Source organism: Podarcis liolepis, assembly GCF_965112155.1.
Source record: "Podarcis liolepis genome assembly, chromosome: 18".
NCBI classification, from domain to species: Eukaryota; Metazoa; Chordata; class Lepidosauria; order Squamata; family Lacertidae; genus Podarcis; species Podarcis liolepis.
The window spans coordinates 6,425,980-6,496,787 of record NC_139572.1 but is presented as its reverse complement, the minus strand read 5'-3'; the positions used below and the strand labels follow the sequence as shown (position 1 = coordinate 6,496,787).

General features: G+C 49.5%; 2 protein-coding genes across 3 annotated transcripts in view; one reads left to right on the top strand and one right to left on the bottom strand.

Moving 5' to 3' along the window:
• MYDGF (myeloid derived growth factor) overlaps positions 1–3,097 on the top strand; it is a 9,260-nt gene extending 6,163 nt beyond the window's left edge. The window contains exons 4-5 of the mRNA XM_083483483.1: positions 1,908–1,980; positions 2,518–3,097. Of these exons, the coding sequence (XP_083339609.1) occupies positions 1,908–1,980; positions 2,518–2,597 (153 nt within the window). The 3' untranslated portion in view covers positions 2,598–3,097. The remainder of the gene's footprint in view (positions 1–1,907; positions 1,981–2,517) is intronic.
• Positions 3,098–13,159: 10,062 nt separating this feature from the next.
• TNFAIP8L1 (TNF alpha induced protein 8 like 1) lies at positions 13,160–24,884 on the bottom strand. 2 transcript variants are annotated; one of them, XM_083484244.1, is made up of 2 exons: positions 24,573–24,884; positions 13,160–13,733 (listed from the first exon to the last, which is right to left on the bottom strand). In XM_083484244.1, the coding sequence occupies exon 2, from the start codon at positions 13,726–13,728 to the stop codon at positions 13,168–13,170; it is 561 nt and encodes a 186-aa protein (XP_083340370.1). In that variant the 5' UTR covers positions 13,729–13,733; positions 24,573–24,884; the 3' UTR covers positions 13,160–13,167. The 2 variants fall into 2 exon arrangements, with proteins under 2 accessions (XP_083340370.1, XP_083340371.1); XM_083484245.1 differs by lacking the exon at positions 24,573–24,884 and adding an exon at positions 20,628–20,645.
• Between the last annotated feature and the right edge of the window lie 45,924 nt (positions 24,885–70,808).

The following is a 70,808-nucleotide window of genomic DNA, read 5'->3' as shown; positions in this document are numbered from 1 at the left end:
ATGTAAAGGTAAAGGTAAAGGGACCCCTGACCATTAGGTCCAGTCGTGACCGACTCTGGGGTTGTGGCACTCATCTCGCTTTACTGTCCGAGGGAGCCGGCATACAGCTTCCGGGTCATGTGGCCAGCATGACTAAGCCGCTTCTGGCGAACCAGAGCAACGCACGGAAACGCCGTTTACCTTCCCGCCAGAGCGGTACCTATTTATCTACTTGCACTTTGACATGCTTTCGAACTGCTAGGTTGGCAAGAGCAGGGACTGAGCAACGGGAGCTCACCCCGTCGCAGGGATTCGAACCGCCAACCTTCTGACTGGCAAGTTCTAGGCTCTGTGGTTTAACCCACAGCGCCACCTGCGTCCCTAAATACATACATACATACATATTTCAGATGAGCACACACACACACACACACATATATATATAAAGAACAAAAGAGAAAAAGGAAGAAAAGGAAAAAAGAAGGAAAGTTGGAAGAATTTCTTCCAAATTTAGTCTACAAATATCTCAATATGAAAATAATTGTATTCTTATTGGCCTTTATAGGTCTGATAGGATAGAAAAGGTATCATCAGGAATTTGAAAGTTGGCACAGGAGGCGCCTGCTGAATCTCTTTTGGCAGGGAGTTCCACAGGATCTGGGCGATTCTTGCTATTATCAAATGAGCCTCAACCACCCCTGTAGTGATCAGGTTGGGATATCAGGGTTTAGGCAGTCCCTGGACCTAAGTTGTGCAAGGCTTAGTAGATTAGCCCGGAATGGGGCAACTGTGCCCCTGAAGGACCAGGTGCGCAGCCTGGGAGTCATTTTGGACTCACAGCTGTCCATGGAGTTGCAGGTCAGTTCTGCATCCAGGGCAGCTATACCAGCTCCATCTGGTACGCAGGATTCGACCATACCTGCCCGCGGACTGTCTTGTCAGAGTGGTGCATACTCTGGTTATCTCCCGCTTGGACTACTGAAATGCGCTCTACGTGGGGCTCCCTTTGAAGGTGACCCAGAAACTACAACTAATTCAGAATGCAGCAGCTAGACTGGTGACTGGGAGCGGCCGCCGAGACCATATAACACCAGTCCTAAAAGACCTACATTGGCTCCCAGTACATTTCTGAGTACAATTCAAAGTGTTGGTGCTGACCTTTCAAGCCCTAAACAGCCTCGGTCCAGTATACCTGAAGGAGCGTCTCCACCCCCATCGTCCAGCCCGGACACTGAGGTCCAGCTCTGAGGTCCTTCTGGTGGTTCCCTCCCTGCGAGAAGTGAGGTTACAGGGAACCAGGCAGAGGGCCTTCTCGGTGGTGGCCCCAGCCCTGTGGAACACCCTCCCATCAGATGTCAAGGAAATAAACAACTACCTGACTTTTAGAAGACATCTGAAGGCAACCCTGTTTAGGGAAGCTTTTAATGTTGCATGTTTTATTGTGTTTTTAATATTCTGTTGGGAACCTCCCAGGGTGGCTGGGGAAACCCAAATGGGCGGGCTATAAATAATAAATTATTATTATTATTATTATTATCATACAACAGACTTGAACCTGGCTCGGTAGTAAGGGGGAAGCCGCTTTAGGCCACTGAGAAAAGCAACAGACAAATAAGTAAGCAAAGACCTACAGGTCCTTCTGCCAGTCAGTGTAGACCAGGTGTGGGGAAAATTTGTTCTGCCAAACATTGCTTCGCTACAACTCCATTGGCCAAGCCTTTCTGGGGATGATAAGAATTGGAGTCTCAGAAAACCTGGCAGTCCAAAGGGTTCCTTCTCCACACTTGGTGTTGATGGCATTGGGCTTGGATAGACCCAGCGGCCTGAATCAGTGGAAGACAGATTCCTCTGTTACTGTCTAGTTTGAGCAGCAGGTGGGAGAGAAATTTTGGGACATGCCCGTCTGAGTACCTTCTGTCTTGTTGCAGTCCACGGCTGCGGCTGGAGGGCAGAGTGACGTTCCCTTAAAGGAGGAGGAATTCCAGGTGACCGAAACGGCAGGTGAGTGGCAGCGGGAGGGGCTGATGACACTACTCTGGGGGACAGAGGGCTGCTTGGTGGGGACAAAGCCCCCAGAGCGTTCACGGCAGGAGAAGTTAGAGGAGCTCAGCACCACATGTGGTAGAATATACCTTCCCTTTCCTTACATTTCCAGCACTCATTGGTTCTTGTCTTGTACACTTTAGCCAGTTTAAAGGTAAAGGTAAAGGGATCCGAGCAACGGGAGCTCACCCCGTTGCGGGGATTCGAACCGCCGACCTTCTGATCGGCAAGCCCTAGGCTCTGTGGTTTAACCCACAGCGCCCCCCGCGTCCCTCTCAAGAGACTGCTTGTGGGCAAATTGGTTACCTGTGCCCGTTTGGTCTGAGAAGAAATCGTGTCTCCACAGCGCCACCTGCGTGATCCTACACGACAGATGGCCATCCATCCTCTGTTTAAAAAGGAGAGACTCTTCCGCTGTTGAGCAGCTGTGATCCTTCCTTTCCTTGTGTTTTCTGCCCTTCTGTTCACCCTGCTGTCATCTTCTCCCCTTTGCAGTGTCTCACAAGGAAGGCAAATTCCGCTCAGAACTCTCCAAGCTGCTGATCGTCGCCAAAACGGCCCACGACGAACTGTGATTCGCCGAGTTCCCTTGCCTGTTAGAAGGTGCTGTGCTTTGCCGGGGACATTGCAAGCAGATCTTCTGGCCGACTCTTGCAGGGGTGGGGACCTCCTGTGCTACGCCGGAGTAGGAATGGGGGGAAGCATTTGCAAAACTGCACAGTGCTTCGGCACCACAAACCCTGAAAGCTCCTCTTGAGATGTTTCTGGTGTTCTGCTTTGGAATACGAATTGTCACCGGCGGTGCGGGGAATAAATCTGGGGCGCCGTTTATCATCCTAGCAATCTTCGTTTCCAGCGGCAGCTGTCACAGAGAGACTGCGTCCAAAAACCATCACAGAAGTTTCGATTCCTCTGATCATTTTTCATCCAGAAAGGACCAAATAAATACAGCGGCGCATTCCCTCCCCACCTTGTCTTCCCCCTCCGTAAGCCAGATTAATAACCACAACAGAATCCCACCTTCTCTCTTCCTTGGTAAAAAAGGGCAATAGTTCGAATAAATCAGAATATATATCTTACAGTTTGCCTCTGTTCGTCTCTTTGCTGCTGCTGCTGCGTCCATTTCCTGGGCGCTAATAAAAATTGGTGTGCAAGTCTCGTCTATGTTGCTGTCAAGAGCAGGGGTCAGCAAACTTTTTCAGCAGGGGGCCAGTCCACTGTACCTCAGACCTTGTGGGGGGCTGGACTAAATTTAGAAAAACAACAACGAATGAATTCATATGTCCCACAAATAACTCGGAGATTCATTTTAAATAAAAGGACACATTCTACTCATGTAAAAACATGCTGATTCCCAGACCGTCCGCGGATTTAGAAGACGATTGGGCCGGATCCGGCCCCTGGGCCTTAGTTTGCTTACCCATGCTCAAGAGCGTTGAAGAGAGCAGTGTGTTACTGTTACTGTTATTAGTATTGTTATTTTTAAATATACAGTGGTGCCCCGCAAGACGAATGCCTCGCAAGACGAAAAACGCGCAAGACGAAAGAGTTTTCTGTTTTTTGAGTCGTTCCGCAAGACAAATTTCCCTATGGGCTTGCTTCGTAAGACGAAACGTCTTGTGAGTTCTTGCGAGTTTGTTTCCTTTTTCTTAAAGCCGCTAAGCCGTTAATAGCCGCTAAGCCGCTAATAGCCGTGCTTCGCAAGACAAAAAAACTGCAAGACGAAGAGACTCGCGGAACGGATTAATTTCGTTAATCACTGTATATATATTGTATTGAAGAGTTTTCTTGAAGGAAGAATGCAACTCAAAACGCCATAAAAAACAACCAAACCGCTGGTGCAAGGTCAAAATAAACTTGTAAGATTATGTTGTAGAATGACATGGGACGATAAATGATGACTCTACCACATGAATACATTCCCACCCACAGCATCAGAAAAATTTAAAAGCAAAAGCCAGAGTTGACCCCCCTTTCTATAACCACTATGTATTTTAAAGAAAAAGATCTCAAGATGATTTACAACATGTTGAAACATCCCCAAAAACCCAGAACGAGACGTTACTGAAGAAAATCTCATGTAAAGGTATACATTCAAAGCAACATACATTGAGGGGGGAAAGTATTTGATCCCCTGCTAAATTTGCCCGTTTGCCCCCTGACGAAGAAATGACCAGTCCGTAATTTTAGTGGTAGGTTTATTGTAGCTGTGAGAGGCAGAATAACAATAGGAAAACCCCCAGAAACCCAGAAGACGTGTGCCACCAATTCACGACTGCCATCTCCACAGGGACAGAAGCGGTTCTCGTGTGGAATCTGTTGGAATCGTCCCTCAAGTCCAGCCGAGGGCACGACATTCAATCTTGCGAGAGTAAAAGCGTGTCTGTGTTTTAGAATTGCTAGGTGATGCAGATAGGGTGCCAGAGAGTCGAAATGGAAAGGTGGAAAATAGTCATACCACGGGCAAAATCCTTGTTGTGGCCAAGTTGTTTTGACGCTCAATATCATTTAGGTAAAGGTAAAGGGACCCCTGACCATTAGGTCCAGTCATGGCTGACTCTGGGGTTGCGGCACTCATCTTGCTTTATCGGCCGAGGGAGCCGGCGTACAGCTTCCGGGTCATGTGGCCAGCAGGACTAAGCCGCTTCTGGCGAACCAGAGCAGCGCACGGAAACGCCGTTTCCCTTCCTGCCACAGCGGTACCTATTTATCTACTTGCACTTTGACGTGCTTTCGAACTGCTAGGTTGGCAGGAGCTGGGACCGAGCAACGGGAGCTCACTCCGTCGCAGGGATTCGAACCACCGACCTTCTGATTGGCAAGCCCTAGGCTCTGTGGTTTAACCCACAGTGCCACCCGCGATATAATTTAGGCGCTGACAAATTAGACTGTTTGCTTTACTAAAGCCCAAAGCGAGTCGCTGTTGCGGTGATAAACCACAGGAGTGAAGTTTTTGATGGACAATTTTAGTCCAGGCGCTCGTGTGACAATATGGCAGCACTAGGGATATTAAACTGGGGAGATTTGAGTTTAGGCGAAGCCAATAGTTAAGTGTCCTAATCCAGATCCGTAATTCTACCGAGGGAAGATTAGCCTCTCGGACAGATAGAACCATAGAATTGTAGGGTTGGCAGGGACCCTGGCGGTCATCTAGTCCAACCCCTTGCAGTGCAGGAATATGCAGCTCGAACCTGCAACCTTGGCGTTACCAGCAACCACACTCTTTAACCAGCAGAGCGAGCTTTGGTCTGACTGGGTAGGGAATCTTCCTGTGTTTCGCCGCGAGCAGCCGTCCTTCCTCCGAGGACCGCTTTCCTTGGCATGTAATTAACGAGGCTCTCAGCAGGTAGCTGACTAACGAGTGGAAAGGGATCGCCGCCGCATCTCTGGCCTCCTTCCTTGGCAGCATCAATCACCCGTCGTTCTGCGGCGCTTCCGTACAGCTGCCGACACTCCAGCTGCTTCAGCGTTCGCCGGCAGCTGGTGGGGTTGGCAAGGAAGATGCTCCAGGATTCTGGGAGACGAGCAAGCTTTGACTTGCTTCATTTTTAGAAGGGAGAGACCTCCTGGGCTTAAAGGGTCGGCTTAAGTCCAGGAATATCTTCCCAACAGGGCCGGCTCACCCATGAGGCAAGGTGAGGCGACCGCCTCAGGTGGCAAGGTTCACAGAGGCAGCAGATCCCAATGTAAATCTTTATTCATTAATATTATTACAGTGGTAAAAAGGTAAAGGGATCCCTGACCATTAGGTCCAGTCGTGGCCGACTCTGGGGTTGCGGCGCTCATCTCGCTTTACTGGCTGAGGGAGCCGGCATACAGCTTCCGGGTTATGTGGCCAGCATGACTAAGCCGCTTCTGGCAAACCAGAGCAGCGCATGGAAACGCTGTTTACCTTCCCGCTGGAGCGGTACCTATTTATCTACTTGCTTTCGAATTGCTAGGTTGGCAGGAGCAGGGACCGAGCAACGGGAGCTCACCCCGTCATTGCGGGGATTCGAACCGCCGACCTTCTGATCGGCAAGTCCTAGGCTCTGTGGTTTAATCCACAGTGCCACCTGCGTCCCTTTCATTACAGTGGTACCTCGGGTTAAGTACTTAATTTGTTCCGGAGGTCCATTCTTAACCTGAAACTGTTCTTAACCTGAAGCACCACTTTACTAATGGGGCCTCCTGCTGCCGCCATGCTGCCAAAGCACAATTTCTGTTCTCATCCTGAAGCAAAGTTCTTAACCCAAAGTACTATTTCTGGGTTAGCGGAGTCTGCAACCTAAAGCGTATGTAACCCGAGGTACCACTGTATTAATAATAATAATAATAATAATAATAATAATAATAATAATTTGGTTTTTCAAATTACAGTTTTACAATCTCATATGGTGCTGGAGGAGACTCTTGAGAGTCCCATGGACTACAAGAAGATCAAATCTCTCCATTCTGAAGGGAATCAGCCCTGACTGCTCACTGGAAGGACAGATCCTGAAGCTGAGGCTCCAAGACTTTGGCCACCTCATGAGAAGAGAAGACTCCCTGGAAAAGCCCCTGGTGTTGGGAAAGATTGAGGGCTTTCACAAAGAAGGGGGCCGGTCCACCTTGCTGGGGGCTGGACTATATTTTGAAAAAAAATATAATGAACGAATTCCTATGCCCCAGAAATAACCCAGAGATGCATTTTAAATAAAAGGACACATTCTACTCATGTAAAAACACGCTGATCCCTGGACCATCCGTGGGCTGGACTGAGAAGGCAATTGGGCCGGATCCGGCCCCTGGGCCTTAGTTTGCCCACCTATGTGCTTCACTGAAGTACAGTGGTGCCCCGCAAGACGAACGCCTCGCAAGACGGAAAACCCGCTAGACGAAAGGGTTTTCCGTTTTGGAGGCGCTTCGCAAAACGAATTTCCCTATGGGCTTCCTTCGCAAGACGAAAGCCCATAGGGAAATCTCCGGGACAGCGGGGAAGCGCAGCGCGTCTTCCCCACTGTCCTCAGACCTCCTGCCGCCAGGCTTCGGAAGGCTGCTCCGAAGCCTGGCGGGGGCGGAGAGGTTTTTTAAAAACCCCGGGACAGCGGGGGACTTCTCCGCTGTCCGGGGCGATTTTAAAATGCTGCCGGGTGGCAGCGCTGCCGCCCAGCAGCATTTAAAAAAACCTGGGACAGCGGGTTTAAAATCGCCCCGGGCAACGCGATTCTCTGCTGTCCCGGAAGGCTTTTGAAGGCAGGCGGGGGGAGCAAAGACTTTCGCCCCCCTCCCGCCTTCAGAAGAGGTCCTGGAGGTCTTCTGAAGGCAGGCGGGGGGCGAAAGTCTTTGTTCCCCCCTGCCTGCCTTCCTGTTCTCCGCTGTCCCGGAGGGCTTTTGAAGGCAGGCGGGGGGGGAGCAAAGACTTTCACCCCCCTCCCGCTTTCAGAAGAGGTCCTGGAGTTGCGCGCAGCTATGGAAGAAGGCAAGGCAGCGAGCAGGATGGATCCCGCTCGCTGTTTTGCCTTCCCCTTTAGCCCCGTGCAGCCTCTCCTTGCGGAGGGGTTGCGCACAGCTATGGAAGAAGGCAAGGCAGCGAGTGGGATGGATCCCGCTCGCTGTTTTGCCTTCCCCTTTAGCCCCGTGCAGCCTCTCCTTGCCGGGAGACACTGCGCAGGGCTTTCCTGGCTTTTCTGGGAGGTGGGGGAATTCCCCCACCTCCCGCAAAACCGGCAGAAGCCGCGCGCACTTTAAAAGGGCTGCACGGCTTCTCCTGGCTTTCCTGTCCCCGACGGCTTTTGAAGGCAGGCGGGGGGAGCAAAGACTTTCGCCCCCCGCCCGCCTTCAGAAGAGGTCCTGGACCTCTTCTGAAGGCTGGCGGGGGGCAAAAGTCTTCGCCCCCCGCCCGCCTGCCTTCCCAGGGGCTTTTAAATCGCCCCGGACAGCGGAGAAGTCCTCCGCTGTCCCGGGGCGATTTTAAAATGCCGCCTGCCAGCATTTTAAGATCGCCCCGGACAGCGGAGAAGCCCTCCACTGTCCCGGGGTTTTTTAAAATGCTGGGGGGGTGGGAAGAAAAGCCCTTGTCCCCCCCCCCAGCCTTCAGAAGAGGTCGGGGGACAGACTGTCCCCGGACCTGGTCCAAAGTCGGTTTCCATAGGAACGCATTAATTGATTTTCAATGCATTCCTATGGGAAACCGTGCATCGCAAGACGAAAAACTCGCAAGAAGAAAAAACTTGCGGAACGAATTAATTTCGTCTTGCGAGGCACCACTGTATGAAATATACTCTAGAAGACGACGAAAACACCAAAAGACACACAGCGGAATGTGGATGGTTTAATTTATTTCCCCCGGCGATTATGATCTTTAAGCTTAAAGGCTCAAAGAGTCTAAAGAGTAGAAAGCAAAGCAAAACAAAACTCAACAACACATGTAAAAGAATAAACTTGAAGATGACCTCGAAATCGTTCCAGATTATACCCCAAAATGAACTTAATTCACATTCTGTTCACCTAGAAATTCTGCTTCCAGGTGCAGCTCAGAGATTTCTGAACTACGTCAGTGAATATTGCCAAACTAGCACAGTGCTAGCTATACTTTCTCTCTGAATGCAATGCGGTGACCTTCAGGCGCCTTTAAAAAGGGTCGGCCAAATTCATGGAGAAGGAATGAGGACCGAGAAACGGGATTGTGAACTGGCCAAAGGTACCGTGGTACTTTGCTTTGCAAGTGTTTTGGATTACAACCACGTCAGACCCGGAACTGCGTGTCCCTTTTTTTGGATTACAACCCATTTTTTTGGAGGCCCCATTGGCGAAAGCGCGCCTTGGGATACAACCTGTTTTGGTTTACAACCGGACCTCCGGAACGGATTATGGTTGTAAACCAAGGTACCACTGTATCTGAGTGCTGCCAAACTGCGGGGCAGAATAAATCTTTCCTCCATAGCGGTCAACTTACAGAGGGACTTACCGTATTTTTCGCCCTATAGGACGCACCGTCCCATAAGGCGCACCTAGGTTTTTTGGGGGGAAATAAAGGGGAAAAAAATTTTTCCCCCCCCGGCGCGGGGCTGGGGTGGGGGAGGCCCGAGCTTCCCCCGACCCCAGCCCCCAAACAGGCAGCTCTCTGCAAGCCGTGGGAGCCCAGCGCTGGCTCCCGCTGCTTGTGGAGAGGTCTGCGAAGCCTGGACGCGCTGATCCCAGTGCGCGCAGGCTTCGGCATGCCGGCAACTCTCCACAAGCAGCGGGAGCGCTCCCGCTGCTTGCGGAGAGATCCACGAAGCCTGGAGAGCGAGAGGGGTCGGTGCGCACCGACCCCTCTCGCTCTCCAGGCTTCAGCGAAAGCCTGCATTCGCCCCATAGGACGCACACACATTTCCCCATCATTTTTGGAGGGGAAAAAGTGCGTCCTATAGGGCGAAAAATACGGTACATAAGGGACCAGCAGCCTCGAAAATAAGGGACCAGCAGCCAAAATAAGCGATTTTAGTCAACCAGCTCCTTTTCTTTCCCCCATGTCGGACGTGTACAGTGCTGTGATACGACAACAGAAATAGGTAGGGGAATGGTCATTAAAAGAAAAAATCGGCTCGGGCAGGTTGGCTTCAGGATCGTTACCAGGTCCCGGCGAGAGGTGACAAGGCCCCAGAGAAAAACAGTGCAGCAGGTAATCTAAAGGGATCCCCGTCCCCCAAAATCAGGGACGTCTAACTCCCAAGAGACCTGTTGCACGTGCCTGCAGTGGCGGAGCTTCGTGCTGTGGCACAGGTGGTAGGCTGGCGCACGTCCTGGGGGTGGGGCACCCAGCACAGGGGAGGGGGGCGAGAGGGGCAGCCGCGATTGCACCCTGCCGGGATCGCGCTGCCGGGGGCTGGGTGCTCCCCCCACCCTCCTCTTCCTCCGCCAGTGCATGCCTGCCCTAGATCGTCCGCCGAGCAAGACCCTGCATAACTAGCTGTGCATGCTAAAGTCATAAGGTATGCCTCGGGCGGCTGAAGCAGCGATAGTTCTCTCCTCACTGGCCCTTTAAAGAAGGGGGTGAGCCCTGCCACCCGACAGGATGGGCTGGACGCGGTTACCTCCACATGCTTAGAACTCCCAAAGTCTCAGAATACTTATTGCAAAGTATTGGAAGACACAAGATTTACCCACCTTGGAAGAATGGCAGATGAAGGTGATGGGCTATATGGAATTGGCAGAAATGACTGGCAGAATTCGTGACCAGGGAGAAGAGTCGGTGGAAGAAGATTGGAAGAAATTTAAAGACTACTTGCAGAAATACTGTAAAATTAAGGAATGTTAAAATGATGTTGGATGGAAAATAAGTGGTATTGGTAAAAAGTTTTTTAAGAACATGCAAGTATGGACTGATAACGGTTAAAAAAATATATATATTTACAATAGGTGATGATATAGAGCTATGAAAAATGACAGAGGGTAAGGATTTGCTGAAAGGACTTTTTAAATGGGAATACAAAAGGGGAGGTGTGAGGAGGTCAAAGAATCAAGGAAATGAGATAAAGGATGATTGAAGGATGGAGTCAATTTTAAACTTTTTCTGTTTTCTTTTTATATTTAGCTATTGCCACTTCTTCTTTTTTTATATATATATATTCATTTTTTCTATGCGTGTTTTTCTTTTTTACTCTTTTATTCTTTTTAGACTGTTACTTATGATTTTTGTGAATTGTATTGTGTAATTCTATGTTTGTTTTTAAAATCTTAATAAATATTATATATATATAAAAAAAGAACTCCCCAAGTCTTGCTGGAGTCCAGGGAAGGGGGGAGCTAGCTGGCTGCTTTTCGTTCGGGGAAGGAAGCCCCCAGATGGCACCATAGTCGTGCTCCACCCCCAAGCGCACATCATTTTTGCAGCTCCTGGTGCGCCCCGGGAGTTACGGACTCTTGGGTGTGTTGGGTGGAGGGTGCTGCGACTCTCCAACAAGCTGACATTCTCCCCCGAAGGCGCGCTCCTCCCTTATCTCCCGAGACAGACGGGTGCTCACTGAGGCCCTGCTGCTATGTAAGCAGACCCTTGTGGGGATAGGTCTTATCCCTGCGAGTGGGGGGTGGCTGGGAGGTGGGGGGTAGTAGCCCTTTTCTCCCAGGCAGCATTGAAACCCGGGAAATTTAAGGGACATCATCAATCCGGGACAGCAGCGGGACACTGCGCTGGGATAAGGGAGTGTCCCGCCAAATAAGGGACGGTTGACAGCTATGCTTTCCTCCCACCCTGCAGTGTTTAGGAAGAGGAAGGGGTTGGGTTTTTTGTGTGTGTGTGACAACCTCTTAGCCCAAATTGCCACGAGGGCTTCCCCAAACCACCTGCCTGTCTGCTTTTGGAATCAGGACGCTAAGCTAGGGAGTCTTTCAGCCTGATGACCCTGCAAAGCAAACCTTCTGCTTTGGAGAAGGCCGGATTCAGACCCACCTTCCATCTGGTGGTAAGGGAAGGTCTTTGCCAAACCATTTCATTTTGTGGGAATGAGGTGTGGGATGTGATCCATTGGCGCAGTCAAATACAACATTCCTTGTTTCCCTAGAATGGGCACAAGCAGGGGATAGTACTCCAGTCAGTATACCGTATTTTTCGCCCCATAAGACGCACTTTTTCCCCTCCAAAAATGAAGGGGAAATGTGCCTGCGTCTTATGGGGCGAATGCAGGCTTTCGCTGAAGCCTGGAGAGCGAGGGGGGTCGGTGCGCACCGACCCCTCTCGCTCTCCAGGCTTCAGGAAGCTCTGCGCAACCCTCAGGAGACCGGCTCCGAGGGTTGCGCAGAGCTGCCTGCAGTCCCGGGACCAGCGCAGCTCTGCGCGGCCACCGGGAGCCGGGGGAGAAGCTCCGCCCCGCTCCCGGTGGCCGTGCAGAGCTGCCTGCGGTCCTGGGACCAGCGCAGCTCTGCGCTGCCATCCGGAGCGGGGCGCTAAGTCTGCGCACTCTGGATGGCGGCGCAGAGCTGCCTGCCGTCCCGGGACTGCAGGCAGGTCTGCGCCGCCATCTCGAGCGGGGCGCCAAGTCCCGCCCCACTCGGGATGGCGGCACAGAGCTGCCTGCCCTCCCGGGACTGGTGCACTTCTCCCCATCGCCAGCCCCACAAGCTCGGGGGACAGCGGGGAGGCAGAGCGCGCCTTCCCACTGTTCCCCGACCTGGTTCTTCCAGCCCCGCACCTGGGGGGAAAAATATTTTTTCTCTCTTTATTTCCCCCCCAAAAAACTAGGTGCGTCTTATGGGCCGGAGTGTCTTATGGGGCGCAAAATACGGTAACTTCCTGTTCTGCTGATCTGGAGGATCCTTCCCCTGCATTTGACCTGGGAGATGGGTGCAGCCCAGGCTGACTCCATAAAAGAGCCAAGTCACACAGCCATTTTCTTCTCTTGATGCTGTTCTCTTCATGTTTTTTGCTGTCTGCTGGCTCTCAGCCAGCAGCACACGGTCTTAATCTCCATATGAGATGAACTCACACTGTGTTCTGTAACTACAAGCTGAAGTCTGCCTTCGGGGATCAAACTGAACTGAATGTGAGTAAACGTCTTGTTACTTTTATGGAAAGACTCTTGTGCCTTTATTCTTTTAAGAGGGATAAAAGGGGACACCAGGAATAATCCATCTGGGCAAGCCAGATTGGATTACAGTGGTACCTCGGGTCAAGTACTTAATTCATTCCGGAGGTCCGTACTTAACCTGAAACTGTTCTTAACCTGAAGCACCACTTTAGCTAATGGGGCCTCCCGCTGCTGCTGCGCCGCCGGAGCCTGATTTCTGTTCTCATCCTGAAGCAAAGTTCTTAACCTGAAGCACTATTTCTGGGTTAGCGGAGTCTGTAACCTGAAGCGTATGTAACCCGAGGTACCACTGTACTTAACTAAAGAGATTCAAAACTGAGGAGAATCTGCTCTGCTGCATGACTCAAACGTGAGTGAAGGAAGGATAATACTTAATCAATATATCCTCTCCTACTATCCTTAACATTCCCACATGAAGTGGAGGAGGAGGACGGACCATTTGAACCAGGAACAACACCCTCCCCACAAGCCCCTAAGCATGACCAAGCCGAAAGACCACAAGTTGCTTCGTGCCATACAGCATGGAGAAGTCCAAGTGGAGGCCACCAAAATCAACAACCATCTCCTGATGTTCCCTTGCCAACACAGAAAGCTTTCTGAAAGCTGGCAGGCCGGGCTCTCAGATGTTCCCTTCGTCGAGCATTTGATTGAGCCCTTCGCAGATCCTCTGCAGGTGCGTGCGGTAAGGCTCGGACGACCCGTAGAGGGCCGAGAGGAACTCGTAGTCCGCAAAGTGGTTGAAGACGTGGTTGATGCGCGAGTGGGACTTGGCTGTCAGGTGGGTGTTGACCGCCTGGTGGAGCAGCTCGGAGCACTCCTTGAGCATGTTGGACAGGACCCGCCGGTCGAAGGTGAAGTCTATTTGGTAGAAGCTGACGGCGGTCATGGCCAAAGCATGCAACTTCTTCCGGAAGCGATCCATGAGGGCCAGCTCGTCCGCGTTGAACTGTCCGTTGCGGTAGAGGACACCAAGCTTCATGACCACCTTGATCAGGTTCTTGATGATCTTCTGGGCTTCCTTGCGGTTCCTCGTGTATTCCTTGGTGACCCGGTAGAGTTCGTCCAGGATGTCGCTGCTGGTGTCGTCAATGAAGATGCTGGCCATGTTTTTGGACGCCATCTTGCTCAGAAGTTTCTTCTGAGCTTGCAGAGCCAGGTTCTTGGTGCTGAAAGTGTCCATCTTTTCTGGAAAAGGCAAGAGCACACAGACATAATAGTAGTAATAATAATAATAATAATAATAATAATAATAATAATAATAATTTGTTATTTAAAGGGACGCGGGTGGCGCTGTGGTCTAAACCACAGAGCCTAGGACTTGCTGATCAGAAGGTCGGCGGTTCGAATCCCCGCGACGGGGTGAGCTCCCATTTCTCAGTCTCTGCTCCTGCCAACCTAGCAGTTCGAAAGCACGTCATAGTGCAAATAGATAAATAGGTACCGCTCTGGTGGGAAGGTAAATGGTGTTTCCGTGCGCTGCTTTGTCATGCTGGCCACATGACCCGGAAGCTGTACGCCGGCTCCCTCGGCCAATAAAGCGAGATGAGCACCGCAACCCCAGAGTCGGCCATGACTGGACCTAATGGTCAGGGGTCCCTTTAGCTTTACTTTTAATTTATTATTTATAGCCCACCCACCTGGCTCGGTTTCTCCAGCCACTCTGGGCGGATCCCAACAGAATAATAATAATAAAAAAGCGATGAAACATCAAACATTTAAAACTTCCCTAAACAGGGCTGCCTTCAGATATCTGGGCTGCCTTCTGCAAACCTTCCACTCCATCGTAAATTGTTAGTAATGCTACCTCTGGATTTTTGGTCAGTGTTAACCCAGTGATTTCTGTTAACCACCCTTTGCCGAAAAAATTGTACATATTTACACCCCCACCACATGTGAACATAATCCCCTGTTTCCTGGCATCCCCTCCAACATAACACCGAATATTCCTTGTTTATTTGATTTAATCTGAGTGGTGTTAAATGCCGCCTCCAAATTACTTTATGATAATTTTCTTTTATTCTAGCAGACAACATTTTCAACGTATGGTTCTCCCACATTTCCTCCACAGCTTTGACTATCTATCTGTCATTTGAGCACTCCAGAACCTCCACTTCGGTGTTGCTAACACAGGGGACAGCAGTTACAAGTTACAGGGTTTTGCAGCCACAGCAGGTGCTGTGATTCTCCAGCGGTCTGACTTCACCTCTGCAGGCGCACTCCATTGCCTCTTGAGACAGACAGATACCAACAACTATGATCCTCCTCTTTCTGTAGAGGTAAAGAAACCCCTGACCGTAGGGTCCAGTCTTGGATGACTCTGGGGTTGTGGCGCTCATCTCGCTTTATTGGCCGAGGGAGCCGGCGTACAGCTTCCGGGTCATGTGGCCAGCATGACTAAGCCTCTTCTGGCGAACCAGAGCAGTGCACGGAAACGCCGTTTACCTTCCCGCCAGAGCCGTACCTATTTTTCTACTTGCACTGGTGTGCTTGCAAACCGCTAGGTTGGCAGGAGCAGGGACCGAGCAACGGGAGCTCACCCCGTTGTGGGGATTCGAACCGCCAACCTTCTGATCGGCAAGCCCTAGGCCCTGTGGTTTAACCCACAGCGCCACCCGCGTCCCCTTCTTTCTGTAATCAGCAACTAATACGTTGAAATAGCAACTACAACTTGCAGGGGGCTGGACGAGACGACTCTCAGGGCGCCTTCCAACTTGACAATTGTATGATTCTAGCTTCGTTTTGGAAGCCAACATCTCTGTTTGGGGCTCAATTACCAGAGCGACTGCTGGCTCCTGTCGCTTGCAACCAGAGACCCTGCTCTACATAGCCATCTCTCTTGCCAAGGGGATAAATCTTTCATACAGCTGTACAAAGAGGACGTGAATAATTTACGGAGCAGCTTGTGGAAGAGAGATGCAGGGAAGGAGGGACAGGAGCAGACCAGAAAGATAAAAAAGGAGGCCTCAATTGTTTTCAGCGGTGACCACCTCCATCCGTACTGTTGCCAAACCCAGATGTGTGTGGTTTGTCCCGAGGAACGAGGGCTGGCTCAGCTTTGAGTGAACGAGTTTGCTGAATTCGTTCAAAGATCTCCGGACCTCCCCTTGAAAGCAGCCCTAGCGGAACTGAACATGAATTAAGTTCGTTTTGGGGGTGGGACTAGAGCTCTGTATGCATAATAATAATAATAATAATAATAATAATAATAATAATAATAATTTTATTATTTATACCCCGCCCATCTGGCTGGGCTTCTCCAGCCACTCTGGGCGGCTTCCAATCAAATATTAAAATACAGTAATATATCAAACATTAAAAGCTTCCATAATTAGGGCTGCCTTCAGATGTCTTCTAAAAGTTTGGTAGTTGTTGTTCTCTTTGACATCTGGTGGGAGGGTGTTCCACAGGGCGGGCGCCACCACCAAGAAGGCCCTCACCCTGGTTCCCTGTAACTTGGCTTCCCGCCGTGAGGGAACCGCCAGAAGGCCCTCAGCACTGGATCTCAGTGTCCGGGCTGAACGATGGGGGTGGAGACGCTCCTTCAGATATACTGGACCGAGGCCATTCAGGGCTTTAAAGGTCAGCACCAACACTTTGAATTGTGCTCGGAAACGTCCTGGGAGCCAGTGTAGGTCTTTCAAGACCGGTGTTATGTGGTCTCGGCGGCCGCTCCCAGTCACCAGTCTAGCTGCCGCATTCTGGATTAGTTTTCGGGTCACCTTCAAAGGTAGCCCCATGTAGAACACTGTATCCAGTACAGTGGACGCTCCGGTTGCGAATGTGATCCGTGCGGGAGGCACGTTCGCAACCTGCAGTGCAGCGATTTAGCCCTTCTGCGCATGCACGAGCTCCGAAACCCGGAAGTATCCCATTCCGGTTCGGCGTGGTGCACAACCCGAAATCAAGCAACCTGAAGCGTCTGTAACCCGAGGTATGACTGTATTGAAGACCCGATTGGATGGGTTTCCTTTTCAGTTGAGGTGAGTTTGCAAAGGAACAGCTGGAAGTTGCCTCCAGTCAGCTAATCGGCACCGACTTCAAACTCTGCTCTCTGCAGGGATCAGCTGTGCTATGGAATCTTGCAATGCCGCTGATCCCAGCAGGCTTGAAGTCAGAGGCGATCCCTGATGGGCGGGCACTGCCTTCAGATTCTGCTTTGGCTACTGGGATCGGCTGTGCTGTGGTGCTCTCTGCAGAAATTCTGCACCACAGCCGAGGGCTTTGAGTCAGCGCCGATCAGCTGATAGGTACTGAATTTGAGTGCTGTTGTTCGCTGGGATCGGCTGTGCTTATAGAATTCCCCATGGAGAACTCTATAAATCCAGCAGATTTTGGCTGAACATTAGGAAATGCTTTTCCAATGACAAGAGCAGTTGGCTCCTCACCTCTCTCGCCCTGACCTAGCCACTGTGATCCACACGGCGGTCACCTCCAGGCTTGATTATTGTAACTCACTCTACGTGGGGCTGCCCTTGAGACTGACCCAGAAACTCCAGCGGGTGCAGAATGCCGTGGCGAGACTCCTTACGGGGTCTTTGCCACAGGATCACATTCACCCAGTGCACTGGCTCCCGGTGGAGTACAGGATCAGGTTTAAGGTGCTGGTTTTAACCTTTAAAGCCCTATACGGCCTAGGACCCTCGGACCTACGAGACTGCCTCTCCTGGTATGTCCCACAGAGGACCTTATGGTCTTCAAATAAAAACATCTTGGAGATCCTGGGCCACAGGGAGGTTAGCTGGCCTCAACCAGAGCCAGGGCCTTTTCAGTATTGGCCCCAACTTGGTGGAACGCTCTGTCACAAGTGACCAGGGCTCTGCGGGACTTGACACCTTTCCGCAGGGCCTGCAAGATGGAGCTGTTCCACCAGGCCTTTGGCCAAGGCACAGCCTGACCCCCTTTCTCCTTCTGTAATCTTCACAGAACTCTAATCCGATGGTTGCCATTAATTTGATTCTGAATTGATTCTGGAACGTATTTTAATTAACTGCACAATTTTATGTACACTGTTTTACCTGTTGTTAGCCGCTCTGAGCCCGGCTTTGGCTGGAGAGGGTGGGATACAAATAAAAATTTATTATTTTATTATTATAAAGAGCTGTTCAACAACGAAACAGGCTTCCTTGGGAGGTGATTGGCCCTCTGGGACAGCTACCTGTCAGGGATGTTGTGGTTGCACTGGAAGCCGTGAAGCCAGCAGGGGGTTGGACTAGTAGATCTCTCAAGCGCCATTCACCACTATGATTGCAATGGGAACAAGCCCTTCTGCGAGTGCGCTGCTGGCAAAGTTGAGCTTTCTGGAAAACCCGGCTAAGATTGCAAGTGCAGGCTGACAATTGACGGAGGAAGCCGTTCCATGGAAGGCCAACTTGCCGTGCTGTGGAGCGGCATAAATATTCCCGCTAATGAGCCAATTAGTTACACCAAGCGAGGGAAATATTAGGCGCCATAGCAGATTGGGCCATAAATCACATCGGCAAAGCAGCGCCCCGTGGCAGCTTTCCTGAGGCCTGGCATTTGTTTTCCAAGCTGGTTTGAGTGGAGTCAGGATTTGACCCCCAAATCCTCACCCCAAGGACCCCTCCTCTCCCAAACCTGAGTAATGTGGCAGTTAATAAATTAAACGCACACTTTCTTGCACCCGGGAGCCACGATTTGGAAGCTCTCTTTGCAACGGGAGGGCCAGGAAGGCGAGCCAAAGGTGAACGCCTCACACGTTTGTGTGACCATTCGCTGAAGCTTAACCCCTGAACCTCTTTTCCTGCGCAGCGAGAAAACAGGTGACGCAATTAAAGGGGGATTTCTTCTGAGCGCAGGATATATTGGCAGGAAGCTGCAGGATATTCGCTGACTGGAAGTGAAGCAGCACGACTGCTCCAAATCTCTTGCAGGAGCAAGCAGCTCTGAAATTGGGAACATGGCTAGCTGCTCCCAAAGCACAAAACCATCACGAATTTGCAATAAAACAGACCTCTAGAGTAGGGTTACCAGACGTCCCTGTTTCCCAGGGACAGTCCCTGGATTTGCAAATAAGTCCCCGGACAAATTCCATCCCCGGAATGTCCCCGGATTTCATCTAATGTCCCCGGGAAACGCAGCAGCGGCAGTCTCAGCAGCCTGGAGCAGTTGGCTCTGGCTGGCTTCAGGAGTTGCTCGGAAGTCCCCATATGACGGTGGTTCAAGGGCTCTGAGATGCAGCTTCCGGGCTGCCTCCACCTTCCCTGACCCCAGCAACTAAGCTGTGAAGGGAGGCTTCATGCTGCCTATCAGAGCTTGCGTGCAAGCAGGAGGAGGCAGGGATCTCTCAGTTAGGCAACGGGAAACCTCCATTCCCAGCTGATGGATCCCCGCAACCCTTCTGCTTGCATGCAAGTAGGAATGGGATTGGGGGTGCTCCGATGGGAAGGGAGGCATCGCACTGCCTGAGCCTCACCGGCGTACAGCTTCCGGGTCATGTGGCCAGCAGGACCAAGCCGCTTCTGGCGAACCAGAGCAGCGCACGGAAACGCCGTTTACCTTCCCGCCAGAGTGGTACCTATTTATCTACTTGCACTTTGACGTGCTTTTGAACTGCTAGGATGGCAGGAGCAGGGACCGAGCAACAGGAGCTCATCTTGTCGCTAGGATTCGAACCGCCGACCTTCTGATCAGCAAGTCCAAGGCCCTGTGGTTTAACCCACAGCGCCACCCGCGTCCCTATCCCGAAGGTGTAGTATTTATTTATTTAATAGTTAAAGTGTCCCCGGATTCATTGAAAAAAATCTGGTAACCTTATGTATGGACGCTGAACCTGAAGCACTGAAACTGTGAAGCTTCTTGCAACTGGGTGCTGTACGTTGTTTAAATAGAAACACAGAATGACAGAACTGTAGAGTTGGAAGGGAACCCAAAGAGTCATCTAGTTGAGCCCCCTTGGAAGGCAGGAATCACAACTAAAGCATCCATAACAGATGGCCATCAAACCTTTGCTTGGAAACCTCCAACGGATGAGAGTCCCCCATCTTTCCTCTGTTGAACTGCTCTTACTGTCAGAAAGTTCTTCCTGATGTTAGTCGGAATCTCCTTTCTTGTAACTAGAAGCCATGAGTTCGAGTCCTGCCCTCCGGAGCAGGAGGACAAGTAATCTTGTTATATTCATAGTACAGTGGTGCCTCGCAAGATGAAATTAATCCGTTCCGCGAGTCTCTTCGTCTAGCGGTTTTTTCGTCTTGCGAAGCAACCCTATTAGCGGCTTAGCGGCTTAGCGCTATTAGCGGTTTAGCGGTTATTAAAGTCTTAGCGGCTATTAAAGGCTTAGCGGATTGGCGGCTAAAAGGCTATTAGCGGCTTAGAAAAAAGGGGGGGGAAAGCGAAAAAAAAATCGGAACACTCACAAGACGTTTTCGTCTTGCAAAGCAAGCCCATAGGGAAAATCGTCTTGCGAAGCAGCTCAAAAACGGAAAACCCTTTCGTCTAGCGGGTTTTCCGTCTTGCGAGGCATTCGTCTCGCGGGGCACCACTGTATTGAAATGTGGCTTTTTGTATGTCATTCTTTCTGCTTTGCTGTTTAAAGACAAGGCAAACCTAAAAAAATGGAGCATAAACACCGACAACTGGGAAACACTGGCCTGCGAGCGCTCCAGTTGGAGAACAGCCTTGACCAAAGGTGTCGTGGGCTTTGAAGACGCTCGAACTCAGGACGCAAGGGAGAAACGTGCTGAGAGGAAGGCACGCTTGGCAAACCCTCACCGGGATCCTGGAAACCTCTGTCCCCACTGTGGAAGGACGTGTGGATCCAGAATTGGCCTCCACGGTCACTTACGGACTCATTGTTAAAACTGTGTTTATGGTAAGGTTACCAGACGTCCCTGTTTCCTGGGGAAAACCCCCAGATTTACAAACCACTCCCCATACAAAAATCATTGAAGTTGAAAAGTGTCCCCGGATTCATTGGAAAAAATCTGGTAACCTTAGATAATCTTACTCGGCTACGGGGGATCGCCAAGGAAGAAGAAGATTGACATGTGGCCTTTTGTATGTTATTCTTTCTGTTTTGCTGTTATCAGCTATTTTTCTGGAAAAAGAGGTGCCAGAATTCACCCTGAATGCCTCTTTCTTTCTCTTAGAACGGTGCCCACCTGACGGGGCCGGAACTGAGTTCCAGTGAGATCTGGCTGGGGGAAAAAAAGCCCTGGCTCTTAATCTGAAATGTTTACTTTGCTATTGTTCTGCTACGTTATTATGACATATTTTGGGGGGTAGCGTTTAATGGAAATGAATCTCTGTTCCTTTGTTGTAAGCAGCTCTGAGCATGGTTTTGTGTGTCAAAAGGCTGCATACAAATACTGTATCTTTCGCTCTATAAGACGCACCAGACCACAAGACGCACCTAGTTTTTGGAGGAGGAAAACAAGAAAAAAATATATTCTGAATCTCAGAAGCCAGAACAGCAAGAGGGATCGCTGCGCAGTGAAAGCAGCAATCCCCCTTGCTGTTCTGGCTTCTGGGATAGCTGCGCAGCCTGCATTCACTCCATAAGACGCACACACATTTCCCCTTACTTTTTAGGAGGGAAAAAGTGAGTCTTATAGAGCAAAAAATACGGTAAAATGAATGAATGAATGAATGAATGGAACTGGGACTTGATTCAGAGCAAACACACCTTAGCGTTGTGTTGTGTTGTGTGGCTGCAGTCATCCTGTCTCCTGAGTAGGCCATGCATAGGCTTGAGCAAACTGAAGCCTCTCCACCCAACGGAATTTAGGGACAAGCTTTCGGAAAGGACAACCTGAGACGATTATTTGCTCAGAAGAGGAATCGGCACTTGGTTGCTAAACAGCGAGTCATCCTTAACTTGCTGCTATCTTAAGGAAACCAGCCCTGAGTGCTCACTGGAAGGACAGATCCTGAAGCTGAGACTCCAAGACTTTGGCCACCTCACGAGAAGAGAAGACTCCCTGGAAAAGACCCTGATGTTGGGAAAGATGGAGGACACAAGGAGAAGGGGACAACGGAAGACGAGATGGTTGGATAGTGTTCTTGAAAATACCAGCATGAGTTTGACCAAACTGCGGGAGGCAGTGGAAGACAGGAGTGCCTGGTGTGCTCTGGTCCAGGGGGTCACGAAGAGTCGGACACGACTAAACGACTAAGCAACAACAACAACAAACTTGCTGCTGGGAGGATTAAAACACCGAATGAATATCCAGATGCAAAACGGTGTTTACTTTTGATTTTGGCGATTAGGATCGTAATTATGATCTCAGCCCTGGGCGCTCCTTTGCGGGTGAAAACAAGCTGGAGAAAGCAGAACCTGCAAAAATCCTTAGCAACCGCGTTAAACTCAGGGTGCCGACTTTTAAACTGTAATTCTAACCAAGGAGGGTAATTCCGTCTGCTCCACGCTGTTCTCAACGTTTAAATTTCGTGTACAAATTGCAGTAGCTGGTGTTTCAATCGGGTCTGGCGATTTTTGTGCACTCAGTTGCATTTATATACATGTTCGTATTCTGCACTCAAATTACAAGCGGCCACGTGACCCCATCCAAATCTGTGAGAGCCTAATAATTTTTTAAAAAAACAGGTGTTTGTGTATTTTGAATGGTCTTCTCCTTTTCTGCCTCCCACATACATCCTTCCTGTGGTTCCTATTGTTTGCAGCAAATACGTAACTCTGGAGCAGAAAACTCATGTTCAGAGTCACTGTTTCTTATTTAACCCCCCCAACCAGGGAGTAAAAACACTTTGTACGTGCTCAGAGGTGCTGTGTCCACACATCAGCAGAAGCTTGCTCCTTTCACAAACATATGTACAGATCTTAGGTCCCTTTTATATATACTGCTTTGATCCGCAGAATTCGCACAAGTGCCACATAATACTGTCCTTTGGAACTCCCCGCCTATTGAAATTGCTCTTGAAATCGCGCCTTCTCCATAAAAAAACATTTTTGTTTAGTCAAGCCCCCATCCCACCCCCCAATGCTTAGAAAGCTGAGGTAATTTCAATGCTTAGAAAGCTGAGGTAATTTCAGTTTTGTATGTTTTAAATTAGGGTTGTGATTCTTTAAATTATTATTATTATTATTATTATTATTATTATTATTATTATTAAGTTCTGTCTTTTTGTAAACTGTCAAGAGGTGTATGGCTTTTTATGAAACAAACAAAAATAAATTTAAAAGCAATTAACAGCTTAACTGCCATGTTCATTTAGAAGCCCTCCGGTCTAATACCAGCTGCAGGTGGTTGGCTGTGGTTTCTCGATAACTACTTCATGAGGTTGGGCCCTGATACTAAGTTCGTGGTTTGTTCAAGGCACTCTGCACATCCCCAGATGCACCCTTCTTTGTCCTCCAGTGTGGAGTAGTGGTTAAGAGCAGTAGTCTCGTAATCTGGTGAACCGGGTTCGATTCCCCGCTCCTCCACCTGCAGCTGCTGGGTGACCTTGGGCCAGTCACACTTCTCTGAAGTCTCTAAGTCTCACTCACCTCACAGAGTGTTTGTTGTGGGAGAGGAAGGGAAAGGAGAATGTTAGCCACTTTGAGACTCCTTTGGGTAGTGATAAAGCGGGATATCAAATCCAAACTCCTCCTCCTCCTCCTCCTCCTCCTCCTCCTCCTCCTCCTCCTCTTCTTCTTCTTCTTCTTCTTCTTCTTCTTCTTCTTCCTCCTCCTCCTCCTCCTCCTCCTCCTCCTCTCATTCTCTTATAACAGGCATAGGCAAACTCGGCCCTCCAGTTGTTTTTGGGACTACAACTCCCATCATCCCTGACCACTGGTCCTGTTAGCTAGGGATGATGGGAGTTGTAGTCCCAAACCATCTGAAGGGCCGAGTTTGCCTATGCCCATCTTAAAGGTAAAGGTAAAGGGACCCCTGACAATTAAGTCCAGTCATGAACGACTCTGGGGTTACGGCGCTTATCTCGCTTTAAAGGCTGAGGGAGCCGGCATTTGTTCGCTTCCACAGACAGTTTTTCTGGGTCATGTGGCCAGCAGGACTAAGCCGCTTCTGGAGAAACCAGAGCAGCACATGGAAACGCCTTTTACCTTCCCCCTGGAGCGGTATCTATTTATCTACTTGCGCTGGTATGCTTTCGAACTGCTAGGTTGGCAGGAGGTTGGCAGGAGCTGGGACCGAACAACGGGAGCTCACCCCGTCACTTTAAAATTTGATGATTCTTTGAAATGCCAAGTTATTGTTTGTATTATGCCAGGAGACAGCGGGGTAAGACCTCGTGGCCATAGCAGGGGTTAGATGGCTGTCTGTCATGGATGCTTTAGTGGAGATTTTGGTGGCGCTGTGGGTTAAACCACAGAGCCTAGGGCTTGCCATTCAGAAGGTCGGCGGTTCAAATCCCCGCGACGGGGTGAGCTCCTGTTGCTCGGTCCCTGCTCCTGCCAACCTAGCAGTTCGAAAGCACGTCAAAAGTGCAAGTAGATAAATAGGTACCGCTCCGGCGGGAAGGTAAACGGCATTTCCGTGCACTGTTCTGGTTCGCCAGAAGTGTTTTAGCCATGCTGGCCACATGATCTGGAAGTTGTCTGCAGACAAACGCCGGCTCCCTCGGCTAGTAAAGCGAGATGATCGCCGTAACCCCAGAGTCGTCCGCGACTGGACCTAACGGTCAGGGGTCCCTTTACCTTTACCTTACCTGGATTACAGTGGGTTGGGCTGGATGACAATTCTATTATCTTTTCTACTCTTTCCCCTTTGTTCTTCTCCTCTTTCTTTTTCCCCTTCCTTCTCTCTTTCGTCTCCCTCCTTCCTTCCACCCTTCTCTCTTCCTTCTTCCTTCCTTCTCCCTCCCTCCCTTCCAAAACAAACTATCTTACAGAAAGCAAAGCCATGACCATCAGCAAACCACCCAAAAACCACCGCACAGCCACATTTTTTTCCTGGCTCACAGCCTCCCGTCTTGGCAAGTAGACAAGAAGGAAGTGCTCTTAGCCCAGCCACTCCAAGTCTGTCCAGTCGCCAGCCCTTCGGGTTTCGTGGGAACCCTGCTGCCCCGGGGCGGGCGCGCGCGCGCTCTCCTGCTGCCTCTTACCTGGTCTGATCCTTCCACATGAGCCGCAGACCCCTCCGGGTCTTCTCCTCCAAACGGGTCCCCCTAAGCAAGATCCTCGTCTGCAAATCCGCCTCTTCTTAACCTCAAAGATCCGCTTGAGGAAAAGGCAGATTCTTTGGCTTTTGTTTGTTTGTTTTACAAAGATGTTGCAGATACCCTTAATTGAAAGACAATGTCTCAACTTGGCCAAGGCTCGCTTTCTGCTGGCCGCGATCTCTCTCTCTCTCTCTCCGCATCCGGAGTGGAGTCCAAGGTTGAAACTCGATTCTTTTGCAACACAGAGGCAAGTTTCAAATTCAAAGAGAGCTGGAGGTGGCGGGGGGGGGGGGGTGAGGAGAGGGTGGGGGGGGAGGGTGACAGGCCAGGCAGCCAACCAACCATTGCGCAGGGCTACCTACGAAGCAGCCAATGGGGAAGCCAGGAGAAAGAGGAGGGCGCAAATTAGAGGCGAAAAAAGCGCATTCCTTTATCAGCCCCTGCGCAGCCTTTGAGAAGCGGGAGGGATGTGGGTCTAAGTAAGGGAGACCCGTCCCTCCCACCCCCCAGTCTCAAGGCAGACGAGGCACAATGCCAGAGACCCTTCTTGAGCCACCTGGGCCGGGCAGGGGGGTGAGCGCACCCTTCAAATCCATTCCTCTTTCCCCCACTTTATCTGGGTGCAAAATCGGCTCGCAGAACGCAGCGTGGGAGGTGAACCTTCCAGGTTCCAGGACATGCCCGGTTGCCATATGTCCTCTTTTCCCTGGACATGTCCTCTTTTTCATGAGTCGCCAAAGCGATCCATAGTTAAAAGTTGTTGTTGTTTAGTTGCATAGCTGTCAATTGTTCCTTTTTCTTGCGAGGAATCCTATTCGGAATAAGGGAGTTTCCCTTAAAAAAGGGAAACGTTGACAGCTATGTTTAGTCGTTTCCAACTCTTCGTGACCCCCTGGACCAGAGCACGCCAGGCACTCCTGTCTTCCACAGCCTCCCGCAGTTTGGTCAAACTCATGCTGGTTGCTTCGAGAACACTGTCCCACCATCTCGTCCTCTGTCGTCCCCTTCTCCTTGTGCCCTCCATCTTTTCCAACATCGGGGTCTTTTCCAGGGAGTCTTCTCTTCTCATGAGGTGGCCAAAGTCTTGGAGCCCCGGCTTCAGGATCTGTCCTTCCAGTGAGCACTCAGGGCTGAGTTCCTTAAGAATGGAGAGGTTTGATCTTCTTGCAGTCCATGGGACTCTCAAGAGTCTCCTCCAGCACCAGAATTCAAAAGCATCCATTCTTCGGCAATCAGCCTTCTTTATGGTCCAGCTCTCACTTCCATACATCACTACTGGGAAAACCATAGCTTTAACAATACGGACCTTTGTCGGCAAGGTGATGTCTCTGCTTTTTAAGATGCTGTCCAGGTTAAAAGTAGAAGTCGGCAATTGCGTCCTCTTTTTATTATTTATTTATTTATCACTCTTCACAATATAATATTGTATAATATCATTTCTTTCTGCTTTGTATACATTCCTTTGATCTTCTTCTTTACAAATATCACGTGATTTCTGCTAATATGGAGTTATTTGTACAATAAAGTTTTACATAATTCTTAAATATTATCCATTCTCCCGTTGTTTTTTGTTTCGCTATTCCTCGAACTGATCCTGTCAGTTTTGCTAATTGTAGATATTCTGACATGAGTATCTGCCAATCTGTAATCTCTGGGAAAGCTTCATTCTGCCAGTTCCTTGCTATAAGGATTCTAGCTGCTGTTATACCACCTGTTGTTATACCACGTACAGTGGTACCTCGGGTTACATACACTTCAGGTTACAGACTCCGCTAACCCAGAAATAGTGCTTCAGGTTAAGAACTTTGCTTCAGGATGAGAAGAGAAATTGTGCTCCGGTGGTGCGGCGGCAGAGGGAGGCCCCATTAGCTAAAGTGGTGCTTCAGGTTAAGAACAGTTTCAGGTTAAGAACGGACCTCCGGAAGGAATTAAGTACTTAACCTGAGGTACCACTGTATGTCCACGTGTTCTAGAGAGGGAGACAAACTTTTCTCCCTCCATTTTCTCTGTGGCACGCATAATTTTTATGAGTGAGGGGTTCCTTCTCGTGGGGCTTTGGCACGCTTCGCAGTCTGCGCGCCAGAGCCAGAAAACTCCAGGTCTTGCAGACTGACCCTTTCTGTCCTTCTTTCTACTCTTCTCCATGACCCGTTTCCAGCGTTCTCGCCCACGTCTCTGCAACAGGAGCAGCCTCTGGCTACGCTTGCCATGCGCTCTCCTTCGCCTCCAGCATTGCATCTCTCCCCCAGGGGGAAAATGTCGCTGTTGTTCCAGCTCTGTGGGTGGACTGCAAGAGAGGTTTTGTATCTGCAGTTTCCACCGCTGGAATTCCTTGAGTAAAAGGTACCTCTGAGCGTCTGCAGAGCATTCTCCCACCCGCTAGGTTTCAGTCCTGGAATCGGGGACAATTCCTCCACCCCCAAACAAAGCATCACATAGAATCATAGAATCATAGAGTTGGAAGAGACCACAAGGGCCATCGAGTCCAACCCCCTGCCAAGCAGGAAACACCATCAGAGCACTCCTGACATATGGTTGTCAAGCCTCTGCTTAAAGACCTCCAAAGGAGGAGACTCCACCACACTCCTTGGCAGCAAATTCCACCCTCGAACAGCTCTTACTGTCAGGAAGTTCTTCCTAATGTTTAGGTGGAATCTTCTTTCTTGTAGTTTGGATCCATTGCTCCGTGTCCGCTTCTCTGGAGCAGCAGAAAACAACCTTTCTCCCTCCTCTATGTGACATCCTTTTATATATTTGAACATGGCTATCATATCACCCCTTAACCTCCTCTTCTCCAGGCTAAACATGCCCAGCTCCCTTAGCCGTTCCTCATAAAGCATCGTTTCCAGGCCTTTGACCATTTTGGTTGCCCTCCTCTGGACACGTTCCAGTTTGTCAGTGTCCTTCTTGAACTGTGGTGCCCAGAACTGGACACAGTACTCCAGGTGAGGTCTGACCAGAGCAGAATACAGTGGCACTATTACTTCCCTTGATCTAGATGCTATACTCCTATTGATGCAGCCCAGAATTGCATTGGCTTTTTTAGCTGCCGCGTCACACTGTTGGCTCATGTCAAGTTTGTGGTCAACCAAGACTCCTAGATCCTTTTCACATGTACTGCTCTCAAGCCAGGTGTCACCCATCTTGTATTTGTGCCTCTCATTTTTTTTGCCCAAGTGCAATACTTTACATTTCTCCCTGTTAAAATTCATCTTGTTTGTTTTGGCCCATTTCTCTAATCTGTCAAGGTCGTTTTGAAGTGTGATCCTGTCCTCTGGGATCACCTCTGGTTCCCTTGCCTTTCATTTTGGAAAGAAGGTTTCTGGCATTTCATAGAATCATAGTGTTATGTACTAAGCTTGGATGCTACAACAATAGGCAGGTAGGAGCCTAGAACGCAACAACTGATTGGCCTGCAGGAGCAGCCCAATCACGCTCCAGGAAGGAAGCAGAATCAGCCAATCAGATAGAACCTATTGTGTAAATAATGTACAGTGGTACCTCGGGTTAAGAACTTAATTCGTTCCGGAGGTCCATTCTTAACCTGGAACTGTTCTTAACCTGAAGCACCACTTTAGCTAATGGGGCCTCGTGCTGCCGCCGCACGATTTCTAGTCTCATCCTGAAGCAAAGTTCTTAACCCGAGGTACTATTTCTGGGTTAGCGGAGTCTGTAACCTGAAGTGTATGTAACCCGAGGTACCACTGTATATCAGGGTGTCCAACCAGTAGATTGTGATCTACCGGTAGATCCCCAGCTGATCCTGGTAGATCACGGGATCCTTATCGTGTAATAATAATTTATTATTTACACCCCACCCATCTGGCTGAGTTTCCCCAGCCACTCTGGGCAGCTCCCAATCGAGTGTTAAAAACAATACAGCATTAAATATTAAAAACTTCCCTAAACAGCTTTGCTTGTCCTGTGATTTCAGGAGGGTCTGGATTCAGACTTTGTTTTTAAAGCCTGGGAACAATCCTCGCATCTCGTTTGCTCCTTTGGGAGTTTCTCAGTTTCCTCACTCCACTTTCCTGCAAAAGGTCCTCTGCGATGGCTTGCAAATGTATTAATTCTCTTTATGCCCCCGCCTCCCAGTTCTGCTACATTACAATTTCCCTCCACCTTTTTCTGTGATTCCATTGCATTCTCCCTTCCCCCCTTTTCCTTGCTGGGGATGCTATCTCCCCCCTTCCTCGACCCTTTGCTCCTTCCTCTCTCCCACTCTCGGGGGCCCCTTTCCGGCTGGCTCGCACGTGTTGCTCTCCGAAAGAAGAAAAAGACTTTCTTTTCCTCCCTGCTTTGCAAAGAGGAAAGCACAATCTCTGGGGGCGATGGTGTGCTTGTGGCCTCGAACGGCGTCTCCTCATGTCAAACGCAGAGGCAGCATCCCTCCATTAGTCTGTAAGGAGAGTTTTGCAGAATCAGAACCCACCTTGCTCTGTGCCCTGTTTCTCTCTCTCTCTTTAAAAAATTATTTTTCATTTTTAAAAGAACAACATTCTTATACATTTAAAACATTTTCAGTTTCTATACCTCTGGGAATGCAGTGGTCCCTTGGTTCTCAAACTTAATCTGTTCCGGAAGTCCGTTCCAAAACCAAAGCGTTCCAAAACAGAGGCGCACTTTTCCATAGAGAGGAATGCAAAATGGATTAATCCCTTCCAGACTTTTAAAAACAACCCCTAAAACAGCAATTTAACATGAATTTTACTATCTAATGAGAGCATTGATCCATAAAATGAAAGCAATAATCAATGTAAGGTAAAGGTAAAGGAACCCCTGACCATTAGGTTCAGTCGTGACCGACTCTGGGGTTGCGGCGCTCATCTCGCTTTACTGGCCAAGGGAGCCGGCGTACAGCTTCTGGGTCATGTGGCCAGCATGACTAAGCCGCTTCTGGCGAACCAGAGCAGCGCACGGAAACGCCGTTTACCTTCCCGCTGGAGTGGTACCTATTTATCTACTTGCACTTTGACGTGCTTTCGGACTGCTAGGTTGGCAGGAACAGGGACCAAGCAACGGGAGCTCACTCCGGCACGGGGATTTGAACCGCCAACCTTCTGATCGGCAAGTCCTAGGCTCTGTGGTTTAACCCACAGCACCACCCGCGTCCCTAATAATCAATGTAGTGTACTATTAAATAAATAAGACAGTATTGTAGATGATTAAAATTAAAATTATTATTTTTTCTTGCCTGTACTGATGATCGTCATTGTTTGGATGGGGGGGGGGGCTTTTATCCATTTCTGCAGTCACACAATCAGTCAGCAGCTGAACTAGGTTCCACACTGTCACAAAAACAAATGAACCGACAAAGCCTCAAAGACAAAAACACAAAATAAGAGAAGAGGAAGACAGTATAGATTTAGAACAGTGGTTTGCAGAAGGTCACAGTTCAGAGGCTGCAGAGGGGAGAAGCTGGGAAATATTGGGGGAGGAACACCAACAAGAAGAAGTACCAGGGAGAGACAGTGGACAGACTCAGTCTCCTTGGAAAGCATGCCAGACCCCCCCTCTCCCAGGACCCGGCGTGTATTGAGAGTAGGAGAACAGAAAGCTCAGAGGCAGAAAGCACAGATCAGCCGGCGCAGGGATGACGCAGAATAGGAGAGATGGAGGGGTGGGTGGGACTTTACATGGAGCAATGCCATTATCTAAGAGAGACCGCATTCCTTTCTCTCTCTCTGTGAATATTGAACAAACTACATGGTAAGAACTCTTCTTGTTTCTCTGCTTCTCGGCACCCCACCATGGCAGGGGTACGATTCCCCGAAGGCTGACAGTGGAGCGTTTTGGAGCCCAGTTCCCCCAACGTTTAACACCGTATCAGGTAAACCCGAATTTCCTGAAGGGAAAGCACCAAGACTGATGCTGCTTGACTAAAGAACTATAGCAAGAGAAACTGATGGACTGCGCAGAACTGGCAAAATTGAGATATCAGCTACGGGACAAGGATTACTGTGACTTTAAAGATGAACGGGAACCCTTTACGAAGTATTGAAAGAAGCAGCAAAGTGAACTGGACTCCTTTCGCAGGCTTTGAATAAACACTCACAAACGTTTATTGACAATAACCAGTCAGATAAATGAAGGATTTATACAATTTTGTAACGTGCAGAGAATAGTATTTGTAGAGAAACCAGAGATTGGAGCTGAGGGAAGTCGTGGGGGAGGGGAGGGAGGTTGTTTTAGGGAGGGGAACTGGGGGAAAAAATTAAGGATGATATGTTTTAAAATAATATGTTTTGTTCAAATTCCTAATAAAATAATAATTTTTAAAAAAGAAAGACTGATGTTGCTTGAGGATAGCACCATGTGTTCTACAAAAAGTACCGTATTTTTCGCTCTGTAAGACGCACCAGACCACAAGATGCACCTAGTTTTTGGAGGAGGAAAACAAGGAAAAAAATATATTCTGAATCTCAGAAGCCAGAGCAGCAAGAGCGATCGCTGTGCAGTGAAAGCAGCAATCCCTCTTGCTGTTCTGGCTTCTGGGATAGCTGCGCAGCCTGCATTCGCTCCTTAAGACGCACACACATTTCCTCTTACTTTTTAGGAGGGCAAAAGTGAGTCTTATAGAGCAAAAAAATACAGTATATCTTGATGTTGGCTGCCTCGAAAGACAATGGAGTGTGCCTGCAATGGTGAAGTCAAACCGCTGGCGAATCACAACATCTGCTGACAGTGGCGTAGCGTGGGGGCTGCAGGGGGGGCCGGCCGCACCGGGCGCAACATCTGGGGGGGGGGCGCTCGCACTCGCAGCTCTCTGCCCCTACCTGGCTCACTCTCTCTCTCTCACTGCAGTGCTGGCTGTGCGAATCCGATCCGAGCCGCTGGGTCCCCGCCCACTGTGGAGGGGGAGGGTGCCAGGCGTGCGTTGCGGAGAGAGAGCGAGGGACTATCTGGGGGAGGGACAGTGCAGCAGCCGCCCAGCGCAGCGCTGAGTGCGGGAGAGAACCACACCAGACCAGCCCAGGCAGCAGCAAGAAGAAGCTGGCAGCAGCGGCAGGTTAGGGGGTTAGGGGGCGCAAATTACTTGCCTTGCCCCGGGTGCTGACAACCTACGCTACGCCGCTGTCTGCTGAGGCTGCAGAGACCGGTAACTCATAACTGCTGCCCCCTGTGTTGTTTTTTGCTGTGTTAGCAGCACAGAGGGCGCAAGCCTGGGCTGTGTGTCTGGAGCACCTAGGCTGCCCAGACGACAAGGCCCCGCTCTCGGCTTTGCCAGTGTGGTCCAAGGAAAAGCAGAACAAGACGTTTGGCAACAGCTTGGTGGCAGGAGTTGCTGGAAGGAGGTATGCAAGGTCCTGAAAGACCTACATTGGCTCCCAGTACGTTTCCGAGCACAATTCAAAGTGTTGGTGCTGACCTTTGAAACCCTTTGGTCCTGAATGGGGTGACTGTGCCCCCGAAGGACCAGGTGCGCAGCCTGGGAGGCACTTTGGACTCACAGCTGTCCATGGAGGCACAGGTCAATTCTGCAGTCCAGGGCAGCTGTCTACCAGCTCCACCTGCTACGCAGGATGAGACCCTCCCTGCCCGTGGACTGTCTCTCCAGAGTGGTGCATGCTCTGGTTATCTCCCGCTTGGACTACTGCAATGCGCTCTACGTGGGGCTACCTTTGAAGGTGACCCGGAAACTACAACTAATCCAGAATGCGGCAGCTAGACTGGTGACTGGGAGCGACCGCAGAGACCACATAACACTGGTCTTGAAAGACCTACATTGGCTCCCAGTACGTTTCCGAGCACAATTCAAAGTGTTGGTGCTGACCTTTAAAGCCCTAAACGGCCTCGGCCCAGTAGACCTGAAGGAGTGTCTCCACCCCCATCATCCAGCCCAGGCACCGATGTCCAGCTCCAAGGACCTTCTGGCAGTTCCCTCCCTGCAAGAAGTGAGGTTCAGGGAACCAGGCAGAGGGCCTTCTTGGTGGTGGCACCTGCCCTGTGGAACGCCCTCCCATCAGATGTCAAGGAAATAAAGAACTATCTGACTTTTGAAAGACATCTGAAGGCAGTCCAAGCGGGAAATAACCAGAGCACCCCATTCCAGATTTGTGTAGGGTTTACTCCTGAACCTTATTCAACAGAGCTTTCCTTTTCCTTTGGCAAATAAACTGCGTTCCAGGCCAGGGTGTTTGGAGAGGGTGGGGGGGTTGAACTTTGGGACCTTTGCATGCAGAGCAGTTCTCTGCCACTGAGCTCTGACCCTCCCCTAAGTTTCGCTTGCAGGGTGGAGAAGGAAGCAGACGTTTGTGACATCAGTGCCCATCCCTTTTAAGACACAGAAGAGGCAACGGCATCTGTTTGCTCAAGGCTAACATGGAGAATTGTTGGCACATGGAGAGCTTTCACTATGGCACGGTTTCAAACATTGCCAGCTGCATATCTGACCGGTAGATTCACAAAAACCCCAGTAGAACATCGTTTATGTCCTTGTCTTATGACAACTAAAGAGGATCTTACACATTACCTCCTCTATTGCCCCATCTACTCGGGCTTTAGAGACGCATTGCTGCAAATTATACCCAACTCTATAACTAATCCTGAAGATAGAGTAAAATTCTTGTTAGTTGATGCAAACCCACGTATTACCCATGTGGTAGCGGTTTTTGTGATGAAGGCCATGAAAGCCAGGGAAAGATTTATGGATGACAATGTAAAGACCCCTTCATCGTCTGTTTAACTCGTTGCTTGTTTTCCCTCTCTTTCTATTTTGTGGGATGAAGGTTTTGTTGGCATAGTATCTACTGAATTTTAATATTCTTTACTATTGTTGTGTTGATGTTTGTGTACAGGCATGGTCCTCACAATAAATGGATTTGTTGTTGTTGTTGTTGTTGTTGGCACACCGCCTGTGTGCATTACCGACATTTTCTGTCAATGGGCAAGACGTGAGCAAAGTTTCTTCTCGTCCCTCCAGAGGTCTTCAGCAGCCAGGCCAGAAAGATTCAAGAGGTCTCTATTTATTCATTTATCTGCCACCCATCTGACTGTTTTGCCCCAGCCACTCTCGGCAGCTTCCAACAAATGAAAAAGCACAATAAAGTGCCAAACATTAAAAGCTTCTATGTCTAGCTGCCTTCAGATGTCTTCTAAAGGCTGTATAGTTACTTATCTCCTTGACATCTGATGGGAGGGCGTTCCACAGGGCAGGCGCCACCACCGAGAAGGCCCTCTGCCTGATTCCCTCTAACCTCACTTCTTGCAGGGAGGGAACTGCCAGAAGGCCTTTGGAGCTGACCCACAGTTTCCTGAATAAATCATGCTTATTTACTTCAGGTTATTTGCCCCTTTTGTTGGTGTTTGTCAGATGAGGCCATATTTTAACAGACTCATGGCTAAGTGCATATGACTTATGGTTTGATGCCAACATAAAATGTTTCACAAATGAGACGCAACCTTTCGATTCATAACTACTGGGCCCTATTCTCTGGTTATCTCCCGCTTGGACTACGCAATGCGCTCTACGTGGGGCTACCTTTGAAGGTGACTCGGAAACTACAACTAACCCAGATTGCGGCAGCTAGACTGGTGACTGGGAGCGGCCGCCGAGACCACATAACACCAGTCCTGAAAGACTTACATTGGCTTCCAGTATGTTTCCGAGCAGAATTCAAAGTGTTGGTGCTGACCTTTAAAGTCCTAAATGGCCTAGTATACCTGAAGGAGCGTCTCCACCCCCATCGTCCAGCCCGGACACTGAGGTCCAGTTCTGAGGGTCTTCTGGCGGTTCCCTCCTTGTGAGAAGTGAGACTACAGGGAACCAGGCAGAGGGCCTTCTCGGTGGTGGCACCTGCCCTGTGGAACGCCCTCCCTTCAGATGTCAAGGAAATAAACAAGTATCTGACTTTTAGAAGGCATCTGAAGGCAGCCCTGTTTAGGGAAGCTTTTAATATTTGATGAATTATTGTATTTTAAACTTTGGATGGAAGGCATCCAGAGTGGCTGGGGAAACCCAGTCAGATGGGTGGGGTATAAATTAATCATCATCATCATTATCCTGCTTCTCTCAGGGGAGGTGAAGCAGAGCCACAATGTTCTCATTCTCCATAGAATAATCCTATACAGTGGTACCTCGGGTTACAGACGCTTCAGGTTACAGACTCCGCTAACCCAGAAATAGTGCTTCAGGTTAAGAACTTTGCTTCAGGATGAGAACAGAAATCGTGCTCCGGCAGCGCGGTGGCAGCAGGAGGCCCCATTAGCAAAAGTGCTTCAGGTTAAGAACAGTTTCAGGTTAAGTACGGACCTCCGGAACAAATTAAGTACTTAACCCGAGGTACCACTGTATGTGTCTCCTCATGAGGGAGCCTCATTGCATTCAACTTAGCTTCCTGAAACTTTAAGCACATCTTGTGAGCAAATTGGCCTAACTCATTTCTTGCCAGCAGATGGCGGTCTTGCAGAACTTTCCGGCTGCTGCAAATCTGCTGAATGTATACTTTTTTTTTAAAAAAAAGTATTTCCCCCTAATATAATGCTATACTGAGTGTTATATTCATTCCTATGCATGCTTTTAGCCCAGTATATGCATTTTTGTTCACCTTTTATTCCACATTTCCTTATCAGTTTACAATAAGAGAGAAGCCCTAATGAAAATAGTGCCACTGTATTCTGCTCTGGTCAGACCTCACCTGGAGTACTGTGTCCAGTTCTGGGCACCACAGTTCAAGAAGGACACTGACAAACTGGAACGTGTCCAGAGGAGGGCAACCAAAATGGTCAAAGGCCTGGAAACGATGCCTTATGAGGAACGGCTAAGGGAGCTGGGCATGTTTAGCCTGGAGAAGAGGAGGTTAAGGGGTGATATGATAGCCATGTTCAAATATAGAAAAGGAGGTCACATAGAGGAGGGAGAAAGGTTGTTTTCTGCTGATCCAGAGAAGCGGACACGGAGCAATGGATCCAAACTACAAGAAAGAAGATTCCACCTAAACATTAGGAAGAACTTCCTGACAGTAAGAGCTGTTCGGCAGTGGAATTTGCTGCCAAGGAGTGTGGTGGAGTCTCCTACTTTGGAGGTCTTTAAGCAGAGGCTTGACAACCATATGTCAGGAGTGCTCTGATGGTGTTTCCTGCTTGGCAGGGGGTTGGACTCAATGGCCCTTGCGGTCTATTCCAACTCTATGATTCTATGATTCTGTGAAAATTTGCCGGCATCTCAATGCGAATTCACCCTAATGTGCACATCTCTGAATGCTATTCTCTCCAAAATGAACATCTTTGCAAGGCTGTTTCCCCTAATAAGGATGAATCTCGTGGGTTATTTTCACTAATATATGCACTCTTAGGCACGCTTTACCTAGTACAGTATATGGATTCTTGCACACATGACTTGTCTGGAAAACCTCATTGCCGCAATCAGAGAAGTGCAGATTTCTGAACGTGACTGTGTTTCAGTTCAGCTATCGGTTTGCAAATCTGGTGGGCTCAGCTTCACAACTGCAGGTGTTTTTATCAGGAGGTTGGATGCCAGGAATTATTTGGCGTTGCAGGGGGTTGGACTAGATGACCCTTGGGACTCCTTCCAGCTCTACAAATCCACGTGAATTTTGAACACGGTCAGATTTATCTTTTTTTTAAATATAAGATATTTATTAAAGTTTCAGCATATTACAAAAATAAGAGAAAAAAGTAAAAGAAAAGAAAAAGAACAAAAATGAAAATACAAAGTAAAAACAGTTAAAAACAAATCAGTCTTTCCATATCTTATCTTTCATTTGCTTGTTTCCCTGACCTCCTCACACCTCCCTTTTTTGTATTCCAGTTCAATTACTTAGTTCAGCAATTCCTTTCCCTCTTTTATCTTAATATATTATAACTTTAAATTATCACCTGTTAACAATCCATTTTTACATATTCCTTTATAACATTGCTGCTAAAAACCACTTAACTTCAATCCAACATCATTCTAACATTCATTAATTGTGCAGTATTTCTGTAAATAGTTTTTAAATTTCTTCCAATCTTCTTCCACCGACTCTTCTCCCTGGTCTCGGATTCTGCCAGTCATTTCCGCCAGTTCCATATAGTCCATCACCTTCATCTACCATTCTTCCAAAGTGGGTAAATCTTGTGTCTTCCAATATTTTGCGATAAGTATTCTTGCTGCTGTTGTGGCATACATAAAGAAAGTTCTATCCTTCTTTGGCACCAATTGGCCAACTATGCCCAGGAGAAAGGCCTCTGGTTTCTTCAAGAAGGTATATTTGAATACCTTTTTCATTTCATTATAGATCATCTCCCAGAAAGCCTTAATCCTTGGGCACGTCCACCAAGGGTGAAAGAATGTACCTTCAGTTTCTTTATATTTCCAACATTTATTATCGGGCAAATGATAGATTTTTGCAAGCTTGACTGGGGTCATGTACCACCTGTATATCATTTTCATAATATTCTCTCTTCATGGTCGGATTTATCCCTCGGCCTCAGCTTGTGCCATTTGGGCTCCAAGGACCCAGCTTCAGACAAACAATCCATAGATTTTCGCTGGCATTCCTCTGTCTCGGATGAGAATGGGGAAGTGTGCCTTTTGGGTTGCAGTTAAACTTTTTGGGGCTTACAGTGCCTGCTGTGGCTGTTGAGCCGCTTGTTGAGTGATATTCCGAGATCTAAGCACCCTCTGAAGCAGGCGGTCCAGGGCTGGACAGCACCAATGGTCAGTGGATATGGACACAAGACTAATTCCCTAAATGTTCCCCTGGAGCCTCCTTTTCCAAGCCCAGGAAGCTTAGAAGGACTTCCTGGTCCTGAATGGGGTCACTGTGCCCCTGAAGGACCAGGTGTGCAGCCTGGGAGTCATTTTGGACTCACAGCTGTCCATGGAGGCGCAGGGCAATTCTGTGTCCAGGGCAGCTGTCTACCAGCTCCACCTGGTACGCAGGCTGAGACCCTCCCTGCCTGCAGACTGTCTTGCCAGAGTGGTGCATGCTCTAGTTATCTCCTGCTTGGACTACTGCAATGCACTTTACGTGGGGCTACGTTTGAAGGTGACTCAGAAACTACAACTAATCCAGAATGTGGCAGCTAGACCAGGGTCAGCAACCTTTTTCAGCTGTGGGGTGGTCCTCCGTCCCTCAGACCATGTGGTGGGCTGGACTATATTTTGGGGGAAAAATGAATGAATTCCTATGCGCCACAAATAACCCAGAGATGCATTTTAAATAAAAGCACACATTCTACTCATGTCAAAAGACCAGGCAGGCCCCACAAATAACCCAGAGATGCATTTTAAATAAAAGGACACATTCTACTCCTGTAAAAACACGCTGATTCCCGGACCGTCCACAGGCTGGATTTAGAAGGCGATTGGGCTGCATCCGGCCCCTGGGGCCTTAGATTGCCTACCCCCTTACTGCTCGCAGACTGTCTCATCAGAGTGGTGCCTGCTCTGGTTATCTCCCGCTTGGACCGCCTTCAGATGTCTTCTAAAAGTCAGATAGTTGTTTATTTCCTTGACATCTGATGGGAGGGAGCCACCACCGAGAAGGCCCTCTGCCTGGTTCCCTGCAACCTCACTTCTCGCAGGGAGGGAACTGCCAGAAGGCCCTCGGCGCTGGACCTCAGTGTCCGGGCTGGACGATGGGGGTGGAGACACTTCTTCAGGTATACAGCGGTGCCCTGCAAGACGAATGCCTCGCAAAACGAAAAACTCGCTAGACGAAAGGGTTTTTCGGTTTTTGCGTTGCTTCGCTAGACGAATTTCCCTATGGGCTTGCTTCGCAAGACGGAAACGTCTTGTGAGTTTGTTCGCTTTTTTCTTAAAGCCGCTTGAAGAGGCGCAGTTGCGACGGACCGTGCTTCGCAAGATGAAAAACATCGCAAGACGAAAAGACTTGCAGAACGAATTAATTTCGTCTTGCGAGGCCGTTTAGGGTTTTAAAGGTCAGCACCAACACTTTGAATTGTGCTCGGAAGCGTACTGGAAGCCAATGTAGGATTTTCAGGGCCGGTGTTATATGGTCTCAGCGGCTGCTCCCAGTCCCCAGTCTAGCTGCCGCATTCTGAATTAGTTGTAGTTTCTGTGTCACCATCAAAGCAAAGCAGAGCCAGACATTTGGCACCAGCTTTCCAGAAGGAGGCACAGCATTTATATATGGCTTTTTCAGATGTAAAAAGGAAGTTGCAGAAGTGCAAGCAAATGTTAGGAACTCCTAAGAGTCGGCACATCTCGCGCCACGAGTCCTCATGCAGCCTCCAAGATCAGCCCGGGTCAAGCTGTGCAACTTAAACAATCACCAGGACTTCCTGTCTTGGATTCCCGGGGTTTTAATTCTATTAGAGCAGGAAATCTCTTCTTCTTCTTCTTTTTTTTTAAAGCACCATTGTTCCAAGCAGTTCCATTTATAGCTCTTCCTAAAATCTCTTCGTTAGCGTTGTTGGACAAAGTCTCTTCAACCACCCTCCCGTGGAGGGAAGCTGTCTCATCCAGTACTTTGAAATTAGGACCTGAGAGGTAAATTAGCAGCTTTCCTGCTAATTTTGAACGCCACCCCCTTGTCTACCACCAAGTTGCATTACAATTTAATTCAGTGTTTAGCCAGAAGCATGAGGACTGGAATCTTACTGTTTATTTTTTGGGGTGTTATTTTTTTAAGAAGAAGGTCCCGCCCCGACCTGGCCACAGTGATCACAGATGGTCACCTCCAGGCTTGACTACTGTAATTCGCTCTACGCGGGGCTGCCCTTGAAGCTGTCCCAGAAACTCCAGCGGGTGCAGAATGCTGCAGCGAGGCTCCTCATGGGGTCTCTGCCATGGGAGCATATTCACCCAGTGCTTTTCAAGCTGCACTGGCTCCCAGTGGAGTACAGGGTCAGATTTAAGGTGCTGGTTTTGACCTTTAAAGCCTTTCACGGCCTAGGACCCTCGTACCTCTCATGGTATGCCCCATAGAGGACCTTAAGGTCCATAAATAGCAACACCCTAGTGGTCCCGGGCCCTAAGGAAGTTAGATTATCCTCCACCAGGGCCTTCTCAGTGATGGCTCCAACCTGGTGGAATGCCCTGTCCCATGAGACCAGGGCCCTGCAGGATTTAACTTCCTTCCGCAGGGCCTGTAAGACAGAGCTATTCCGCCTGGCCTTTGGCTTGGAATTAACTTCATCCCCTTCCCCTCTTTCCTTCTTATTTCTCCTTCTGTGATGGAACTCCTATTTGGGGACTTCCCTGGCTTTTTTTCTGGCCCATGTAGGACCAGTCTGGATAGTTAGCCTTGGTGAAGACTTGACGTTTTCATCCCCCAAAATGTTTTTGAGTTTCTGCTGAAATGAGGCTGCATTTTAATGTATTTTAATCTTGTTTTTTAGAGCCCGGTCTTGGCTGGGGTACAGAGTACATGCTTTGCCAGACCCCCCCAATGTGGATATTTGCTGTGCATGCAGAAATTCATGCCTCTAACACAGGGGTCAGCACACTTTTTCAGCAGGGGGCCGATCCACTGTTCCTCAGACCTTGTGGGGGGCTGGACTATTTTTTTTTGGGGGGGGGGAATTAACAAATTCCTACGCCCCACTAATAACCCAGAGATGCATTTTAAATAAAAGGACACATTCTACTCATGTAAAAACATGCTGATTTCCGGACCGCCCACGGGCCGGATTTAGAAGCCGATTGGGCAAGACCCAGCCCCCGGGCCTTAGTTTGCCTACACATGCCCTAGCATCTCCATTAAGGTAAAGGTAAAGGTACCCCTGCCCGTAGGGGCCAGTCTTGCCAGACTCTAGGGTTGTGCACTCATCTCACTCTATAGGCCGGGAGCCAGCGCTGTCCGCAGACACTTCCGAGTCACGTGGCCAGCATGACGAAGCTGCTCTGGCAAGCCAGCGCAGCACACAGAACGCCGTTTACCTTCCCGCTAGTAAGCGGTCCCTATTTATCTACTTGCACCCGGAGGTGCTTTCGAACTGCTAGGTTGGCAGGCGCTGGGACCGAGCGACGAGAGCACACCCTGCCGCGGGGATTCGAACCGCCGACCTTTCGATCGGCAAGTCCTAGGTGCTGAGGCTTTTACCCACAGCGCCACCCTGGTCCCTAGCATCTCCATTAGGAACTGGGAAAGACTGACATTTACACAGTACATTTAAAGCACGTGGCTTCTCCCATGGAATCCTGGGAACTGTTGCTTGCTAAAGGTGCTGCAATTTGTAGCTCTGCGGGGGGCGGATAAACTACAGTTCCCAAGATTCTTCGAATAAAAAAGTCTCGCCCTTCGGCCGTGCTTCAGATGTCTTGTGTCGATGTTGCTGCCTCCCCGACTAGCCGAGAGCCCCTGAGCTACACATTGCAGAAAAGAGAAAGAGCGGAAAGCAAAACTAATTTGGAGCAGTCGCGTTTAAACGGATTAAAACCGGAGGTTTATGGCGGATTAAAGGCGAGATTAAGAAGGGAATCTTTGGATGAAACTGAGCTGAGAGAGAGAGGGCTTACCAGCGCTCTCTGTGTGAGCTACTTCCCCGAGCTTCTGAGTATATATTAATCTTTTAGCCACAGCTAGACCACATCCCATTTGACCAATTCAAACTTCTAAACCTGGAAGGCAATTCAAATTTGCAAGGGAAGGGGGAAGTCGGTTCTAAATGAAAGGGTGCGTAGCTGGAACACACGGGCGTTCAGACTGGCAAAGGGGTTCTCCTTTATCAGGGACAAAATAAAAGAGTTGGCGATCTGATATAGAGGTTTAAAGAATCATTCATAAAACCGTGGAGTTCGAAGTCCTGCAATCCAGTTACAGTGGTACCTTGGTTTTCGAATGTCTTGGAAGCCAAATGTTTTGGTTTTTGAACTCCGAAAACACTAACGCAATTGCTTCCGTTTTCGAACGCGCCTCGGAAGTCAAATGGCTTCTGCTGAGTCCCCCCCCCCGCCCAAATTTCTCCTTTGAAATTGCAGACCGCCCTTTGTGCCTCGGTTTTCAAACGTTTTGGAAGTCGAGCGGTCTTCTGGAATGGATTATGTTTGAAAACCGAGGTTCCACTGTTCTTGGTTTCTGTTTGCTGAATTTGTTCTGTGACAACAGGGAGTCACCCCCCTCCCCAATTTCCCCCATCCTGTATCAACTGGTGTTATACCTAAACACCTTTGGCTTTTAGTCTAAAGGTAAAGGGACCCCTGACCATTAGGTCCAGTCGTGGCTGACTCTGGGGTTGCGGTGCTCATCTCGCTTTATTGGCCGAGGGAGCTGGCGTTTGTCAGCAGACAGCTTCCGGCTCATGTGGCCAGCATGACTAAGCCGCTGGGACTGAGCAACGGGAGCTCACCTCTGCCTGGTTCCCTGTAACCTCGCTTCTCGCAGCGAGAGAACCTCCAGAAGACCCTCGGTGCTGGACCTCAGTATAATGAAGGCGCCAGGCAAACTTCCCTGGGGAGAGCCTTCCACGGACGGGGAGCCACTGCAGAGAAGGCCCCGTTCTCCGGACCTCTTGAGGAGGAGGCACACGAAGGAGGGCCGCAGAAGATGACCTCAGGGTCCGGTTAGGTACATATGATTTACAGAGGAAAACCAGTGGAATAGAAGCTGGGTCGAGGTGTGGACAGCCGTAACTCTTCCATTTTCGGCTCTCGTTACCTGTTTAAGTGAACACCTCGAAACAGAGAGAGAGAGAGATAGGAAACTAGAATTCCCAGTGAAATGAGAAAGAGCCAAGTTGCCACAAGGGGGCAGAGTTCTCCTGCTGTTTCCCAGCCGTGCATTCATTAGAGCAAAGCTTGTCTGTATTTTCTGTATTTGTGTAACGCTGCGAGGTGGGGGTGTGGGGGGAGAGGGAGGAAATAACATCTTCTATTTCTTCTCCTGTGTTCTTGTCTCATCGCTGTCAGTTTAATACAGACATCCCCCTTTGCTAGCGCTGCCTCCACCTGCCTCCCTTGTCTCTTTGATATCACTTTACATTGGAAAATGTGTCCATAATTCAGGGGGGGGGGGAGAGACAGAGAGAGAGGCTGCGGGTGGAGAAGGATCAGACCCACGGCTCAGTCAGGAAGGAAATATCTAAACTGGCACGCTGCCGTCCGGAGGAGCCGCTACACCTGTTTTGGCAGGTGCGGGAGCCAAATGCAATCTATTTGGATTGACAGGCTAAAAATAAGGACGCCACACTCGGTCCCCTTTCTCGCAAGCCACGGGGGCTCTTGTCTCCTGAGCGCCTGTCCTTGGGGAGAGAAAGAGAATGAGGTTCAGAGCTGTCGCAGGACTAAAATCCCCTCACCCCAACATAGCCTGAGCCACACCATTGCTTGGCCTTGGGCAAATCACTCTAAAGTGATGGGAGATGCAAGCAGTCTTGTAGGATGGTCAAGGAGTAAATACTTGCAAATGTTTGCAAATACTGTTCGAGCCCCGCGTTAGGGAAAAAATTCCTGCATTGCAGCGGTTGAACTAAAGGTAAAGGGACCCCTGACCATTAGGTCCAGTCGTGGCCAACTCTGGGATTGCGGCGCTCATCTCGCTTTATTGGCCGAGGGAGCCGGCGTACAAACTCCGGGTCATGTGGCCAGCATGACCAAGCCACTTCTGGTGAACCAGAGCAGTGCATAGAATCGCCTTTTATCTTCCCGCTGAAGTGGGAGTTATCTACTTGCACTTTGATGGGGTGAGCTCCCGTTGCTCAGTCCCTGCTCCTGCCAACCTAGCAGTTTGAAAGCACCTCAAAGTGCAAGTAGATCAATAGGTACCGCTCCGGCTGGAAGGTAGACGGCGTTTCCGTGCGCTGCTCTGATTTCGCCAGAAGCGGCTTAGTCATGCTGGCCACATGACCTGGAAGCTGTACGTCGGCTCCCTCGGCCAGTAAAGCGAGATGAGCGCTGCAACCCCAGAGTCGGCCACAACTGGCGCTAATGGTCAGGGGTCTCTTTACCTTTACCTTCTTAACTCCCCTTGACACAAGACTTCTGTTGATGCAGCCTAGAACACCATTCACCATTCGGCAGTTCGAATCCCTGCAATGGAGTGAGCTCCTGTTGCTCGGTCCCTGCTCCTGCCAACCTAGCAGTTCAAAAGCACATCAAAGTGCAAGTAGTTAAATAGGTACCGCTCCGGCGGGAAGGTAAACGGCGTTTCTGTGCGCTGCTCTGGTTCGCCAGAGGTGGCTCCGGGTCATGTGGCCAGCATGACCAAGCCACTTCTGGTGAACCAGAGCAGTGCATGGAATCGCCTTTTACCTTCCCGCTCAACTGGGAGTTATGTACTTGCACTTTGACAGGGTGAGCTCCCATTGCTCTGTCCCAGCTCCTGCCAACCTAGCAGTTTGAAAGCACCTCAAAGTGCAAGTAGATCAATAGGTACCGCTCTGGCTGGAAGGTAGATGGCGTTTCCGTGCGCTGCTCTGGTTCACCAGAAGCGGCTTAGTCCTGCTGGCCACATGACCCGGAAGCTGTACGCTGGCTCCCTCGGCCAGTAAAGCGAGATGAGCGCTGCAACCGCAGAATCAGCCACGACTGGACCTAATGGTCAGGGGTCCCTTTACCTTCTTCCAGAAGGCAGAAGCTGAAAGAGATCATTTCCGGGGTGCACACTATCCTGCGCTATCTCTGCAGCTTTCTTATGACACCTGGAAGCATAGATTTGATCCAAGGTGGGAAGAAACCACATTGAAACCAGAAGGCCTAAGTTCGCCATGGCCATGAATTTCGGGGGGGATAACGCTGGGTAGAACCCACGCTTTGGCGCACCTGCGATTGACAAGTGGCCTGTCGTAATCCTCTTTGGCTACAGACTCCATAACAGAGGCTCAGCCCCGACGTCTCCTGTAGCCCCTCTCATGGCTCCCGCCAGATAAGAGAGGGAGCGGGTGGTCCGGGGCCTGGCAGGGTGAGTTTTATTTGCTTTCACAAACACACTGCGTGGTAACAGAAGCAGCTGCTGCTGCGCTTATGCCAAACAGTTGCTGCCCCAACATCCGCCAGGCTCACCTGCTCCTCCTGGCCCCTTGCCACCGACCGGGGTGCAGAGAGGTTGGTGCAAACCCCAGCAGCTGAATCACACGTGTGCAATTCTGGGCTGCATCAATAGGAGTATAGCATCTAGATCAAGGGAAGTAATAGTGCCACTGTATTCTGCTCTGGTCAGACCTCACCTGGAGTACTGTGTCCAGTTCTGGGCACCACAGTTCAAGAAGGACACTGACAAACTGGAACGTGTCCAGAGGAGGGCAACCAAAATGGTCAAAGGCCTGGAAACGATGCCTTATGAGGAACGGCTAAGGGAGCTGGGCATGTTTAGCCTGGAGAAGAGGAGGTTAAGGGGTGATATGATAGCCATGTTCAAATATATAAAAGGATGTCACATAGAGGAGGGAGAAAGGTTGTTTTCTGCTGCTCCAGAGAAGCGTACACGGAGCAATGGATCCAAACTACAAGAAAGAAGATTCCACCTAAACATGAGGAAGAACTTCCTGACAGTAAGAGCTGTTTGACAGTGGAATTTGCTGCCAAGGAGTGTGGTGGAGTCTCCTACTTTGGAGGTCTTTAAGCAGAGGCTTGACAACCATATGTCAGGAGTGCTCTGATGGTGTTTCCTGCTTGGCAGGGGGTTGGACTCGATGGCCCTTGTGGTCTCTTCCAACTCTATGATTCTATGATTCTAAAGGGCTAAAGGGACTTTGGTGAATCCCACGAGAGCCAGTTGTGGCACCTTGAAATGCCTGCTTTGGTGGTGTGCTGGTCCCAAGGGCTAACCGAGAGGTGAGGTCTGAGTCCAGTCCGAGGTCGAAGGTGCAGTATGGAGGCAGTCCGTAAAAGCTGTAGCTGGGTCCAAGGCGGGGAGTCGGGTGAGGTCAGGAGCTCCGGCAGGACGGCAGGACAGGGTTCAGGAAGGAACTGACAACCAACAAAGTTGCTCCCGCAACTTGGGACTGGGGCTGGATGGCTTTTATCTGCCCCGAGGCATAGAGCAGCCCCAATCCTCAGGTGACTCGCCTCTCCTGGCCTGGAGGTGAGCACTCCTCCTGCGGGAACTTAGTTCCCTCCGCCTCTCTGCCCTGAGCCTCTGCAGCTCAGGAGAGGCTGGAGGGTTACCGGACCCAGAGGCAACCTCAGCTTCCCCTGACAGGGCTGGGAGTGGAGCACCTGCAGTCAATAGGTCCTCCATCACCTCAGGAGCCAGAGCAGACTCACCTGAGGACCCAGCACAGGTGAGGACCCTTCAGGCTCATGCCCCAGCCCCGGCTCAGCTGGTTCTGGAGGCGGGGAATCCTGTGCAGGCTGGAATCCCTCGGGTTCAGCATCCGAATCCCAGGCCATCACAGGTGGCCTGGAATCGCCCCGCCCCCAGCAGTGCCCCATGGGCCAGAATTTCCCCAAAGCAAAACTGGCTGGTCTTACCTTACCTGGAAGACCGATGGAAGACACAGAGAGCCAGAGCGCTGGGTCCATATAGCACAGTATTGTCAACACTGTCTGAAAGCCCCTCTCTAGGGTCCCAGGCAAGGGTTTTTCTGGGCCTCACTTGCTGGGAAGGCTGCTGCATCAGGGCAACCAAGGCATAGCCCCTAACCCAGCGGTTCTCAACCTGTGGGTCCCCAGATGTTGTCGGACTACAGCTCCCATCATCCCTGAGCTCTGGCCTTGCTAGCTAGGGGTGATGGGAGTTGTAGTTCAACAACATCTGGGGACCCACAGGTTGAGAAAGGCTGCCCTAACGGGTTGGAATGTCAAGCAGAATTGTTTTGGTTTTGTTATGCCTCAGTTATCAAGTCCACTCTCTTTCCTGCTTCCCACATCCTTACATTGGGACCGGAGACATCACTGTCAATAAAACAACAACAACAACAACAACAACAACTTATTTATACCCTGCCCATCTGGCTGGGTTTCCCAGCCACTCTGGGAGGCCCCCAACAGAATATAAAAAACATGATAAAATATCAAACACTAAAAGCTTCCCTAAAGAGGGCTGCCTTCAGGTGTCTTGTAAAAGTCAGATAGTTGTTTGTTTCCTTGACATCTGACGGAAGGGCGTTCCACAGGGCAGGCGCCACCACCGAGAAGGCCCTCTGCCTGGTTCCCTGTAACCTCACTTCTTGCAGGGAGTTAACCGCCAGAAGGCCCTCAGAGATGGACCTCAGTGTCCAGGCTGGACGATGGGGGTGGAGACGCTCCTTCAGGTATACTGCGCCAAGGCATTTTAGGGCTTTAAATGTCACCACCAACACTTTGAATTGTGCTCGGAAACGTACTGGGAGCCAATGTATGTAGGTCTTTCAGGACCGGTGTTATGTGGTCTCAGATATCTCCTGTTCTCTGCAACCATCAGCTCTCTGCCCTGCTCTCAGCCCCAAAGCATCACTATGGCCCAGCGGTTCTCACCCCTCTGTCTCTAGGCATAATACAAGCAATAAATTTCCGTTTCATAGAATTGTAGAGTTGGAAGGGGCTGTGAGAGCCACCTAGTCCAAGCCGCTGCAATGCAGTGTGGTGTAGTGGTTAAGAGCGGTGGACTTGTAATCTGGGGAACCGGGTTCGCTTCCCCGCTCCTCCACATGCAGCTGCTGGGTGACCTTGGGCCAGTCACACTTCTTTGAAGTCTCTCAGCCCCACTCACCTCACAGAGTGTTTGTTGTGGGGGAGGAAGGGAAAGGAGAATGTGAGCCGCTTTGAGACTCCTTTGGGTAGTGATAAAGCGGGATATCAAACCCAAACTCTTCTTCTTCTTCTTCACCTTTCGCCCAACCCGGGGCTTGAACCCACAACCCTGAGATCAAGAGCCACATGCTCTACCGACTGCCTCTCAGCAGCTCTGGGTGGGCAGATTCCCTCTCCTTCCTGGTGTCACGATGGCAATCCAGCCAAGGTGGATTCAACCTGGGACCTCCTGCTCTGCCATTGAGCAGAGAGAGAATCCTGCCTGCCTGCCTTCTTGCCACCTTCGCTCCCTCCTTCCCTCTCCATTCTGTGATTCCTGTTTGCCCCCTCCCTCCCTTCCCTCCTTCCTTTATAATAATAATAGCAGCAGCCTTAGAAAAAAGATCATCTTTTGGAATATTTTGCCTGCGCCAACATCACCTCCCCCCACATTCCATGCTAGGCTCCTCTCAGTGAATCTAGGTCATCCTTCAGATATCTCCCCTTCCTCCCAATTTGTTCAATGCCGGCATCTTCTTATCTTGAAAACACCCCTTTCTTTGACTCTCAGAGGACCCTTGAAGGCCTGGCAGCTCCAGGAGCCCATTTTTGCCACCAGCGCCTTGGCGGTGTGTAGAAGAGAAACAAGGCCTCATTTGGCACTTTCCCTTAGACATCCAGGGAAGGAGGACTTTGAGGTCCAGTTAATTGGGAAGGGCTGGCGGGTGTGTGTGTGTGTGTGTGCGGGGGGGTAGGCAGTTACTCTAAGGGCCTCTGCGCATCCTGAGATGTCCCTTCGGAGAAGAAGGAGGAGGAGGTGGGGATGGGGAACCAAAGTGGGAGAAGCCTGCATCTGTTGCTAGGCAACTGTCTATCCAGCATCCTTGCTCCTCAAAGTCTTTGCTCCTCATTCCATAGATCACGCTGGGAGTTTATTCATAGTTTGGAGGAAGAAGAAGAAGAAGAAGAAGAAGAGGAAGAAGAAGAAGAGGAAGAAGAAGAAGAGCAGAGAAAATCCATCTGTGATCTAGAAATCCTGCCTCAGGTCCTGTTATTGTTTTTAACTATTGTTGTGTTGATGTTTGTGTACAGGCATGGTCCTCACAATAAACGGATTTGTTGTTGTTGTTATTGTTTGAATGCAAGTGGGGCAAATCTAGCTAACCAGCCACATCTTTGGCCAGGATACTCCATTCCTAGACTTATCTTTTTCCAAGTGTCAGTCAACATTCCACATCCACAAAGCAGAGGGTCAGACGTTTCAGGACCACGGAGAGCTCTGAGTGAGAAACTTCCTCCCACAAGGGTTGAGAGTAGAGGGAGGTTTTTTTACCTAAGAACCGATCTCCCACAGACTCTGCCCCCTTGTGGGTGGTTCCAATGGGTTGCCAGTTCGATTCGGTTCCCCAGCGTGGGGTTTAAACGTTACTGCTTACAGCCCTCAATGGCTTGGCTTCCCAACATCTGAAAGACTGCCTTGTTCCCTCAAAATCACAGTCCTCCCAATATGGCAAAGCAGTTCTCCAGCCAGGTAAGGGGTACGGCAAGGCATACACTGGGGTAAAGTGTGCATAAGCAGGTAAAGGTAAAGGGACCCCTGACCATTAGGTCCAGTCGTGGCTGACTCTGGGGTTGCGGCGCTCATCTCGCTTTACTGGCCGAGGGAGCCAGCGTACAGCTTCCAGGTCATGTGGCCAGCATGACTAAGCCGCTTCTGGCGAACCAGTGTTGTGCACGAAAACGCCGTTTACCTTCCCACCGGAGTGGTACCTACTTATCTTTTGACGTGCTTTTGAACTGCTAGGTTGGCAGGAGCAGGGACTGAGCAACAGGAGCTCACCCCGTTGTGGGGATTTGAACCGCCGACCTTCTGATCGGCAAGTCCTAGGCTCTGTGGTTTAACCCACAGCGCCACCCGCGTCCCGCATACGCAGGTACATCTTAGCAAAAACCTAATGCACAAAGGTGCATAAACTGCTTTGCGAATAGGTATACCCGCAGCAGAATCTCGCGCCGGAATGTGTGCATTAGGAGTAAATCACACCAAAATGGATTTTTACGGGGGCTTTTCGGAAACTGATGTGGAACTATGGAGAGCCAAACTTAAGACCGGGAAAATGAGAAATAAAATGGAGAGATCCACCCATCTCCAATCAAAAACCAACCTTTAACTTCCAAGCTTTGAGGCAGCCTCTAACAAAAGAAGAGTTTGGATTTGATATCAAAGCGGCTAACATTCTCCTTTCCCTTCCTCCCCCACAACAAACACTCTGTGAGGTGAGTGAGGCTGAGAGACTTCAGAGAAGTGTGACTGGCCCAAGGTCACCCAGCAGCTGCAGGTGGAGGAGCGGGGAAGCGAACCCGGTTCACCAGATTACGAGTCTATCGCTCTTAACCACTACACCACACTGGCTCAGATAGTGCAATCTGATGCATTGAAAGGGACTTACACCCAACCAAGTATGACTTGGAGGATTCCAGCCAGATCCTCCATATCTTACTGATTGACTCAGTCCAGGGACCTGAAATAATCTCATTTTCTTTTTCTATTTTCTTCTCTCTCCACTCCCCCGTGCCCCTGAATCTGGATCAAGTTCTAGACTGCAAACCCCTTGGGACAGGTGTCTTGTCTTCCTGTCCTGTGTAACTGTGTGAGCCATGTTATTCCATGAAGCCATCATCTTCAAACCATGCTCATCTGCACACCAAGCAATGTCGCTGGTCAGGGGGTGGTACACACAAGCTCCTGTAACGAGCAGGGTCAAATTCTCCCTTCGCTCTGTCCCAGCTCCTGCCAACCTAGCAGTTTGAAAGCACACCGGCACAAGTAGATAAATAGGTACCACTGCGGCAGGAACATGAACGGCGTTTCCGTGCACTCTGGTTTCTGTCACGGTGTCCTGTTGCGCCAGAAGCAGTTTAGTCCTGCTGGCCACATGACCTAGAAAACTGTCTACAAACGCCGGCTCCCTCGGCCTGAAAGCGAGATGAGCGCTGCAACCCCATAGTCACCTTGGACTGGACTTAACCGCCCAGGGGTCCTTTACCTTTACCTTCTCTGAAACACATGTTTTTACTAAGTTTCAGGGGAAAGTGCTGGACTATTGAAACCGCCACTGCCAAGGGGGAACTGGGGACGCCCAGCGCATCAATTGGGGGAACCGCTGACACAAATCCCTGTGACCCAAATCGAGCCAGGAGTGAGAGCAGCTGGCCACTCAGCCGACTGCCCAGCGGTGCTCCGAGGCCAGGAAAATCCTGGAGCTGATGCAGGGAGGAGAGGAGGAGGAGTGTAGCCTTATTAGACTTTACCGACTGGTGGGGTCTGCGTTGCTCCTGGGAGAAAGGAAGTCAAATGACACCGAGGTTGATTCAGAGAAAGAGTTTATTCTGCTCTCCAGATAGCAGAAGGCACTTGCGCAGTCAGTTCACAGCAAGTCCAAAGAAATGAGAAATTTCATGCAGTATATATAACCTCCAGGCACCCTCTCCCCCCTTCCCCAGGAATTCAAGCACGTCAGCTTCTACACGTAAGTTGACATCCATGACCATAAACAGTTATTCCTGTTCCAGCACTCTTGACCATGAAAGGTTGATCCTGTTTCTATACTCTTATCTTGGGGCAGGAGGTCACCAACTCCTGGCGCCGTTCCCGGGTCTCTTGTCAGACTTGACAAGGTCTGTGCGTCTTTGTGGTCTTTGTGGTCAGGATGTAAGATAAGACCCAGACGTGCCATCCCTGCTCTACTCTGGAACTGTCAAGGCCACTCATTGCCGTCACGGACTGATAAAGGAGAGGGCTTTGAGTACTTGTTTATACAGCTGGCTTTCTGTTTATACATTGACTCAAGCTCAAGCTTCCTGAGCTAGAAAAGCTCAAGTTAATGCTTTTTAGAAATGCTCCCTTGGAGGAGGAAAAATGGGGATTTTGGGTCAGTTTCAAACTGACTGCATAGAAACCCATTCCTTCGTTTCATCACAGAAACCCATTCCTTCAGAGGAGGAGGAGGAGGAGGATGAGAAGGGAGAGAGAGAAAGAGAAGGGAGAGAGAGAAAGAGAAAGGAGAAAAAAGAGGGGAGCCCTGACCTTGACGCGCCGCTGCCACCGCCACTAAGGAGGAGAGGTAGGAGAGCACCGGGAGGGCAAGGACACGTGGCCGAGCCCAGGCCCGATCCGAGCCTAGTCCACAGCAGCTAGCGCTCCAAGAGAGCAGGTCAGGGCCCAGAGGAAGGCTGCGCGACAGAGGAGACCACAGAAGAGAATATATTACTTCTTCTTTTTTAATAAATATATATTTTTAAATAACTCCCCCCCTCTTTTTATTTTTTTTAAAAAGTGTCCCCAGATTCTTTGAAAAAAATCTGGTAAACTTCATGTTAATACTGTCAGGAAAAAGCAGCAATGCGAGAGCGAGCTGCAAGTTGCTGGAATGCAAAACAGGATGTTGATATTTGGGACTGTACTATTGGAACAAAGGGGCAGTCTATTCACTGTACTGAGCACCGGATGTTAGCTCAGAGTGTCATCTGACCTGTACTGGAAGTACAGGGGTGGAGTTTTTCTCTCTACTGTTGGAGACTGGAGAGTGCAGACGTGTTTCTCTGTACTGCTGCAATGACAGAAATAAAGACATGTAAATAGATTTCTGTCTGCTCTTTCCCCTCCCTGAGGGAAGCAGGGAGGAGGGAGGAATGGTGTGTCCCTCTCACGCTGAGTGGGATCGCCGATAGTGACCTCGCCTGTATCCTGCCGGGAGACGCAGATGGGGAGGTCAACAAGGATCTCAAGCCGAACGCCTGGAGTGTGGCCAGTTACCTCTGACTGCGGCTTAAGAATCCGACAAATACATGCATGGGGAGGAAGTCAGTGTGATATCAAGGTTAAAACTGGGAAGAAGACCCACAGAGAACTACACACCTTAAGTTCATTGGAGGAACAGCCTCCAATCAATCAATCAATCAATCAATCAATCAAATAAATATTGACGTGCAAATTTCTCATGCCAGATTATTTTGCTTGCATTCTTTCTCTCTCCCTTTTTTTTGCCCGTTTAAACATTGTGGGAAAATTATGGGTTATGATCAGTCCCCCCCCCCTTTTTTAATATTTACATTTTCACAGTCGGTGAGACAAGCAATTATTTAATGACAGAGGGAGGCAAGACGTCGACGTTGTAAGCGCTTGAAAATAAACTGTCAATTCCAGCAAGTCAAAATATAGAGTAAATATATTTAAACAAACAGACCGGTCCTGCTGTTCCTATTTATTTTGTGTTTACGGCAGAATGGCAAATACAAACGTTGTTCCGTGTGTATGCTTAATTCATTGACTAAGAAGATCCCATCTTTCTATTCCTATCTTAAAAACAAAACAAAACAAGAGAGAGAGACAAGCAGTCAGCCGCTGCCTGCCTCTCAATTTAACTTGGAGAATTAAAAAGAATTCTGGAATTTGGTGCATGCTTAGCTTGCTGCAAGCTTACATTTGATCTTCCATTCCGTGTAGCTTTGCATCTGCATCCTGAAAAAACACAGTGCAAAGTGAAATACGGTGGTACCTTGCTTCTCAAACTTAATCCGTTCCGGAAGTCCGTTCCAAAACCAAAGCGTTCCAAAACGAAGGCACGCTTTCACATAGAAAGGAATGCAAAATGGATTAATCCTTTCCAGACTTTTAACAACAACCCCCAAAGCAGCAATTTAACATGAATTTTACTATCTAACGACACCATTGATCCATAAAATGAAAGCAATAATCAATGTAAAAAGGTAAAGGGACCCCTGACCATTAGGTCCAGTCGTGGCTGACTCTGGGGTTGCGGCGCTCATTGGCCGAAGGAGCTGGCGTACAGCTTTCGGGTCATGTGGCCAGCAGGACTAAGCTGCTTCTGGTGAACCAGAGCAGCGCACGGAAACGCCGTTTACCTTCCCGCCGGAGTGGTACCTATTTATCTACTTGCACTTTGATGTGCTTTTGAACTGCTAGGTTGGCAGGAGCTGGGACCGAGCAACGGGAGCTCACCCTGTTGTGGGGATTCGAACCGCCAACCTTCTGATCGGCAAGTCCTAGGCTCTGTGGTTTAACCCACAGCGCCACCCGCGTCCCTTAATAATCAGTGTACTGTACTATTAAATAAATAAGCCTTGCTGATAGAGGATGCCTTCAAAATAGAGGGCCGTCCTCTGTAAAGTAGGCCACATGATCACCCTAAAAGGGAGACTGAGAGTGCCAGTAGATCAGGGACTGGACTGGCCTCTGCTGGTTAAACTGTGTTTATGGCAGTTGTCGCTGTTGTCCACTATCTCTGTTCCAGTGGCCGTGCTGGTGGCAGCTGAAATCCCTGAACGTCCGGAGGGCTGCAAGTTCCCGGCTTCTGTGAGTCAAATGGACAAAGGCTGACCTAGCTTTCTGTGTGCATCAATTATGCTCTCCACTGCGGAGGTGAGCTGCCAGAGTCTTTCTTGCGGAATAGCCGCCTCTTCCGAAATGTAAACCTCGGCTCATTAATTGCTCTTTAATGCTTGCCGGAGACTTTCCCCTCTATCTGTGTCTCGCTTCACTCCCCTGCCCACCTGTCTCTCCCTCTTCCTGAAGACTGCTGCTCTGTGTCTTGGACAGAGTTCAAGAATTCAAGAGCGGGGGGAGGCCCAGCACATTCGCCCCTTGAACGAAACAAATGCACAAAACAGGCAAAGGGGTGTTTGTGTGTCAGCGAGAGGCAGGCTTTAGCCACCAAGAAAGCCTCATTGTCCAAAAGCCAGGGGAATGCAGTTTGGTGGGGAGGCATCCCAGAAAACATAGAACAAAGCTGCAGTCAGAGACAGTTGTGCAAGCAAGGATTTTCACATCATTTGTGTGTGTGTGTTTACGATTTATTTGCATTTAATGTGAATGTCCAGTATACACAGACACATCTCTGCACGCAGCTTTGCCTAAGAGGTGCACAAAATTTGCTAAGCATTTCCCGTTTCCGTAGCTAATTTTCCACTGATGTGTGCATAAAAATGCACACCTTTTTGGGTGGCACACCTCTGCCTAGGGACGCGGGTGGCGCTGTGGGTTGAACCACAGAGCCTAGGACTTGCCGATCAGAAGGTCGGCGGTTCGAATCCCCGCAATGACGGGGTGAGCTCCCGTTGCTCGGTCCCCGCTCCTGCCAACCTAGCAGTTCGAAAGCATGTCAAAGTACAAGTAGATAAATAGGTACCGCTCCAGTGGGAAGGTAAACGGCGTTTCCGTGCGCTGCTCTGGTTCGCCAGAAGCGGCTTAGTCCTGCTGGCCACCGGAAGCTGTAGACCGGCTCCCTTGGCCAATAAAGCGAGATGAGTGCAGCAACCCCAGAGTTGGTCACGACTGGACCTAATGGTCAGGGGTCCCTTTACCCTTTACCTTTACAACTCCCCTTGACAAAAGACTTCTGTTGATGCAGCCTAGAACACCATTCACATTTTTTCACACTGCTGACTCATGTTAAGCTTGTGGTCCACTATGACCCCTAGATCCTTTTCCCGTGTACTGCTAGTAAGCCAGGCATTCCCCATCTTATATTTGCGCATCTGGTTCTTCCTGCCTAAGCGCAGAACCTTACATTTGTCCCTGTTGAAATTCATTTTGTTACTTTGGGCCCAGTTCTCCAATCTGTTAAGATCATTTTGTATTCTGAGTCTGTCTTTAGCTAACCCTCCCAGTTTGGTGCCATCTGCAAATCTGACTATTCCAATGTCAACCTATAGAATCAGACGCAGATTAAAACCCATAGAATAACTCAATAGTAAAGAAACTAAGCCAAGCCTAATAGGAGATGATGATGAAATTTATTATCCATTATTATTATCTCCCCCCATCATTATCTCCTGCTGCCTTCTGCTTACAGCTCCAAACAGCTGCTCTCATTCCCACCAGTTGTCCTGGTCTGTACCTCTCTGGTGTTCAAAAATTAATAATAGTTAGGGAGATGGGAGTTTAAAATGCAATTTAGTATTTTCTGAGGGAGCTGTTAGTTCAGGCATAGGCAAACTCAGCCCTCCAGATGTTTCTGGCCTACAACTCCCATGACCTCTAGCTAGCAGGACCAGTGGTCAGGGATGATGGGAGGTGTAGTCCCAAAACATCTGGAGGACCGAGTGTACCTATGCCTGTGTTAGTTGGAGACACCCCAGGGTTTTCCCCATTAAGTTCCACTCAAGAGTAGACCCATTTGAAGCAACGGGATTCACCCATGGATTTCAATGGGACTACTCTGAGTAGGACTGACACTGGCCACAACCCTCAGGAAAAAGAACCAGTGTTAGCTAAGGGCAGGCAAATTCTCACATTTCGTTTTCTTGTTTTTCCAGTCCTAAATTCAGTTCTCCACATGCCCACATCATTCATATCTATATATCTATATATCTATATATCTATATATCTATATATCTATATATCTATATATCTATATATCTATATATCTATATATCTATATATCTATATATCTATATATCTATATATCTATATATATCTATACACACACACAGTGGTACCTCGGGTTACATACGCTTCAGGTTACAGACTCCGCTAACCCAGAAATAGTACCTCGGGTTAAGAACTTTGCTTCAGGATGAGAACAGAAATCGCGTTTCGGCGGTGCGGCGGCAGCTGGAGGCCCCATTAGCTAAAGTGGTGCTTCAAGTTAAGAACAGTTTCAGGTTAAGAACAGACCTCTGGAACGAATTAAGTACTTAACCCGAGGTACCACTATACACACACACACACACACACACACACACACATACACACACAGTGGTACCTCGGTTTTTGAATGTAATCCGTTCTGGAAGACTGTTTGACTTCCAAAATGTCCAAAAACCGAAGCATTTCCTTCTGGAAGCGTTTACTTACAGAAAACTCAATACAGAAGCCATGTGGTAGGTTTGATTTCTGAAAAGCGTTAGAAAACCGAAGCAGTTACTTCTGGGTTTTCGGCGTTTGAAAACTGAAACATTCGACTACTGAGACGTTCAAAAACCGAGGTACCACTGTATATTTATATACCTCATGAAAATTTACCCACATTTTAGTGTGGCTGCATTGCTGTATGCAATTTCGCCCAGCATGCACATTTTTGCAAGATCGTGGCCGCCAAAATAGCTCTTATCTGGGGGAAATCCTGCTGTGAAATTGTGTGAGATCACAGCCACCAAAATGGCTGCCGTTCTCTTGTAATAATAATAATAATAATAATAATAATAATAATAATAATAATAATTTATACCCCGCCCATCTGGCTGAGTTTCCCCAGCCATGCTGGGCGGCTCCCAATCAAGTGTTAAAACCAATACAGCGTTAAATATTAAAAACTTCCCTGAACAGGGCTGCCTTAAGATGTCTTTTAAAGATAGGATAGCTGCTTATTTCCTTGACATCTGATGGGAGGGCGTTGCACAGGGCAGGCGCCACCACCGAGAAGGCCCTCTTCCTGGTTCCCTGTAGCTTTGCTTCTTGCAATGAGGGAACTGTCAGAAGGCCCTCGGCGCTGGATCTCAGTGTCCGGGCTGAACGATGGGGGTGGAGACGCTCCTTCAGGTATACAGGACCGAGGCCATTTAGGGCTTGAAAGGTCAGCACCAACACTTTGAATTATGCTCGGAAACGTACTGGGAACCAATGCCGATCTCTCAGAACCAATGTTATATGGTCCCGGCGGCCGCTCCCAGTCACCTGTCTGACTGCCGCATTCTGGATTAATTGCAGTTTCCGGGTCACCTTCAAAGGCAGCCCCATGTAGAGCGCATTGCAGTAGTCCAAGCGGGAGATAACTAGAGCATGCACCACTCTCTCTGGTGAGACAGTCTGTGGGCAGGGAGGGTCTCATCCTGTGTACCAGGTGGAGCTGGTAGACAGCTGTCCTGGACACAGATTTCACCTACGCCTCCATGGGCAGCTGGGAGTCCAAATTGACTCCCAGGCTGCGCACCTGGTCCTTCAGGGGCACAGTTACCCCATTCAGGACCAGGGAATCCCCCACACCTGCCCGCCCCCTAACCCCCAAAAACAGTACTTCTGTCTTGTCAGGATTCAACCTGACAAGATGTAAAGATGTCCCGGTTTCCCCAAGACACGTGTTTCTGGATTCTTCTCCTTCTTTCTCCCCACACCCCTTTTCCTCCTGCAGGATGGATTTTGCAGATGGGAGCGGCTGCTTGAGCCGCGGAAGTTGCTGGAAGGCCGTTAACAATAAAATAAAAACCCAGAGCAGCGACTGACAGATGAACCACTTTAGCTGCAGAGGCTGCTGGCATTTCGCAAACTTTCATCCAAACAAATGCCAAGCGATTCACAGCCCGTCCCCTGCTGCCTTCTGCAGAAACGTGCCTGGGTTTGCTAGCGCCACCGCAGCCGTTTGCCTGGTGATTGGGTAGGCCTCCTGTGGCTTAAGGGCACAGAAAGAGAGAAGTGGAAACACTTTACAGCCATGGGCCTTCGGGAGAGGGTCCCCTAAAGGCCATCAGGCCATAGCTGTCAACCGTCCCTTATTTGGCGGGAAAGTCCCTTATCCCAGCGCTATGTCCCGCTGCTGTCCCTCATTGATGATGTCCCTTAAATTTCCCGGGTTTCAAAGGAAGCAGCTCCTCTCCCTCCCTCCCTGCGGGCTGGGGAGGAGGGAGGCTCCAACTGTGTTGCTTGGCTGCATTACTCACCCCATAAGGAGTCTAAGGACGACTGGGGGGTGGAGCTTGCATGCCTTGTGCCGATCAAATCGGCCGCGTTGCCTGGGGATTCGCCTTTGCTCAGCACTTCCCAGCAGAGAGGTGACGGTGGTTTTCCTTGCTGTATCCCCTTTGCTGGGTTGCTGCGCGGAGTCTGTAACCTGAAGCGTCTGTAACCCGAGGTACCACTGTAGTTCCAATACACACCACTTGCCTCTGCATCTATCCTTCTTCCCCCCACCCCAAATTTTTTATTCATTTTATAACACAACTAAACAACACAAACAGAAAAAAACAAAAAATACAAACAAACTCTTGTCTTATCCTTATTTTTTCTAAACATTGTTAGGTGGGCTTCCCCAAGTCCCCCCTATCTGATTTTCATTTTACCTCATCTTTAGCAGTTTACATATACAGTGGTACCTCAGGTTACATACGCTTCAGGTTACAGACTCCACTAACCCAGAAATAGTGCTTCAGGTTAAGAACTTTGCTTCAGAATGAGAACAGAAATCGTGCTCTGGTGGCGCGGCAGCAGCACGAGGCCCCATTAGCTAAAGTGGTGCTTCAGGTTAAGAACATTTTCAGATTAAGAATGGACCTCTGGAACTAATTAAGTACTTAACCTGAGGTACCACTGTATCATAATTTTTAACTATTTTTTTTCCACGCTTACTTTTACCATAAAAATCTTCAAATTTTATCGTTTACAAATAATACTATTTTAAAATACACCATCTTCTACTTCTAACCCTACAGCCTATATCCACTTTCAAAGCTTTTCTAAGATTTAAATATTAACATATTTTTTCAGATATTCTTTAAACTTCTTCCAAGCTTCTTCCACCGTCTCTTCTCTCTGGTCTCGGAGTCTCCCGGTCAGTTTGGCAAGTTCCCTATAGTCCATCATCTTCATCTGCCATTCTTCGATAGTTGGTAAATCTTGTTTCTTCCAATTCTTCGCTAGTAATATTATCGCAGCTGTTGTGGCATACAGAAAAAAAGTAACATCCTTTTTGGGGATTTCACCCCCTCACTATACCAAGTAAAAAGGCTTGTGGTTTCTTAATAAATGTGTTTTTCAACATTTTTTTCAGTTCATTATAAATCCATTCCCAGAAGTCTTTTACCTTCTGCATCTATCCTTCTTTGGACAACCAATCGTGAATTGTGTTCAGAAACGTTGTTGTTGTTTAGTCGCTTAGTCATGTCCGCCTCTTCGTGACCCCCTGGACCAGAGCACGCCAGGCCCTCCTGTCTTCCACTGCCTCCTGCAGTTTGATCAAACTCATGCTGGTAGCTTCGAGAACACTGTCCCACCATCTCGTCCTCCGTCGTCCCCTTCTCCTTGTGCCCTCCATCTTTCCCAGCATCAGGGTCTTTTCCAGGGAGTCTTCTCTTCTCAAGAGGTGGCCAAAGTGTTGGAGCCTCAGCTTCAGGATCTGTCCTTCCAATGAGCACTCAGGACTGATTTCCTTCAGAATGGATACGTTTGATGTTTTTGCAGTCCATGGGACTCTCAAGAGTCTCCTCCAGCACCAGAATTCAAAAGCATCCATTCTTCAGCAATCTGCCTTATTTATGGTCCAACTCTCACTTCCATACATCACTACTGGGAAAACCAGTAGTGGACCGTTGTCGGAAACATACTGGGAGCCAATGGAGGTCTTTCAGGAGCGGTGTTATATGGTCCCGGTGGCCACTCCCAGACATCAGTCTGGCTGCTGCATTCTGGATTAGTTGTAGTTTCCGAGTCACCTTCAAAGGTAGCCCTGTGTAGAGCGCATTGCAGTAGTCCAAGCGGGAGATAACTAGAGCATGCACCACTCTGGCAAGACAGTCTGCGGGCAGGGAGGGTCTCATCCTGCATGCTGGAGAAATCTTGGGCGACAAATACTTCGCCTCAGTAACGAAGAGCCTCTCCCAGGTTTTACTGTAATCTGTTTCTGCTGCCTGGGAAAGGAATGTCCCTTTGGAAGCACCAAGAGAGCAAAAAAAGGGAAGACAAACAAGTGCGGAGTCGAGCTTTGACAGGGTGTATAAACTCCGGGACGAGCATGGCAGCGTTCCGGTCTTAGTCAGCCCATGTGTGCCTGTTTCACAGGGGTGACGCTCTCTGCAGCTTGCCAGAGGTCTGTGGCGCCGTCGCCCTCTTTCCCTCGCCTTTGGATGTGATAAATGAACTGCGGCGATGCTGTTATACATCACGCCAGGTCTAAGGAGACTCCGTCGCGCAGTGCCACCGAAAACACAATTCATCATCACCCCGCTGTGTGTGTGTGTCGTCTTTTCCACTACACTTTTTCCCCCAATTTTTTTTATTCATTTTATAACACAAATAAAAAAAGACGAACATAAAAGATAAACAATTTGAACAAATTCTTGTCATAGCCTTATTTTTCTAAACATTGTTAAGTGGGTTTCCCCAAGCCCCACCTATCTGATTTTCATTTTACAGTGGTACCTCGGGTTAAGTACTTAATTCGTTCCGGAGGTCCGTTCTTAACCTGAAACTGTTCTTAACCTGAAGCACCACTTTAGCTAATGGGGCCTCCTGCTGCTGCCATGCCACCGGAGCACAATTTCTGTTCTCATCCTGAAGCAAAGTTCTTAACCCGAGGTACTATTTCTGGGTTAATGGAGTCTGTAACATGAAGGGTATGTAACCTGAAGCGTATGTAACCCGAGGTACGACTGTACTTCATCTCTAGCAGTTTACATATATTATAATTTCTAACCATCTTTTTTTTTAAACTCACACTTAAAATAACTTCACATTTTATCACTTACAAATAACACTATTTTAAAATACTTCTAACCTTACAGCCTATATCCACTTCCAAAGCTATTCTAAGATTTAAATATTAACATATTTTTTCAAATATTCCTTAAACTTCTTCCAGTCTTCTTCCACCCACCGTCTCTTCTCTCTGGTCTCGGAGTCTCCCGGTCAGTTCTGCAAGTTCCATATAGTCCCGTCTTTTCCACTACTCACTTTGGAGAGCAGGAGCAACAAGAACAAAAAAGGAAGACCATGACTAAGAAGCCGATTTGAGTCGGGATTCGAACTCAGGACATGCAGCGCTACCCTGCGCCGGCAAGAAAAACGGGTCCGGCTTTCGTAATTCCAGGACCGTCCCTGGAAAATCGGGACACTTGGAGGTTATGCGTTAACACGATATAAGAACAAGTTGAAAGCAACGTTTGCAAACGTATCGCAGATAGTGGCTGGAAACGCAGCATGGAAGCTTCGTGAAACGATTGCCCAAAGGTCTGGGGGGAAATAGGGAAGGTTGCTTCGAAAAACAAACCTGCCTAACTTGCCGTTTCTGGAACGAAACAAGAATCCAAAAGCGGATGTCCTTCGAAACTTGCACATCTCTAAATTTTGCCGGGCAGTTAGCCAGTCAAGATAGGTAAAGGGTAAAGGGACCCCTGACCATTAGGTCCAGTCGTGACCGACTCTGGGGTTGCAGCGCTCATCTCGCTTTATTGGCCGAGGGAGCCGGCGTACAGCTTCCGGGTCATGTGGCCAGCAGGACTAAGCCGCTTCTGGCGAACCAAAGCAGCGCACGGAAACGCCGTTTACCTTCCCGCCGGAGCGGTACCTATTTATCTACTTGCACTTTGATGTGCTTCCGAACTGCTAGGTTGGCAGGAGCAGGGACCGAGCAACGGGAGCTCACCCCGTCGCAGGGATTCAAACCGCCAACCTTCTGATTGGCAAGCCCTAGGCTCTGTGGTTTAACCCACAGCGCCACCCGCGTCCCTTAGCCAGTCAAGATATGTGCGTGCAAAAGTGCATGTAAAAGTGAGAAAGAAAAAAATCAGGCATGGGGTGGCAGGAAGTCAGCTGGCTCCGCTGTCAGGAAGGCTTGGTGAATTTCAAGAGACTCACAGCAAACATCCCCCATTATGAGGACGAACCTTTTTCCTGCTCTTTTGCTGACAGCTCACAAGAGGCGTGGAGAACAGCTGCTGCTCCTCACCCTGAGGACCCAGCTGCCTCGGACTCTGAACTACACCGGCCTCGCTTTCTGGAGGTGAGAGAGTGCCAGGCTGCCTGGTCAACCAGCGCGAAGAAAGGGCGTTTTGGGTCCTAGCGCAGTCCAACGTTGATCCCTTTCGGAACCCGAACCCCACTGAAGCTCTCAAAGTTGCAGCTGTTTGCTGAATCCAAGGCTTGCTGCCGCCCCCACCAACGCAACAACCCACTCCTGCTCATCTCCCCTGCTGGAAATGACACGGATAGTTCATGGGAGCCACCTCTGCCCAGGCAGCAATTTATATAAACACCTTTCAAAATGTGGTGCTGACCTTGAAAGCCCTAAATGACCTCAGCCCTGTATCCATGAAGGAGCAACTCCGTCCCCATCGTCCAGCCTGGACACTGAGGTCCAGCTCCGAGGGCCTTCTGGCGGTTCCCTCCCTGTGAGAAGTGAGGTTACAGGGAACCAGGCAGAGGGCCTTCTCGGTGGTGGCTCCCTCCCATCAGATGTCAAGGAAATAAACAACTATCTGACTTTTAGAAGACATCTGAAGGCAGCCCTGTTTAGGGAAGTTTTTAATGTTTGATCGCGTTTTTAATATTGTGTTGGGAGCCGCCCAGAGTGGCTGGGGAAACCCAGCCAGATGGGCAGAGTATAAATAAATTATTATTATTATTGGGTGCTGTGGTCCAGTCCAAGATCTCTTTGGAGGATGAGTCTTGGGGGGCTGTGCAGAGTTTCATCTGGACGACCCCTTTCCCAGAAGTGCAGAGGCTCCGCAAAGAGTCCCATCTCAGGGATTCCTTGCCTGAGCCCCACAAGAACCTCTCCCCCCCCTCTGTTGGGGGTTCCTTCCAATTATGGTTCTATTATTCTGTTTTTGTGACTGGACAACATCTTGCTTGCTAGGTCTACGTTTGATTAAAAAGCACAGAAACCACTTTTGGGAAACCAAAGAAGTTTTAATTTTACCTTCTGAAACTGTCAGGCTGTACTAAGGGATGGCAATAATAAATAAGATGCAATATCGGTGCAAGCACTTGGCCGTCATTTTTTATGCAATTTTACGCATGTTTCAATGACCAAGCAAAGCTGAATTGCATTTATGTAGCAGCAACAAAAAATCTGTGGGATTCCCTAAGTCATGTGACAACTTTTTTTCCAGCACCTCCCGTCTTTGGAATTGGAAAGTTCGTAAATTCGATACGGCCTGGTCATGAAAGCCAGCAAGTCGCTGAGCATGCGCAGAGTGCCCTCCTTGTTCCATTGAACAATTGCCCCCCCCCCCTGCCACCTGTGCTTCCAGGGATTGCTCTGGAGATATTAGGGGTCCAGCAGTCAGCATGACGCGTTTGGGGTGTCCGGTGGGGGGCAGACGTTGTTGTCGCTAAAGAGCCCTCATGGAAACAAAGCCGTTTACGGGCCAATGTTCTGCAAAACAGGCCGCGCTCCATCCTATGCCGTTGCCATGACGACCATGATTCTCTCTCTCTCTCTCTCTCTCTCTCTCTCTCTCTCTCTCTCTCTCTCCTTTTCCTTCCCTTCCTGGATATGAGAGCCTCCGGAACGATGCGTCTTGCCAGAGAAACTCCACCATGGCCAGCTCAGCAGTAAGGGGGAAGCAGGAGGGGTACAGTGGTGTTCAAAGGCTGCTTCTGTCGCTGATTAAGCTTTCTGGGTTTCCCCCTGACATTTCACAGACCTCACGGCCTCCTTTAGTTGCCCAGGGGAAGAGGGGTGTGTGTGTGTGTGTGTGTGTGTGAGTGTGAGAGAGAGAGAGAGAGAGAGAGAGAGAGAGGAACTGGCCTGGCGAGCATTTGGACTGTTAGACCCACCCCACGCTTGCCCAGTCAAAACCCCAAATTTCCCAAGTCCCACCCCCTGAGGCTCTGCTGCCGCCTCCTTTTTACTGCGGCTCCAGATGGGCGTTTGATGACCGGTCCATTCTGCAACCTTTCCTTGACACAACAGACAGATCGATGGAGTCGACTTCATTGCGGTTATCACTACTGCACATTTGGAATCAATGGGATGAATGAAAACGGGCTCCTCTAGAAATAAAAATTTGTCCGGTCCAAAAACAGGGCTCGACAGAACTTGCTCCAAAATAGACTCTCAAAACAAGAACGTTACATCCAAATCGTTGCATAATATTATGTAAAGGTAAAGGGACCCCTGACCAGTAGGTCCAGTCATGGCCGACTCTGGGGTTGCGGCGCTCATCTCGCTTTATTGGCCGAGGGAGCCGGCATACAGCTTCCGGGTCGTGTGGCCAGCATGACTAAGCCGCTTCTGGCGAACCAGTGCAGCGCACGGAAATGCCGTTTACCTTCCCGCCAGAGTGGTACCTATTTATCTACTTGTGCTGGTGTGCTTTCAAACTGCTAGGTTGGCAGGAGCAGGGACCGAGTGACAGGAGCTCACCCCGTCGCGGGGATTTGAACCGCCAACCTTCTGATCGGCAAGCCCTAGGCTCTGAGGTTTAACCCACAGCACCACCCGCGTCCCTGGCATAATATTATGTACAACCTCTTGCAAAGAGGGAGATCCCTGGCTGCGTCCTGGTTTAAATAAGGCAGGCCACACCCCCAGAGCCAGCTGATTGGCTGGCCAGGAGGTGATGCACCCAGGAATCCCCCCAATCAGGTGGACTCTCCTTCCTTGGTGGTTTTTAAGCAGAGGTTGGGTGGCCATCTTCCATAGATGCTTTAGTTGAGATTCCAGCATTGCAGGGGGTTGGACTAGATGACCCTGGGAGGTCCCTTCCAACTCTACAATTCTGCAATTCTATATGGCGATTTCAGGAAAGTTTACTCCTTCAAATGCGTGTTTCATGAGGCACCACCAAGCCAATTGGCCACACCACCACGTAGCAGATGTTTTTGATGCATATTAAGAAGCAAACTCACAGTCAGATCTGATTTTATTCTGCATTGATTGCATACCGATATCTACAATTACTACTAGGTGCTTTTGTTCCGGCGAGAACAATAACCCTATTTTCTTGCCTGTCTTGAGATCGAACCTTTTTGTGTCCGGATGTCATATCCAACCATCTATGAAGGACCTATAATGAAAAGTTGATGCCTGGTTCTTTGTTTTGGTTCATTGCGAAATGCTTTGATTATTCAGTGAGTTTCTTCAAAGAAAGAAAAGCAGTGGCATTTGCTTTCACCCAGTCTTCTGACTCAAGAGGAACACATCTCGGCAAGGACTCAAGGAATCGTGGCTCCCTGGGCCCTTCAGACAAGTCCAAGGAGCATCTACAAGGAAATAAACTTTTTATTTTATTTTATTGATACAGCAAAAAAAAAGGGGGGGGGAACAGATACAGAATTACACACAGGAATAACAATAAACACAAAACTTTGAAAGCACGCCAGCGCAAGTAGATAAATAGGTACCGCTGCTGGATAGTTAAAATGGAATGGTCTTGGTAGTGGGGTGCACATTTTTATTCTTACAGTGGTGCCTCGCAAGACAAAAAGAATCCGTTCTGTGATTCTCTTCGCCTAGCGGTTTTTTCGTCTTGCGAAGCAAGCCCATTGACGGATTAGCAGATTAGCGCTATTAGCGCTATTAGGGGATTTTATCGGCTTTTAGGCTTATCGGATCAGCTGATAAGCGGCTTAGCGGCTTAGAAAAGGGGGGGGGAGGGGAAAAAAACCAGCAGGAACTCGCAAGACATTGTCGTCTTGCGAAGCAAGCCCATAGGAGATTCGTTTTGCGAAGCACCTCCAAAACGGAAAACCCTTTCGTCTAGCGAGTTTTCCGTCTTGCGAGGCATTCGTCTTGCGGGGCACCACTGTATTTATTTATTTATGATTATTACTTTGTCCCAAAATAAAAAAATGTCTTGGGCCAGCCCTGGCAACACCTTTGCCACTTATGGTGGCAGGGAGTGTCGCGCGAATGCACAGGGATGACGACGACGACTTCTCCAGGAATCTCGCCCGTGTCCAAGCTGATGGGTACCATGGAAACCTGCTCAGAGAAAGTGATGGACACTTCAAATAAGATTCTGTGCCTATCTGGAAGTGTATTCCCTTCCCCGTAAAAGGCTGAAAGAAATGAATAGTGTGAGAGAATGGGAGACAAATGAGCATTCCTCGGGGCCTCTGGCTCTCGACAAAAAAGCCTGGAGATGACTATTCATGTCCCACGAGAGGAGAACTTGTGGTGATGGAAGCCTGCCCAGAACCAGCCTCAGGCTCCTGGGCTTGGCCTGAAACCACAGAGCCTAGGACTTGCCGATCAGAAGGTCGGCGGTTCGAATCCCCGCAATGACGGGGTGAGCTCCCGTTGCTTGGTCCCAGCTCCTGCCCACCTAGCAGTTCAAAAGCACGCCAGTGCAAGTAGATAAATAGGTACCGCTCCGGCGGGAAGGTAAACATGTTTCCGTGTGCTGCTCTGGTTCGCCAGAAGCGGCTTAGTCCTGCTGGCCACATGACCTGGAAGCTGTACGCCGGCTCCCTCGGCCAATAAAGCGAGATGAGCGCCGCAACCCCAGAGTCGTCCACGACTGGACCTAATGGTCAGGGGTCCCTTTACCTTTACTGTTGGGCTCCCTGGTTTGACCCCCAGAAGTGTCGAGTGGGGGACACTTTTTATTTTATGGGGAATGCTCTGGTTTTTAATTTGATTGTTTCGTGTGCTACAGCCGCCTTGAGATCTTGCGACGAAAAGCGGCATATATGTCTAAGAAATAATTTTAATCATCATATCGATCTTCCAGCTTCTGGCAGCAAAGGTTGGAGAGTTCAAAATTGGGCGCTGTTCAAAATTCATTTCCCAGCGGAGATTGTCCGAATCCCAAGCCTGAGTTGTTTCCAGATGTTTTGCATTATTTCCTGGCCTCACGGTGGTTTGTGTTTCGGACTGCAAAACACAGGGAACATTCACGCTGTAGTGCAATTGTGGCAAAGAAACGACAGAGATGTGCTTTTGTTTATCAGCAGTTACTGCTGCTGCGTCTGGGCTGGCAATTCTTAATTAAGCAGGTTTGTTAATTAGCGAAGGAAACGGCTGGCTCTGTTATTCCCCCCCCCTTTTCTTATTAATCCTCCTTATCCCCCGGCTGCACTTGGGAGAAGCTGTTTTCGGGCCTTTATCATGTTCCTCGTCACTATCACTGCCCAGGGTTGACAACTGGAAAGTCCCGGCAACCAAATACGTAATTGCAAAATTCAATCAGATTGCAGCGTTTGGCTGTGGCAGTTTTGGGTCCTGGGGGCTAACCGAGAGGCGAGGTCTGAGTCCAGTCCAAGGTTGAGGTATGGAGGCTGTCCGTCAAAGCTGAAGCGGGGTCCAAGGCAGGGAGTCGGGTGAGGTCAGGAACTCTGGCAGAAGAGCAGGACAGGGTGCCGGCAGGAACAGGCTAGCAACAACGTTGCTCCCACAACCTGGGACTGGGGCTGGCTGGCTTTTATCTGCCCCGAGGCATAGGGCGGCCCCGGTCCACAGGTGACTTGCCTCTCCTGGCCTGGAGGCGAGCACTCCTCCTGTAGGAACTTAGCTCCCTCCGCCTCTCTGCCCTGAGCCTCTGCAGCTCAGGAGAGGCTGGAGGGTTACTGGACCCAGAGGCAACCTCACCTTCCCCTGACGGGGCTGAGAGTGGAGCACCTGCAGGCAATGGGTCCTCCATCACCTCAGGAGCCAGAGCAGACTCACCTGAGGACCCAGCACAGGTGAGGACCCTTCAGGCCCAAGCCCCAGCCCCGGCTCAGCTGGTTCTGGAGGTGGGGACTCCTGTGCAGGCTGGGATCCCTCGGGTTCAGCCTCCGAGTCCGAATCCCAGGCCATCACACCTGTCGACTCTCCTGATGCTGTTGTGCAAGCAAAGAAATGGACAAAATGCAGTGTAGCTCCAGAGGAAACAGGGGTGAGCAGAACCCTTGCTTTGCCCTCAGGTGCTCCCAGGTAGGGAAGGAGAACATATTCGATTAAGTTCACATTTAAGGGCAAACTCCATCCACATTTTCTGAAGCGAGACGTGAGCCGAAACACTTCGCGATTCAAATGGCAAGAAAAGACCCCCCAACTCAATTTTAGGAAGAACTTTTCGAGGGTAATTGCTGATAGACAGTGGAGTGGAAGACCTCAGGGGTTGATGGGTTCTCCTTCAATGGAGTTTTTAAAATGGCCATAATAATAATTATTTATTTATACCCTGTCCGTCTGGCTGGGTTTCCCCAGCCACTCTGGGCGGCTCCCAACAGAATATTGAAAATACAATAAAACATCAAACATTTAAAAACTTCCGTAAACAGGGCTGCCTTCAGTTGTCTTCTAAAAGTCAGATAGTTGTTTATTTCCTTGACATCCGATGGGAGGGCATTCCACAGGGCGGGTGCGGGTGCCACCACCGAGAAGGCCCTCTTCCTGGTTCCTTGTAACCTCACCTCACAGCGAGGGAACCGCCAGAAGACCCTCGGAGCTGGACCCCAGTGTCTGGGCTGAACGATGGAGATGGAGATTCTCCTTTGGGTCTACAGGGCCTGGGCCGTTTAGGGCTTTAAAGGTCAGCACCAACACTTTGAATTGTGCTCAGAAACGTACTGGTTTCTGTCAGGTGTGATTCATGCTTTGTGGGGGTTTTGGATTAGATTACCCTTGAGGTCCCATCCAGCTCCGCAGTTCTATGGTTCCCGGGCTCAGGGACTGAGACTGTCCCTGAAACCCCCCACAAAGTCTCATTGGGTGCTCTGGCGACCGTGGGAAAATTAAATAATAATAATAATAATAATAATAATAATAATAATAATAATAATAATTTATTATTTGTACCCCGCCCATCTGGCTGGGTTTCCCCAGCCACTCTGGGCGGCTTCCAACAAAGATGAAAAATACACTAAAATGTCACATTTTAAAAACTTCCCTGAACAGGGCTGCCTTCAGATGTCTTCTGAATGTCAGGTAGTTGTTTATCGCTTTGACATCTGATGGGAGGGCGTTCCACAGGGCGGGCGCCACTACCGAGAAGGCCCTCTGCCTGGTTCCCTGTAACTTGGCCTCTCGCAGTGAGGGAACCGCCAGAAGGCCCTCAGTGCTGGACCTCAGTGTCCGGGTAGAACAATGGGGGTGGAGACACTTCTTCAGATATACCGGACCGAGGCCGTTTAGGGCTTTAAAGGTCAGCACCAACACTTTGAATTGTGCTTCGAAACGTACTGGGAACCAATGTAGGTCTTTCAAGACCGGTGTTATGTGGTCTCGGCGGCTGCTCCCAGTCACCAGTTTAGCTGCCGCATTCTGGATTAGTTGTAGTTTCCGGGTCACCTTCAAAGGTAGCCCCATTTAAAATGGCAGCTGAGGGCTTAGACAGTGATCCCCCCATCGTTGAACCTGGAACTTCAGCCCAGACAAGACGTGCTCACCACTTTCCACGGCCCTGCCGTCCTCGCCTGCTTTTTGCTCGGTGCCCAAACTCTCCGCACGAGAGCAATTTCATATTTCTCTCTCCTCCCCGCTCCCCCGGAAATCTTTTCCGGTGTTGAGTTTGCTTAGTGTCACTGTTGTCGGAGGGAATTTCACATGCCTAATTAAAGCTGCCGAGAGCGGGCTGCCTCCATTCCCCAGAGACGTTCCTTTGCCTTCCGACTTTCCCTGTCAAGATCAAGGGAATAAAACAATGTTACGGTTAAAGCTAACAACGGCGGCGACAACAGCACAGAGGCAGAGCTGAGTGATGAGACCCAAGCTGGCAGCTGCTTCTCCTTCCAGAAGGCAAGCGCACCTGCCAGGCCCCGACACCTTGATGCGCCAGGGAACCGAGACATCTTCGTGGGCTCCTGGCTGGTTTAGGGGGTCTGCCCCACAGTTCCCGGGCCGTGGCCCCTCGCCCCTGCAAAGCTGCCCTGCTGCTTCACTTCCTCCTTGCCGCTCCTGCCTCTTCCGTCGCCCCTCTCCGAAGTCACGGCCTTCATGAAAAGGTGGAGAGGCAACTTTGCCTTCTCCCTGTTAGAATTCCTGCTCCGTGATTGCAGTCACGGGATTGTTGTCTTTCACATGACGGTATATGTTTTGACTCCACAGAGTGGGAAGTGACGGAGACAGGATGTTTGTGTTACTGTGTTCCGTGAAGTGGGATGTATTCTTCTACCAGCTCACTAGTGTGAGTGAGGGAAGGGTAATATTTAATCAACATATCCTCTCCTACTATCCACAACATTCCCACATGAATATAGTGCAGTATACAAATTTAATCATCATCAACAACAACAGTTGCCCGGGACCCAAGGACCCCTTCCAACTCTATGATTCTGTGATTAATACTCACTTAGTGTTAGAATTCCTGCTCCATGACTGCAGTCATGGGATTGTTGTCTTTCACATGACGGTGTATGTTTTGACTCCACAGAGTGGGAAGTGACGGAGACAGGATGTTTGTGTTACTGTGTTCCGTGGAGTGGGACTCTTGTCCTTTGTTCTTTTTCTCTTTGCTGTCTGATGCTAGAGAGAGAGGGAGCCATGTTGCAGTGCACAGTGTGTGTTCATATGTAAATAAAGTAGATTAGCCAAAATGCTGAGTTGCTGAGTTCTGTCATGCAAGGTGCGCAAACTCTGCGGATCCCTAAGTGTGCCGGTGCCGGTTGGCATCGGTCGCTGTGACGTTCGGGCTGAAGAAAGCTTATGAAGCTCCCGAATGAACGACCAGGAGGGAGAGAACATGCCAGTCGGGCATGTGTCTCTGCCAGGGTCCTACTTGAGTGTAGGCTAAACTCCTGACACTCCCCCTCTGGGCAGGTGTCTCAAGTGAGTCCAGAGCGGAAAGACAAGAAAATGAGCAGTGGCAGGGAAAGAGATGGGAAGAGAAAGGGGTCTGCTGGGGCCGTCTTGCCCAACCCCCCCCCGAAGCTAATACAGTTGTCACACTCCAGGGGAAGCCCTCCAGGGGCCCCGGGGGGGGGGGGGCTGAGTTACAGGAGCTATAAAGCTTTCACCATA

Bases quoted from the DNA above. Each gene is read 5' to 3' on its own strand.
- TNFAIP8L1 (XM_083484244.1), bottom strand. From the start codon at position 13,728: ATGGACACTTTCAGCACCAAGAACCTGGCTCTGCAAGCTCAGAAGAAA.